General features: G+C 41.3%; 2 protein-coding genes and 1 long non-coding RNA gene across 3 annotated transcripts in view; 1 reads left to right on the top strand and 2 right to left on the bottom strand.

Moving 5' to 3' along the window:
* Window positions 1–13,281: 13,281 nt before the first annotated feature.
* Window positions 13,282–15,775, top strand: LOC135216968 (uncharacterized). Its single transcript, XR_010314991.1, has 2 exons — window positions 13,282–13,454; window positions 14,024–15,775. It is a non-coding gene; the product is annotated as an uncharacterized LOC135216968 (long non-coding RNA).
* LOC135216967 (techylectin-5A-like) lies at window positions 15,747–26,574 on the bottom strand. Its single transcript, XM_064252496.1, has 4 exons — window positions 26,003–26,574; window positions 22,142–22,466; window positions 17,095–17,568; window positions 15,747–16,675 (listed from the first exon to the last, which is right to left on the bottom strand). Exons 1-4 carry the CDS (start codon window positions 26,085–26,087, stop codon window positions 16,510–16,512), a joined length of 1,050 nt encoding a protein of 349 aa, XP_064108566.1. The 5' UTR covers window positions 26,088–26,574; the 3' UTR covers window positions 15,747–16,509.
* A 32,459-nt stretch (window positions 26,575–59,033) lies between these two features.
* LOC135217159 (protein disulfide-isomerase A5-like) overlaps window positions 59,034–72,089 on the bottom strand; it is a 150,609-nt gene continuing 137,553 nt past the window's right edge. Inside the window, exon 12 of the mRNA XM_064252879.1 lies at window positions 59,034–61,608. Within this exon, the coding sequence (XP_064108949.1) occupies window positions 61,346–61,608 (263 nt within the window). The 3' untranslated portion in view covers window positions 59,034–61,345. The remainder of the gene's footprint in view (window positions 61,609–72,089) is intronic.

Genomic DNA, 72,089 nt, shown 5'->3' with positions numbered 1-72,089 from the left:
TGGAACACTTAGGATTCCAGATAAACAAGACCAAGTCCTGGTTGACACCGGACTCTCGCTTTCAGTGGCTGGGCATTCAGTGGGACTTGAACTCACACACACTATCAATTCCGTTGTCGAAGAGGAGAGAAATAGCCAAAGCAACCAGACAATTTCTCAAGTGCAAGCAAATGTCTCGAAGGAGCCAGGAAAGGATCATGGGCTCTCTACAATTTGCCTCAGTAATGGACGTTCTGCTAAAAGCAAAACTCAAAGACATAAACCGAGCCTGGCGCTCAAGGGCAAACAACAGGTCCCGGGACAAGCTGTCCGCTATCCTGGCGATCTTACGCAAGCGCCTCCGCCCCTGGGCGGAGGTCAAGAATTTGTCGAAGTCAATTCCTCTTCAGTTCCCTCTGCCGGCATTAGTTATCCACACGGATGCATCACTAAGCGGCTGGGGAGGGTACTCTCAGTACAAGAAAGTACAGAGGACTTGGTCCCTTCCATTCCACCAGCTCCATATCAATGTATTGGAAGCTATGGCAGTGTTTCTCACCCTGAAAAGACTTCAACCAGCCAAGAAATCTCACATCAAGCTGGTGTTAGACAGTGCAGTAGTAGTACACTGCATCAACAAGGGAGGCTCCAAGTCAAGCCATGTGAACCATGTCATGATAGCCATATTCTCACTGGCAGCCAAGAACAAATGGCACCTGTCCGCCACACACCTAGCGGGAGTAAGGAACGTGATAGCAGATGCGCTATCTCGCTCAGTCCCACTAGAGTCGGAGTGGTCCCTGGACAAGCAGTCATTCAATTGGATCCGTCAACAAGTTCCGGGGCTTCAGGTGGATCTTTTCGCCACGGAGTCAAATCACAAACTCCCTTGCTACGTGGCTCCCAACCTGGGCCCTCTGGCTTATGCCACGGATGCCATGGCTATAGACTGGAATCAATGGAAGAAGATTTAAATCTTTCCTCCAGTGAATCTTCTTTTGAAGGTTCTGAACAAACTCAGGACTTTCAAGGGACGCGTTGCTCTAGTAGCCCCCAATTGGCCCAAGAGCAATTGGTTCCCACTTCTATTGGAGTTGGGACTCTGACCTCAACGGATTCCCAATCCCAAATTATCCCAACTAGTACAAACGAAGACTGTGTTCGCTTCTTCAGGAATTCAGAAAACCCTATCTTTATGGACTTCATGAAGTTTGCGGCAAAAAGGGATGCCAACATCGACCCTCAAAACATCCTATTCTTAGAATCGGATAAATGAGAGTCAACCCTTCGTCAATATGACTCAGCAGTTAAAAAACTAGCCATTTTTCTGAGGAAGTCCGAATCTCAAACCATGACAACCAACCTGGCCATTTCCTTCTTTAGATCATTATTTGAAAAAGGTTTAGCAGCTAGTACTATTACTACTACTAAATCAGCATTAAAGAAAATCTTCCAGTTTGGTTTCAAAATAGATCTAACAGACTCTTATTTTTCATCTATCCCTAGAGCCTGTGCTAGGCTCAGACCATCAGAGGGGCCTAAGTCTGTGTCATGGTTCTTAAATGATGTTCTCAAGCTGGCCTCAGATACTGATAACGATTCATGTGACTTTTTACCCCTCCTGAGGAAAACATTATTTCTTTTAAGTCTAGCTTCAGGAGCCAGGGTATCTGAACTGTCGGCTCTATCTAGAGACTCAGGTCATATAGAGTTTCTCCCTTCATGAGAAGTATTACTTTCTCCAGATCGTCAATTTTTAGCTAAAAAATGAGGATCCACCGGCGAGGTGGGCCCCTTGGAAAATTCTCCCACTCCCTCAGGACCCTTCCTTATGTCCAGTTACTGCCCTAAGAGCATATCTTACTAGAACGGCCAAAAGATCTTCAGGCCCTTTATTCACGAGGGAAAAAGGTTGTACCATTTCCTTAAAAGGAATTAGGAAGCAAATATTATATTTCATTAAACAAGCCAACCCAGAATCTTTTCCCCGGGTACATGATATTAGGGCAGTAGCTACCTCAGTCAACTACTTTCAACATATGAATTTTGATGATCTGAAAATGTATACAGGCTGGAAATCTCCGACAGTGTTCAAACGTCACTACCTCAAGTCCTTAGAAGCTCTTAAATTTCCAGCAGTGGCAGCAGGAAACACAGTTTCTCCTGACACTGCTTAAGTAGTAATAAGTAGCTTAGATCTAGATCTCCTTTCTACCTCCCTCACTGACGTCCTTCCTGTGGCTCTGCCACCATGTAGCCTTTCTTATGCCTTAGATGCCACATGTTGTACATAGTTGTGATGTTTCCTTAATTTCATTTTAGGATTACTCACACAGAATTTATATTATATGATATTGTATCTATCTTTAAGGTTAATATTAAGTTACTGTATTTAATCTTAAACCTTTATTATAATCATTTCTAGTTCATAAGTTTATTTTAGATTATAATAATTAACCTTAATTGTTTTTTATTTGTTCCTTCCAATATCTATTTTTGCTCATTTATTCAAGCTTGTGGCCAATTCTCTGGTACTATTTCATGTAGCGACACAGGCTGAGCCCAGAAAAGGGATTTTGACGAAGGAAAACTCTATTTCTGGGCAAGGGCCCGTGTCGCCCAGTGAAATCCCACCCTTCTTTTATAACCCCACCCTGGGACCCAAGCGCAATCGGTATAGGGGACCAAAAGAAGCACGAAATAATGAAACACATGGGAGAGAGCCGCGCAGGGCGACTCGGTAACAAGGCCGTCGGGGACGCCGTCTTCATAACCGAAATAAAATGGTTAAACGGGCCCTTGTCCCAGCTAAAAACATATGAAACACTTCTTGCAGTACTTAACTTTGACGCAGCGATGGCTTGACGTTCCATGGTGATATAAATCCAGAAAGTAAGCACAAAAACACAGATCGAGAAAAAACACGTGTGAACTGGGTGGTGCTAACGAAAAGGATGACCGGTAGAGGCGCTGGTGGTAGCGTTGGAGGCGCTAGTAGTAGTTGTAGCTGGGAGTGGGCCTTGCATTGGCCCCTCTCTGGTAGAGGGATTTCGAAGAGGGATGAATCTAAATGGTAAGAGACCCGTGGTAGTGGTTTCACTCGCCCCAGAAACCATACCGACACCTTTCATATAAGGTGAGCGAGCCAGAATATTCTGGCATTTCCATTTTAGCTTTTTCTCTGGTATGTTAGCATTAATTCACCTTAGAAATGTGTGCTAAAAGGACATTTCACTGGGCGATACGGGCCTTTGCCCAGAAATAGATTTTTCCTTCGTCAAAATCCCTTATTTATAACCTCAACTCATTGTGCTTTTTCCATCTTTTTCATCATCAACAATCACACTCAAATTAGAAAAAAATATTTTGCATACCATAATACAATAATGTAAACTAGTCTAACAAAATATATTTTGCTACACAAGCATGAATCAGGACATTACAATGAAAGTATAGCCAACAGTTTTCGTTGACTTCAGAATTTTAAGACTCGTCGATTTCAGAATTCTAGCAGTCAGATGACACAGGATATTGAAATTATACTATAGGAGAAATTAACGAAGTTCCACAGTATGTATTTGAGAGTATATATAGGAAAGCAGTAAATATGATATAGTGGTAATGTCAGCTAGATTTGTGTTAACACCAGACGAACTGGACTACCACCCAGACCAACTTGGATGAGCATATGAGGTAGGAAAATCAGCCTAAGGGAAAACAGAAAAGACATACGAGTGGTGGAATTCTACAAGGACCCTTTTGATTCGCATGCCCTTGGAGGCGATGATGATGGTGGTGGTGAAAAACGCACACCTATACAACTGAAACGCCAAATACCCAAGTGTTCTCGTAACAGAAAAACCACGCACCTTGCATTAAACAGCTCAAGTAAGCATATAAAGTCAGATATTTAAGATGCCTGCGACCTCACAACCTATGCTTTTCATTTCATCCGATAAATTCTAAGTCATCTACAAATAGTATATCTATATAGACTAGAGACTGGTTGAAACACTAAAGAAATATGGTGCTACTTTAGTAGGTAGTCTACCTGCATATTTCTACACTATTTCGCCGTGTTTAGTACTAGCCCGTCGGGGGTCACCTGTCTCTAAAGTAGTAGTTGTTGTTTGAGATTAGTAAGCTGGCCTTATGCCAGCCTCGGGGATCAAATGTGGTAAAGTGCACTTAGGGAGATTTGACCCCCCGACGGGCTAGTACTAAACACGGCGAAATAGTGTAGAAACACGCAGGTAGACCGCCTACTAAAGTAGCACCAGAGATATGATCTGAGAGAAACCAGTGCCGGTTATTTCTCTATCGCCTTAAAGAAAAAAAAACGTGAAATAAGGGTGAAAAGGCTTGCTGTATATAAACTTAGTGATAGTAATAATGACAAAACAAGGAAGTTAATAATATTGATACTTATATATATATATATATATATATATATATATTATTATATATATATATATATATATATATATATATATATATATATAAAGATTTTAGATGTTCAACGAGTATTATAAAACAATAACGAGTCAACTGTATCCTATTATTTCTGGTTATCGTAGGAAGAGAGGTGGATAGCATTGGCATGAAAATAAATTAAACATTTCATATAATGTTTGTGGCAGATCCTTCGCAAAAAGGATTAATGAAAAATAAATTCCAAAGCACACACCCAGAGCGCTTTGCACAATCGACCCACTTGGCAAACTGCGTAAATGAATGATGTCCACGCCGAGGGGAATCCGTGTCAATTGCTTCTGGGAGTAAGGAAAATCGCGGAGAAAAAAGAAAAACGGGCTACGTGCATACATAGTAGATGAAGGAAAGGGGTTACACGGCGTGGCTTGCATTCTTAAACGTGTAGAAAGTCTTCCCCAAAGAACCTGGAAAATCATGTACTACATCACCATATTCAAACAAGGTCGTCTTTTCCCAAGACCCACTAAGACACTGGCTATTCCTCCAAGGCTCTTCCCTACCAGGACACCATTGTGTTGTGAAGAACCATTGACGTAACCGGAGCTACTAGGCTGAATGCGCGCCGTAAGCAGTATAACTCTTGATGGAACGCCTCATTATATTCTCTTACAAGGACGGTAAAAATGAGACAAGTGAGAATACCAGCGAATCACCATTTAACTAAAAAGTCGTTATTGCCGATACCAGTAAATGGTGCTTTGAAAATCTCATAAACACATGATAATGTCAAAACTGATACAAACGCAGTTCGAAACTTGTTTACACAATTATCATGTTTAAAACTGTGAAGCGTCGAGGAAATTATTGAACGAAAGAAGCTAGTCCCGGCTTATACTCCGTGGGTAAGTATACAACTAGAAAAAAATTACACGATCAAGGTTAGACACAAACTCCCTTAATATTGAATCATGTGGTACACAGTCATAGAGAGAGACAAGTTAGGAGCGAGCTTATAAACGTATTCTCAGAAATTTGCCTGTTCCAACCGGAAGTATATATGTAACAGGTAACTAAAAGGGCATTATGGACGAGTAGGTATATGCAGGGTTGGTTCGTGACTGGCTAGAGGCTAATTGCCAGATTTCGCCAGAGAAGCTTTACACATTCATATGTTAAATAAAAAAATCAATCATAAACTGATGTAAGGAATATCGTTAAAAAATACTTATCTCGCTTAAGAATGCCGTACAGGGGTCAGTGATGTTTGTTCACCCAAAATCTTGGAAGAGGCTTATGGTGCAATCCATATACTTTCTCCTGCTGCTTATCAATCAAAGCTGCTCACGGGAATGTGCTCAACCGACAATAATCTGCCAAAATGATCACACACTGGTGTACTGCTACTATCTAAAATAGGGATGATGCTAATAGTAAGCCTAATCCTCAATAAAGTTTAAACAACTTTAACCTTTCGGTTGCTCCCAAAATTTGTAGGCCATGAGCTGATAGGCCTATTATCCCTCGTGCTTTTGTATTTGCTACCGGTGGTATAAAACGGGACCACTATCATTATTCCCATCTAAAAATGTATGACCTTATCGATCATTGTCTTATCTCAGTGGGGAACACCTAATACATGATCAGTATTTGAAAGTGGCCTCTTTCCCTTCCCTGTCCATTACTCCATTACAACGAATCCTCATGGGAAGGAACCCAAATATGAAGTTGTGCTAATATGAAATGAAAAAAAAAAAAAATGTGGGAACTATACAAACCTTTTATTAATCCTTTATTCAAAAGTGGTTCGAGCTCCCTAGCCTTAACTGATTCTGTCAACTCTGCACATCCAACACCATTCTAGAACAAACTGTAAATAGCTTCACATCCTCACGAGGAATTTGGATTTTACATCTTCTCTGGGAGCATTCTTCTTTGAAGATAATTTGGACACGGAAATTTATGGCATAATCCAATGAGGATGGTGAACTTACTGGATCATCTGTCTCTAAGATACGTCATTTACTCGCTCACAAATCTAATCTCATGGGGCTTAGATGATTTTAACCCACTAAATCTCCGAGTCACCAGCTTCTTTTAAACGTCAAAGTAAGGTTGGGTAAAAGATTTAGTTCTTAAAAAAAAAAAAAAAAAAAAAAAAAAAAAAAAAAAAAAAAAAAAAAAAAAAAAAAAAAAACGCACATTTAACTCCTTTGTAAATCAAGTGGTAAATCATTAATTCCACAGGAAGGGTTCTAAAGGTAACAGACTAGTAGCATATGTACAACATTCATTTGTTTTGTTAAGCTTTACATATGATAGACTTTACCCACACAGCGAACGGTATAACCACAATAATGACACCTTATTTAATTTTGGGGTTTAATGTGATATGTTTCTTGTTTTTTTGTATGGTGTTTTTACGTTGCATGGAACCAGTGGTTTGACAGATGTATCATGGATACGACGCGTAGTTGTGCAAAAGAATGGGTGACGACGGCTTAGGTGACTGTTTAGACATTTACTTGGATTTTTTGCCAAATACTCTGCCTCTGGAAATAGAAGCATACGGGACTAAAAGTTTTGTTCTAACCTCCTCTCACACTTGTTTGTCAAGTGACAAAGAATTTAGTGGAGGAGGTTGATATGAACGGTCTTCTTCCTAACATTTTGAATAGTCTGTTGAGTCAAACTTGAAGCCATAAAAATTTGTTCATGTTTTTGAAAAGATATAGTGATTCAGGTCTTTTATAGGCACCAGAAGCTATTGTCGGACATACCTATACATAGTGTGCATACTCATGTGTTTACAAATTCCAGGACAAGCTGTTGAAATCATTTGAGGAAAAATCTTTTGAGTTTAAAACATACCTGAATTCAGTGTTGTCATATTCTTTCCACTGGAAGCACTGGTTCACTCCATAAAATATGTATCTATTAGGGTAAGACAGAATGTCACCAAAACATACACAAGGAAAAGTTTTGTAAAATCTGCCTGTTAGTTCTAAAAAAACACATGAATATGGAATCATCCTCCTTTTATCTGTAATGTTGGGCTTCTAAACTAGAGAGTTCTACCGCATTCTTTGGCTCCCCCTGGATGTCACTGAACCAACCACTGAAGATAGTTCTACCAAAAAGGTCCAAACCATCATCTCTTCAGGCTGGCTCACATCAACTGAAACTCACAATCAGCTTCAAATGAAAACCCCTTCACAAACATGATCCCTTTTCACTTCCATCTTGGCTGTAAATTTTGATGAATATGTCAAAACAGTTCTGATACTTGCACATGAATGTAATGTAGCAGTCACAGATTTTGGATAGCAAGATGAAAGAAAGCCAATAAAATATGACATATTCAAGTAACAATGAGGAACAGATATATTTAGGTTTAAACCAGGGAATCCCTTATCCCCTTGATTTTTGCAGCACCGTCACTTATACCAGCTTACGCACAGACCTTTCAATGGTGAACAATACGGCAATCTCTTGCCGAGAGTGTGCAGGGAGTGTAGTTGCTGCATGTTACCTGAAAGAAATAATTCTATAGATATCCAAAACATCAAAACATTATGAGAATAAAAAGGAAATAGATTTATTGCAGGTGGTCTTTTGTAATGCATTCCATCATTCTTTGAAATAGTCTGTCAAAACTGCATATCATAATTAAAATGATTCCCGGAAAAAAACTAGTCTTCCCAGAAAAAAACTAGTCTTAGCATCACTATCCAGACAAAAACTAGTCTTAGCATCACTGTCCTGACAAAAACTAGCCTTAGCATCACTGTCCAGACAAAAACTAGTCTTAGCATCACTGTCCATATCCTTCCATGAACTGACCCTGGGGGAGCCAAACTCAGCCAATGCAAAAGCAAACAAAACCATACTCAATCCAGTTTATGAGGCACAGTTGTCAAAGAAGTGAGGAGTGGGCGAGGCAAGATACAGTTAGGTTGGCAAGTCATACGAAAAGAGCTATTTTTTTTTTAATGTCAAACTGAAAATCAACTTAGAACCTCTTACTTTTACAATGGTGTGATATATATATATATATATATATATATATATATATCTATATATATTATATATATATATATATATATATAAATCGAGCTACAATGTCCTTTAATATCTAATTCGCTCTACCTCGGAATTAATATATTTTCATATATGCTTAACCGAAGGGGAAGGTATATTAAAGGACATTGTAGCTCGATATATGTATATGAATCACGGTAATGTGATATGACACACACACATATATATATACATATATATATATATATATAATATATATATATATATATATATATTATATATATAATGTATATAATATATAATATTATATGATATATACTTATCATCCATTATATAATCCTATATATCATATATCTTTATTAGTATATAATGCTTATATAACCACACACCCACACACACCCAGATATATAAAAATATAATATATTATATATATATATAGATATATATATCTATATATCTATATATCATATATCACAACACACACACACATATATATATATATATATATATATATATATATATATATATATATATATATATATTCATATATATATAATATATATATGAAATTGACACTATCAGCACAGTTATTGTGCTTGCCACTATATGGAGGCTGGTGATGTGATTGTATGCACAAGCAATATTCGGCCTATTTTCAGGGTGACATTATTGTAGACTCAGATTAGGTGTGTGTGTGTGTGTATGTGTATATTATCTATATATATATATATATATAATATATATATATATATAACACACACCTAATCTGAGTCTACAATAATGTCACCCTGCAAATAGGCCGAATATTGCTTGTGCATACAATCACATCACCAGCCTCCATATGGTGGCAAGCACAATAACTATGCTGATAGTGTTAATCACTTAATTATGAAATTAGACAATCCTGTCACCAACAGGATACAAAGCGGTGCCCCATTTTAGCGAAGTACAGGGGAATCATTTGGGGGGTTGGAGGGTCAATGTCCCACCCAAAGACTCAACTTAACCCCCTCACCCGTCAAGCCCCAAGAAGTACCAGCATGTTTTTTCTTTTAAAATGTGCGATCATAAATATATAAAATTTCTCGGAAATATTACATTTCTAGATCCTTGTCTGTCAACTAGCTAACAGTGATGATGAGATAAACAAACAGTAGAGGGAGCCTAAGAAAAAAAAAAAAAAAAGCTGATTAGACCTGCTTTGCTCGCCAATCGTCTTTGCCCCCCCCCCCAAAAAAAAAAAAAAAAAAAATCTGAAATGACGCCCCTGGCGAGGTATCCCTATGAAAACACTGACAATACCAGAGGCACTAAATAGGTTATGTCGTAAGCAACCATGTATTTCACTCTTGATTTACTGCAACCTGGGGTGCGATAGGTTCGGTTCCTGCACATCCCGGACCCCTATACTCGCCCAGATATAAAAAGTTTCAAAAACGTTAACTTCCTCATTAATTCATGAAGCTCTCCACTACAGACTGTTAGGCTGTAGGGCTAGGCCTACTAATTGTGAACTTATAAGCTATTCACCCTACGTAGGCTATATGCCTAAGCTTCTCGTTTTGGGTAATCACAATTTATGGAATTTCAACAGAAGCAGTCCGCACGGACTGCAAGGAACGTAACCGTGGATACGACATCCACTATGGATTGGGGGCCGTCCAATGTATTTCGCCGTGTTTAGTGCTGGACCCTGGGGGGTTAATTACAGTCGTCCGAATAAATATTACTTAAAATTCTTGTTCAGTAGGTAAAACTGCATAGAAAAACCGCAGCTGCCATAGTCCAGGCCGCAGCGGATAAGTACCCTAGATCTACCAAATTGACTTACATTGATACTACTATAGGTAGTAGTACGATCGACCATTCAATTGTGCTAAAGCTAGGCCTATGTCTGCTTATCAACATTGAACTTTACATACCTGAGTGTTTTCTTCCTGAGGATGTTATTTCAAGTCGGCCCACCAATCAGCTGTAATAAACGTGTTGTAATCCACGATTCATGTTAATATTTCCAAATAGCAGTCTACACTAAAGACAGGGACGAGCTCCAAGACTTCTAGTGGGTGTGACAGTTGACGTGTCAGGTCCTTGGATTCTCGAGTAGGAGCGAAGTAGGGTTGGATATAGGTTTTTGTTATATAGGGAGTATTGAAGCAATAGATGCTTAATAAACTGCCACGGTAAACCCATTTCATATAGCATAATAGCAGTTTTTTTCTTCTTCTTCTTTAACTTCGAACCGCACTCTCACGAGTGCCATGTCCACTTCCAGCACCAGCCCACTGGTTTTAATCATGTCTCTTTTTGTACTGGTTCCGTGCAAGTGGCGGTCATTCGCCTGCTATGTGGTTTACGGTCTCTTTCTTTCATATTGCACATCCTGTATATGGGTGAGATGTTGTTTCTATTTGTCGTTCTTTGAACGATTATTATTATTGTTATTATATTATTCAGAAGATGAACCCTATTCACACGGAACAAGCCCACAGGGGCCACTGACTTAAAATTCAGGTTTTCAAAGAATATGGTGTTAATGAGGAAGAAGTAACAGGAGGCAAAGGGGAACACAGAAAGAAGAGATGTCACTAAGGTAAAAAAAATAAATTAATAAATAAAAATGTATTAAAATGCTTCGATTAATAACTACTGAGATAACAAATTCGTTTTCCATACAATTGTCCCTGTTTTTGTAAGCACCAATCGTCAGTTGTAAGCTCTTTATTAAAAAAAAATAAGTGTCTTCAATGAAAGAACGAGTAGAAAGTTCCCTCGACTCATCTGTTCCAGTCACTTTACACATACAAACTGTGCATTAAACCTTGTATATCAAACACTCGCCTGAAGAAGCCCTTCCATTTAGCCAGCATTTTCCAAGTCTAGCATATCTCTACCCCTTCCTCCTAACACTTCCAAAGTTAAAAAACTTCACCTGGCTTTCATTCCCCATTCTTCTCACATGACTACTGTCTCTACACACTGCAGTCTATTCCCTTACCTACACTATGATATCAATTTATATAAATCCTCTCCCTTTCACTTCTTCATCATATTATCACTTATACTAAGCAACAAATTACCTCATCAGGTTCAATTTTGTTTTTTATTCACATTTGTCATCCAAGCCTATTTCCATAAAGGAGAGTTGGCACAACAATCCTTTCATATATTCCAACTTTGTCTTCCACAGATGCTCTTCTAGGCCTTGCATCTGCACGAGGTGTGAGGGGAGGAGATTGGTGGAAGTCAAAGGCAGGGCAGAAGGGAACTGACCATACTTTGGCATTATCCCAGATTCCTATAACAGTAGATTCACATCACCCATGCATCTGATGTCTAGGCCAGTCCCTTACAACGCTCCTGATTGGCTGTTGATAGCCAATCATAGGGCTGGAAACTCTCAAGTCTCTCTCAAGATGGTTCACATATGCAGGATGTATGTTCCACCTCTCCAGAGGGATACATCTTTCAAAAGCATCCCTCAGGAGAGGTGGAACATACATCTTGCCTATGAACTCTGCCGATAGAGACTGAGAGTTTCCAGCCTTGCAATTAACTTATCAACAGCCAATCAGAAGCGTCGTAAGGGACGGGCCTAGACATCAGGTGCAAGGGTGGTGTAAATCTACTATAGTATGCATGTTCATCTGCGAGATCTGTTCCCAATGCTGTCTGACATGACGCAACTGACTGACTTTGGCATATTCACTACTAATTTTTTTATGGACAACTTTGCACCTGCATGAACAGTAGCCTCCTTTCTCTGAATTTCACACAGCTCCATCCATAAAAGCATTAAATAGCGTTGAGATATCATAACAAGACCCAAGTCTCAGACCTGCTTTTACTTTTACACTAACCAGTCACTCTCTGGTCTGCAAATTTCGAGATTCACACAGCTTGAATCAATCATAATTCCTCATAACATCTGCCAAGCTTTCTAAATAAAATTACCCTTTATACTATGGATCCTCTATACTCTCAACACGGCATCTCTGTCTTTATAGTATTAAATCCTTAATTATATTTCCTAAGATATTAAGATATTAAAAAAGGCAACATAATAATCGGCACTGATAATTCGTGAAAAAAACCCAAAACATTAAAGTTCCTTATTGGACGAGTGGGTTACTTACTCCCCTATAGATTTGGTAGCCCGAGTTCGCTCCCTGCTCTGCCAGTGTGGAACCACAGCAATTTATTTCTGGTGATTGGAAATTCATTTCTTGATATAATGTGGTTCGGATCCCACAATAAGCTGTACGTCCCTTGGTAAGTAACCAATTGGTTCCTAGCTTCGTAAAACTATGTAATCCTTCGGGCCAGGATCAAACATATGGCATAGTTTTCTAAATAAGAAATTAAAATTAGGCAACGTGATAAAAAGGGCCTACGTACATAACCTTTTGAGGAACCCGATACCAAGATATTCTATTCAGCAAAGATTTGAGCAATCATATGAAAAAGAAACACTTATGGGTCACAGTTCACAGGGTAAATTGTCCGATCTGACGAAAAATAAGAGATGCACTGCACAAAGGTGACCTGGGGCCCGTGGAGGGAGCCTACCACGACGGCCATATTAGTCAATGGCTATTTTTTTTCCAATCATTATCGTTGATAAAATGGAAAACGAAAGGAATTAAAATTTGTAGGACTATGGGTTGTTCATAAGAAGTCAAAGCCCGGACGAGGTTTCAGAGCTATTTTTATCTGTATTTAATGTTTGCTTGATTACTTCTAAAGGCCCGTCCACACAGTCGAACTATGCTCGACGAACTCTGCTCGATGTGACATCAGAAGCGGAGAAACATCGGATAAGGTTCTGACTTTTCACGCTTATGACATCACATTGAGCATAGCTCGACCGTGTGGACGGAGCTTGAGGGAATCTCTTTAATACAGTACTGGATAGGTGTACTATGGACTTAGCAGAAGTGAGCGCGGAACGAAAGATTAGAGAGACCAAGTCTAGCAAGAGAAACCAACGGAAGGAAAAAGTGGTAGGCTACGAGTATGGAAACATCACAGTCAGTCTTTATGTCATGTCTTACTTTCTCAGTCAAAATCCAAACTAAGGTCACACTGTAATTCTTACCAATACTTATGTCACCTTTTATCTTATACAAAGGAACAACCATTCTTTTTGGCTATTAGAACTTTTCCCTCAGCTAGGCATATCCCACCATCGTTGCCAATTTAGTGGAGCTTCACACATACGCCGATGCATTTGCAAACTGTTTCCATGAATTCTAGCTCTCATACTAATGCAATAATGATAAAATGGCTCTAATGTGTATTTATACTACAAATAGACACACTAATTTCACTTATTTCCCCAGTTTTGTGTGAGTCTTATACCCAGTTTGGAGGGGAAACATACCAATTGACAACACTGACACACCCTGACAACACCTCAACTTCTTTCTTGCTCTCTCTGTATCTTTAATAGTAAACTTCCACAATCATTTTCCCGTTTACCCCAACCCCTAACGGCCAAGTGCTTTAATTCTAGACATATAAGTGATGTATCATCAGTCCGATATGAACAGAAAATCAATTTTCTTTCCAGATTATGCGCATGGTGATGAGCGCCGTGCCCTACTTTTTGCTATGCATGGTGTTCTGGGTATTCCTCCGCCTGGCGTGGAGGTGTCTCACGTTCCCCTTGGAGCAACGAAGGCTCATAAAGCAAGAAGAGGAGAAGGAAAAGGAGAAGAAAAAGAAATAATATGCTACGAGTCAGTTCGAATATATAAATATATATAGATGCCGGTATATAATATGTTGACAAAAGTTCTTCATAGCCTTCTTCGATGTTGATATTCATATAAATATAGTATATAGTTTATGGAATTTTATTACAAGCATTGTATATTTTCAACAAAATACTGTAGTTTGATTCTTTACGAATAATTAGAGTCTATTGTTTTTACTTTTACAATTGTACTAACGTAATTGTACGTAACATAAAAACACTTTTCAAATTGTCGTGTACTTTTCTGCGAAAGTGCTCCTTCCTGATAGAACAGTATGGACGACCCTTTGCAACGTATGAAATGAATCGACAAAGTAGTACCACCTGCAAAAACTCAGGTCACTTCATTGATAACATGGTCGTGATTAAAATCATGCCAATGAAGGTTCTTGCTCACAATATACTGGTCGACAAACTTAAAAATTAAAATCAGGGTTTTACAACTGATAAAAAAAACTTTTTTAAAAAAATCAAAATTATAACCAAATGTAACACAGGCCTTTTTAACCCTCTCCTTGCTGTTTTTCCAAATCCAGCAGTGATTCGTGATTTGTTCTTGGTATTGACATCGCATTTCCATAACATTAATTGCAAACATAATACAATGCTGATGTTGTCGAAAGTCCTAATGTACCAATTCACTAAATAAGTTATTTATAACAACACATTTAACCGTTCAAAAATTATATATACAGGAATCCGTCCACAAATAGTTACACAACACCTTTATGATAAGACAGTGCATCTGTAAATTCTCAACTCGAATGTCCTACAGAAAATCTTGCAAATGAATGCACTCCTCATCCGGTTACACATGTGCATGCTTGCGTTTGTTATACAGTATAGACCAAAGAAATGTGAGCTGAACTGGTATTTTGTTTTCATTAACAATCTGGTAGTGCTACACTTACACAAGATGAACCAACGTCCACTGGTACTAATTTTCCGGAATAATAATAACAGGAATAGCATATGCATGATAACAAAAGTCACGCAATACAAGCAAATGGGTCCCCACTTGCTTACTGATTCACAGTTCCTACATTTTTCTCTCGGACTCCTCACAGTTTCCCTCCTTCCTTTACGGTGTAACGAAGAGCAAAGTTAAAATTGTGACTGTTGAATGTTTCAACACGTACGTTTGTGTCTGTGTTTGTGTGTGTGATAGAGAGAGAGAATCGTTCAAGTGTACCTATCGACATAACAATTGTTATTCTCGTTCCTCAAACTAAAGGAGAATAGCGAGATGGTCTAAAAACCTCATGAATGAAGTGCTTTGGCGAAAGAATCTTGGGAGCGCACCAATATCACCTCTGTAGACGGAGTCACCCAAAATGTTCCACAGAAGCGCATGGGACGAGTGTGTTGTTCATCTGTTTGTTCTTGTTGCGGAAGATGTTGAGTAGGGTCAAATGTTTTTATTTCCACTTACTTGTTGAACAGAACGATTCTTCCGTCAGCCTATAACCATTTAAGTCTTTGTTGTTATTGTTGGTTCTGTAAAACTAATGTGGTTGATGTCATAGGATGTAAGTCTCGGAATCCAAAATAAAATAATCGAATCTGTGATGTATTTCATTCTTCCTTGAAAAACATCATTACTTATACTATCAATTTGTCATAGATAAATAACATTATAGCAGATTTTAGGATATTGCAATATGCAGTCAATGGTGTTTTGTGAATGATTTTTACCATTATCAGTCTTCAGCATTAGCAGTCTGAGACTGATCTGATGCGTGAACGAAACACACATAATGAAGTAAAAGGGAAAAAATCAAAGAGAATACGCGAACAGGCAGATAAAGAGAAATGACATGAAATACCAGCAGTCACTCACTGGGAACCTCTAAAAAAGACTATTTCTGAGAGATGCTCTGTTCCAGGTCCTTCCCTTTCCATGGAAACTTGCAAAGACTCCATCTTTCCCCAGAAACCCAGAGACATTTTGTTCTGGATTCTTTCCATTACGCAGAAACTCATACATTCTATTTCAGATGTTTTGCGTTCCAGAGAAAATCGTATCTTCTATTTCAGAAGGTTCCCCTTTCCAGAGAAACTCGTACATTCTATCCCAGATGTTTCCCGTTCCAGAGAAACTCGCACTATCTATTTTAGATGTTTCCCGTTCCACAGAAACTCGTACATTCTATTCCAGATGTTTCCCGTTCCACAGAAACTCGTACATTCTATTCCAGATGTTTCCCGTTCCACAGAAACTCGTACAATCTATTCCAGATGTTTCCCGTTCGGCAGAAACTCACATATTCTATTTCCGATGTTCCTCGTTCCACAAAGACTCACAACTTCGGTCTTATCTTCATCTCGGTGAACTTTAAGGAGTAGTAATAACCCTTCCAAGAGCGCCAGTTGACCCCGTCGGCGTAAGATGGGTGTTGACCTCGTAAGTACTGGCCATTGAGGTTGGAGTCGTGGCAGATGGCATACCACCAGGCTCCCTTGTACCTGGGCCAGATTCAATAAACAATAGTTAGTTTCCGTTGTTCCTGCTATATGGCATACTACAACGATATTCATCTGAGGTACCTTGATTTAATAAAAATAATTATGGGTTTTTAAAAGTGAAATATGATGGAATCATGTGTCACTTAGACACTGTTCACGTATACTTTATACTTTAAAAATGCTATTATTTTCACAACCCTTAACCAGCTAGTCAGGAGAGAGAGAGAGAGAGAGAGAGAGAGAGGAGAGGCGAGAGAGAGAGAGAGAGAGAGAGAGAGAGAGAGAGAGAAAATTCTGTTGACTACAAGAGGAAATTTAGAAGATCCCAAGAAAGGATTATCTAGCCAAAATGAAATAAATATCCAGGGAGTGCCGGTCGGAAATAACCCAAGGAAACAAGGGACAACCATAATACTTACGTCGAGGCGCATTTGTTTGCAGATTCGTGATCTTTGGTGGCAAAGGGCATGCCGTTGTGCCTCGTGAAGGAATCCTTGGCGGTGCCTGCGTAGCCACCGACCTCCATCCGGTAATCAGCGGACGCATCTCTTACGTGGAAGGAGCTGTACTTTGCCCACCGGGTCTCGCCCTCGAAGTCCTCGAGGTCGAAGCGAATCTCGTAGGCGCTCTGGTTTGTGAGGGCGTGGATGTTGTTGAGACCCAGCCAGAACTCCTGGGACAGATCCCCGAAGCCGTCGACGTACGAATACCAACCACGGTAAAAGTCCTCCTGGACAGCGTACAACCCCCGTCTCTGGATCACCGTCCAGCCCCCGCCGTCGGTTTCGAAGTCGCAGTAGACCCTCGCCGAGCGATTCGAACAGCACTCGTAAGGGTGGATGACGTAGACGCCATTCTCCCCTTCTCCTGATGCTTGGAGGTCAAGGCAGTTTCTGCAACACAGACAGAGAATATTTTTACCTATGATTACTGCAATTACTGCAAGAGGAATCACTTCCATGCACGCTGCTGTGAGCCAATGGCAGGTTTAATTTTCATCTATTACAGACTTACGGGGTTTCCAAAAAGTCTTTAACCAGAGAGAGAGAAGAAGAAGAAGAAGAAGAAGAAGAAGAAGAAGAAGAAGAAAGAAGAAGAAGAAAGAAGAAGAATAAGAAGAAGAAGAAGAAGAAGAAGAAGAAGAAGAAGAAGAAGAAGAAGAAGAAGAAGAAGTACCCATTAGTGGGTCCGGATTTCTTACTACACTACAGAAAACCTCAGGTTACGGTATTTCTTATTTACCAAAGCAGGTCATGAACCGCTACAGAGTTGCACCCTTTGAACCTTGAGATAAATTCGTAGTTTCTAAATTGGAACAAATTATGTATATATTCTTATCGAGGCTTTTCTTCCGTATTAACTATAAACGTCGTGATGTAAGCAAGAGATTTATATAATGATGTATAATTATGCAGTGAGAAAGACAAACTCTCTAGTACTCTTCGTAAGATCAAAATTCTGTCAAAACCAAGAAATAATTATAGATAACTGGGAAGCATTTCTCGTGGAAAGATATCCCTCCCACTCGATTTGGAGAACTGTTTGATCAAATGAGACGACAAACACAATGAACTCTCATAATCTTAATGCCCAGTCTTGAAAGGCTGTGCTGAGTCTCTCTCTCTCTCTCTCTCTCTCTCTCTCTCTCTCTCTCTCTCTCTCTCTCTCTCTCTCTCTCTTTCTGCGAGACCATCGATGGAGATCGATGACGAAGAAATACTTGATAAGAGAACGAAATGAATATTTGAATACGGACGTCGCTCAGAGAAGGTCGGTATGAGGGGGGAAGAGAAACGAAGGCACTGGGAGCCTTCAGTCCAGGAAGTGAAAGCCTGCAATATGTATCTCATATACTCTATGGCCAGTTTGACCCAATTCTTCCCCTACTTTGTGAATGAAAATCTAACGTTTCCACTAAATTTCTGTGCCTATACTGCTAAGCATTTGGGGCCCAGAATTCCTTCGCATGTTCACCCATAGCGTTCGGTTGTTGCTAACAGGGACGATGATAAACGTAAGGGAGTCGTACTATAATCAACTACAAACCTGGGAAAGAATCGATCAAAATCATCTTTGGGCCTTATGCTGTCCGCATAATGGGACGTGAATTATACAGGATAGTCATTAATATCAGCGTATTAGAATTCTAATCACAGGCAACGTCTTGCCATGATGAACGCTTCAATTACGGGTCCTTCAACCATTTGTTTTGTTTTCATAAATATTTCTTCCCTTTTTGACTCGTCGGGGAAGGTAAATTAAAGCTGCTACATCGTCTTAAGATTACTTTTCTTGTTACGTTCGTATCCTAATGTCCTATTTCAGATCTGAAGAAAATGGGAGGAAGCAGGAAGAGAATTCCAAAACTTGGCAGTTATAAAAAAAAAATTAAAAGTTCCTGAAGAGTATATGGCCACGAATGTCTACATTGATTTCCATGGATTTTAAATATAAACGGGGCGTGCAATATTATACTGTAACTAGATCTCCAGCGTTACTAGCGACTAGGTATATGACTAAAGTATGTAAAATATGCATATCCAGGAATTCAGGGACTGCATGCAAGACGAAGGCGAACCGCATAGCATATGTCAGGAGTTAGACAGAGCTGAGGTGGCATTTCGGTGGAAAAGCCGTCTCGAGACTGAAAATGTTATTGCACAGAGACTTGACTTTTAACACTGATCAGACAGTTGAAGGAAGAGCAAATATTCTCTAAACGCTTTGTTTGTTTGCTTGTTGTGCTATTTATTTTTAATGCAAACAATTCTAGATAAAAAAAAATTCTAGCAACAAAATACGAATCGAACTGATAGGCAAGATCTTCAATTGTTTCCCAAAAACAAGAGTACGTAGTTTCTTAAGTACTATATACGTATGGCTCAGGTCCACGTGCTCCTTTTGGTACAGCTGACAGGGGTTGTTGTTTTAGATTTAGCTGGCCTTATGCCAGCACGGGCTCTTGCTCCTAGAACAGCCCGTAGAGACAGGGGTGTTATCAGTGGTAACCTCTTCTGAATGGTTTGGTAACGGGACACAACAATTGCAACGTGTACTATTAGTTTATAAAGGGGGACATAATTTCAGGTGTCTGTATGTATGTATGTATGTATGTATGTATGTATGTATGTATGTATGTCCTTCAAGAGCTTTCAGGTTGCCCTCTAAAGCATTTGAGTGTTCATGATCTATCTATGAAGATCTATCACCATAACAAACAAGTACGAGTTCCTCCCATTTACTTTACCGTTAAAATAAAGGATTCGGTCTACATATGGTTTTTTTGACAATGCTGTTATACAGTCATATATCAGCGGAACAAAATTCCCCTCTCCACTTTCCACGGTTTTAAGACGTGGAGGAGTGATATCAATAGGTAACGTAACAAATCTGAAATATAGGTTCATGGACAGATTCACTAAACAGATACAACAGAGATAAGTTATCGGCAAATTAAGCAATCTAATTAACAAGCTCTCTCTCTCTCTCTCTCTCTCTCTCTCTCTCTCTCTCTCTCTCTCTCTCAGAACACAACGGCATTCCCAGCTAATGTGCGGCTGCCTACGGCTCCTCTTAAATGTCATCATCAAAGCGCCCATGTAAAATTCAAAGTCCTCCCTGCCGTGATACGGACAAATTACGACTGACATTTTCCTTGCTGGGTTAATGGCATTCAGCTGAAATGCAAAAATGTAATGATATTCCGGACAAAGAACCAAACTATAATTTCTCGCTGACTTATTAAAATATATGTATATCAACCATACGGGTCTTTTTCTTCCCTATATCAGATGTTTGTTTGTATGGTGTTTTTACGTTGCATGGAACCAGTGGTTATTCAGCAACGGGACCAACGGCTTCACGTGACTTTCGAACCACGTCGAGAGTGAACTTCTATCATCAGAAATACACATCTCTCACGCCTCAATGGAATGCCCGAGAATCGAACTCACGACCACCGAGGTGGTGCGCCAACACCAAACCGACCACACCATTGAGGCGCTCCCTACATCAGATGATACAAGATACGTATCTTAATCACATCGAAGGAGTCTGTCGCTTACCATTTTGGGGTCCGGTTTACAGACAAACTACAACTTTTGGCTTAAAATTACGTATCTCAGAAAATGTCACAATAAAAAAGATAAGAGATAACAGGTTTCTAAAAGCATAAGCTATCTGTATAAACGCATACTTTGTCTTTAGGATCATAACTTGCTTCCGCAAAGCATTTATTTCCTTCCTGTCTCCAGAGGGTCAGATCTTCGTGTACTGAATCAAAATCTGTAGTCTCATAAGCATAACTATGTCTAAGAAAAATGGTCTATCTCCACCAAGGAAATTGCCTCTCCATAAAGAATTTTTCTATCATACCCATCGAAAAATAATATTTTATATCCTATATATATATATATATATAGTATATATATATATATATATATATATACATACATGTATATTCTTTAAAAATCACAGTAGATGCACGTGACATTAAATAAGCGAATACCACAGGAAAATGAGCAGCAGAAATCCAAGCACTTTCGTCTTTACTAAGATATTGTCAAGGAATGAAAAGCGCTTGGATTTCTGCCGATCATTTTCCTGTGGTATTCGCTTATATATATATATATATATATATATGATATAATATATATATATATATATATATATATATGTATGTATAAATATATATATGTATGTATATTATATATGTATATATATATATATATATTATATATATATATATATATGTATATATATCTATATATATAATATATACATATGTATATATGTATGTATGTATGTGTATGAATGTACGTTCCAGCATAACTCTGAAGTGCATACAGCAATTTCAACCAAACTTGGTATACATATGCCTTACTATCTAGAAAAGAATAATGTGGGGGTAAGACATCACCAGCACCTAAGGGCACCAAAGGAGGTTCGGGTGAGATGGGCTTCCCTGAAATGGGGCTGGTTCTGCCCATAGACTTAGTAACTAAATAAACTTTATGAAATTATATCATACCTTATTTCGGTATACAGTTACTATCTGGAATGGCACACTGTGGGACACGGGGTAAGACATCCCTGGCACTGAAGGGGGTGACGTAAAAATAATTGTAAACGACATATATTAGTGACTAATTGATAGCTTTCAGGGTCGCTGAGATGAACAGTGACACTCCCAGTGCCCTTCAAGTCCAAGTTCAGCGCCGATAGGCAGGGGTGGGGTTGAGAAGGGGTTAAATATAAAATGTCAAAAATGCTGGGCACTGTATCTGAAGCAACTGTCTTAACAGGAGAGAGAGAGAGAGAGTATATCGGTTGTCATTCAGAGTCTTCCCAGGCAGCGCTGGGTTGGTCAGGCAGTAATATGTAATATATATATATATATATATATATATTAATATATATATATATATATATAATATATGGCTATAATATAAAACTGGCTCCACTTACCTGGCAAGGGGAACAGGTGAGGGCGTGGACGTCATGATGCCCTCAGTATCGCCTGGAGGATCAGCTACGACCCGAAGGGCAATGATATCGTTGAGGGTGACCTTGGCTGGCCTGGCCTTGGTAACAGATGCCCTAGTAGACGATTCGAGGACGGCGTCCCTTTCGTCGCCCCTGGCAACGTCTTGTTTATCCCCAGGAGTGTTACAGTTACTGTTGACTTTCACCTGCTGGTGGCCAGCAGGAGTGAGCAGGAGCAGAAGGGCGGTGACCTCACCTTCGGTTTTGATCGACAACGATACCGACCCGTTGATCTTGATCTCTGTGACTGATGGTATTCGTATTATTGATCATGATGTGGAGGAAAAAACTATACAAAATAGTACGTGACCTAATTTGGAAACATCAGCAACGTGTATAAAATCTACAACACGATCAAATGAACATGCAATCATTCTCTGCTAATTCTGCACTCTAATTATGGTATAGGCCTAGCCACGAATGATCGTGTAAAGAACGCGTGGCTAGCAACCTCATTCCTAAGAAACTGTCGAAAACCTGAAGATTTTAACGCCCACTGAGCCATCCCTTCTAAGAGGTATAAGCGCATGGTTGAAATACACACACACACAGTATATATATATATATATATATATATATATATATATAAACCAGAACCTTAACCGTTTATTCAATAAGAACAACTCTATCGCATACAAGTTTTGAAACACATTCATCCAACATTGAGTCTGTACTCTGTTTTTTTCCATCTGTCCATCCGCCTGTGGTGATTTCGCATGGTAACACTGCGTCCCGGTCTTTAAATAGTTACGTTATGTGTAAATAAAAGGATACCTGGGTGTATATTTCCAACTGAAAAGTGTTTTATTAATTTACTGTATGCGAATTACACCGTTGATATTCGAAATAGGATATTATTTAAAGCCGGAACGCAGTGTTACCATGCGCAAACACCACAGGCGGATGGACAAATGGAAAAAAAACAGAGGATAGTTGTCCTTTCGATGTTCCAATACTATTTCTATCAACAGACGCAAAATCAATTTTCCATTAACGTAGACACAAAAGACTTCAAAACATCATATGGTTCTGATCTTGCGAATGAAAGCTTTACTATCTCTGTCTCACAAACACACGCGCATAAGAGAGAGAATCAAATACCTTTTAAATTCGTTGCTATGAATCACGAGTTGACCTGTAAAAAGGCTCATAAGAAATGTATACCTAAACTCTATGGAATTTGCTTTAACATTTAAGACACACACACTCGATTTCCGCAGTCGAATATTGATTCGCCAGAATACAATTCTAAAAGACACTTTCTAGTTTCCGGGTTCTTCCAAACGAAAAGATTCATGGTGTGACGTCCTGCATTAACAACGCTGCAATGGGCAATTCAAGTAGAGACTGTTTAAATAACAGTTATGTAGATTTCTCACGAACAACGACAGACCAGAATTAAAACCGTGAATGAAAAAAAAATCGGTAACACATTCTGTACGAACAAAGGGAGTGGAAACCTTATACACTCACGGTCTAGGTGTATCTTACACTAAGCCTCTATTTTGTCTTCTAGCTCTGACGAGGAAAGAAAGAAGGTAAGAGAAGGAGAGAAAGAAAAAAAAGAAAGATCGAAACAAAGAAAGAACGAAAGAGGGGAAAATAAAGAGAGAAAAACTATGAAATGATGAAAGAAAGACGTACTCTAGTCTAACGTTACTTTCGCGAACACGAACACTGTTACAATCATATTTGATAACATCCATTATTATTCTTTTTTTTTTTTTTTAATACACGCGCGCACTTCCTTCTCAGGGACCTGTTGTCTATGCGTAACGAGAGACAAAATAAACAAAAGAATGCTTTGACAAGATATGCAAATAAATGTCTGACTAACATCCACAGCCACAAAGCATTCGGGATATATGAGAGAACGCCGCTAGTGTCAGTGTGTGATCTTGCCACTATTTCAGCGGAACATGGATACAGCAAACGCGCTACCAGATAAGTAGCAACCACTAGCTCCTCCTGAAGTATAGGCAATCACGATGATGGCGGAAGTTCCTCACAGAAATAAAGCTTATTTTGTGTGCATTAAAATGGGGGCAGCCCCATACAACAACTAGCTTGCACTAAAATAGGTAAAATAGTGAGTGAGCGAGCACGAAAGAAATTCGTACAGGCATGAAACAAAATAGTAAGGGTCTCTGTTGGTTAGTCTAGTCCTCAGGTTCACATCAGGCCTCTTATTCCCTTTACCACCTTAATTGCCATAAAGGGGTCGCACAATCAAACAAAAACGGTGACAGAAGTAGAATTACAAAGCTAAAAGTTACTCCTCAGAAGACACAGGGACATAGGGGAAATCGATCTCAAGTGGAAAGATTGTTGTGAGAAATGAATTCGCCCCGCACTCCACCTCAGCAATCTATAACTCTTGAAAAATGCATTGTATGCGTGACATAACTGAATCAGTTATGAGAAGACGAGGAAGCTTGATCATTTTAGCGTCTGGTTACAACACTGGAGCGAGCGTGGGATTGTTCGTTTGTTTGTATGTTGTTTTTACGTTACTTAGAACCAGTGGGGTTATTCAGCAACGGGACCAACGGCTTTACGTGACTTCCGAACCAAGTCGAGATTCGTGAACTCGCCTTTGCTCGTTTCAATGAAGGGGTTTCGAAGCCAAAAGTTAAAAGCCAACGAATAAACAAATTTACCATTCATCACTCAGACCTCCCCCTCCCCTCCCCCCTTACCCGGAGTATAGGGCTTGACTGCTTGCTCTGAAATTTAGAATTCTCTCTCTCTCTCTCTCTCTCTCTGTATACTGTATACATATACGTTATACACAAACACATACACACACACACACACACACATATATATATATATATATATAGATAAATATATCTATATATATATATATATAATATTAATAATATATATAATATATAATATATATATATATAGATATATATATAAATTATAATAATATATATTATATATATATAAAAGGTATAAAGGTATAAGCCACGAAGGAAAAAATAAACAACGGAGTGCTGCAAGATCTTTCGACTCGACGTCCTTTACTCAGCAGGCAAACGTCGAGTCGAAAGATCTTGCAGAAACTCCATTGTTTATTTTTCCTTCGTGGCTTATACCTTTATTTATGGATTTATCACGTTCCAAACTTACGTGATTCAGCTATACATATACACACACACACACACACACACATATATATATATATATATATATATATATATATATATATATATATATATACATAAACAAATTCGTATTTTTTCCTCTTTAGAGGAGTGGCGCCAGAACGGGTACTACAACCTTCTGGTTTTCGGAGTTTTTGGAAATGGCCCACACTGGTACCTACCGATGCCCCTTCACGGCTAATCTGACCGGGGGAGGGGGGGGCCTCAGGATAGGCTCCAAATGCGGGCAGTGCATACGAACTGCGACTGAGCTATGATAGACAACATTTAACTTTCGAATTTACTACAAAATGTGTGTGTATTTTTAAAGAATGCGTATAACCTTTCAATAACAAAATAAAGAGTATGGTTGAATGGTTGCAGGCCAGGTTCTCTACTACATTGATTTTCATGTCGGTAATGAAAAGACAAAGTCTTCTAACTGTCAAAATAGGACATAAGAAGTAAATGATCCATGAATTTATCACTTTAAACAATATGGGCAAATAGAGCAAAAAGAACTCTAAGAGAATTCATATAACAATCTGTTTTCTAACCTTCATTATGGATAATTAATTAATATAAATCAAATGTCAGAAGACATGAAAACACAAATCACCAAATGACTCACCACTTCCATCCTGGTCTGAAATAACTTGGTTCCTTCCTGCAACGACCAACCCCATCAATACAATAAGTGCCGCCAGAGTCTGCATCTTCTCGTCACGTTAGTTGATGAAGTCACTTGCAAAAACAATGAGGCATCCAGTATTTCATTTCTGTCTCATGCGCGCAATGTTTTTATATCCTCAACATCATTCAGTTAAAAAAAAATCGCAACAGGATTGTTCACATGGCGAGTCGTTTATCGAAAATTCTTTTTTCAACTTTACGATTTTAGTTATGAAACAGATATGGAATACTTCTTCGCGGAAAATTATTTTGCTATCGACAGTTTCGCGCACCACTTTTCCAAAGACAGATGACAGATAACAAAGAGAGCGTAAAACATTATATACAAAAAAATAACTTGAGCTAACCCGACGCAGTTCTCAGCACTGGCCAGAAAAGTCCAGGAGTGGTTTGTGTCGTGTGTCTGGTATATCCCGACGTCTGTGGTTTTCAATTCTCCGTGATTTCTAATCGCCTTAAGGTTTCTGCACCCTCGGAATGTGCCAACCTTTCTTCCTTCTCCTCCTCCCCTTCCTGGTCGTTTTTGTATGTTTTCTTCCCCGGCCACCAAGGCGTCGAGCTGTAGTGGATTATTTGTGTCCTTAAGAGGACTAACACCAAAGCCTTTTGAGACAAGTGGCGTGGACAAACGCATCTCGAGTAGGTGGGAGTGAGGTTTCACGAGACTCGATAGTATAGGATAAGAACAGCCCCTCTGGTGAAGGTAGGTTTTCATCGAGTGCTTGGTCAACTTTAAAACACACTCTCTCTCTCTCTATCTGTGTGTGTGTGTGTATATATATATATATATTATATATATATATATATATATATATATATATATATATATATATATATATATATATATATATATATATATATATATATATATATATATATATATATATATATATATATATATATATATATATATATATATTATATATATATATATAAATATTACATATAAAATCCTGAACCCGAGATCCAGTCTCAGCCGGACATCTGAATAATTAATTTCTTTCTTAATCAAGAAATTAAGGGGGCCTTGCGGTTAATAAATACTACAAATGTATCTGTTAAACACACGTACATGCACACACACACACACACACACACACACATATATATATATATATATTGTGACGTTTATAGATCGTTCGTCTACCCCGCAATTAACTAAATAATTTGATTTGGAAAACGGCAGCCATTTCTTTAGAATATCAGCTGATTTTTAGTAACCGCGGGAAACCCAAAACCCGCCAGCTAGAGATAGGAAGTTCCCCAGTTGGGGGAAAAAGAGTCTTTTATCAGCTGTAGGGACGTATCTCAAAAGGGAAGGGTGTAGGCAGATTGGTACTTCTTAGACCTATACCTTAAGCTCTCTTTTCTGTGACCCCTCTGCTGGCTGTATGCTTGTTTTCCAGGATTTGCCTTGATCGTGGGGGGTTAAGCTGACCTCCAACCCCCAAGCAACCCAACTGAATTCTGTCTCAGTCGGCTGCGAGACGTGATCTCGGACAGAGGTCAAATTACCTGCCTTCCTGTTAGGCCTACCCAGGGCGTGAGTGGCGCGCCGATGACCCAGGCCTCAGACAAAGGGGCCCCCATACTTTCCTACAAAGAGCCACATTTTCTTCAAAGGTCCACACTGAACACGACATCCAGGTACGTCTTGTGGAACAGCATATTGCCAGTCTCTCCCAACCTATTATCATTGTGATCCTCATTCTCCCAATTCAATTTCCAGCAACAAAAGGAATTCAATCCCTTTGGTTCCCTCTCACTGCCTCATTGCCGCATGCTTCCCCTTGTGTGATCGTCCCAGACCAATGGAGTCATTGCATACTTCAGTGAAACCTTAAAAGTTCCTTCTCCCCAGTATTAGAGAATTAATTAATCAAAGCAAGAAGTCTTTTTTTCTTTTATGTCGTTTAATCTGGGATTCTTTTCCAGATTCCATGAGTCACGTGCCGTCTCTCTGTCCGCAAGTGTGCAGTACCCAAGTTTTATGAAACCAGCTCGAATTAGTCACACTTTAGCCAGCTACCCACTTGTGAGTGATTCTAAGCCCCAACGTGGGGGCCAATAGCATTCATTTTCTCCAGGCCAGCACGGGCCTTTTTGTAAATAAATAGTTGTTAAGTAACGAGCTGAGTTTTCTGGCGACCTTCCCTCTAAAGAAATTAATAATAACTTTCAGCTTACGGTAAGGTAAAGCAATTCCCTCTTGAAATCCCTAAATTACTTCCGTTTACGTATCTAGCTTCTTCTCAAGGCCCTATATACGTAAAATTGGCGACCTTGCCAGGATATGAACCTAGCTTGCTTAAAAAAAGCTTGTAAATCGCGTTATCCGTTGTAAAACGTAAACTGTAAATTATTTTACAAAAAGTAAATCAAGCACACTTGCAGGGAAAGAAGACACACTGACTCACGGTAAGGTATTCCATTCATTAATATGATTATTCTATAACCAATGTTAGCTTAAGGTACGTTTAAGTATTTTTATTGTTGAAGTGGTCAAAAGAGCGTAGGTAGAAATCTTATTATTGTAACGGCGAATGCGCCAGAGCTTTATTTTAGCGGCGAGCAAACAATTTGCCCCGCGAATTTTCTGTTACTTTGTGCTGTCTTCGTAGGAGCTCTCACGAACACGTGTGCAGATAGATGCCAGAAAGGACCAGATCAAACTAGGAAGTGCTTTGCCAGGGTTTATTGCTGTATGAGAAAGCCTAGCTAGTTAGGAGTGTTTTACTAATAGTTACGGCAAAAGAAGTGTACAATTCTTTTGTCTGTGATATGTTAGGGTATTCATTTTTAACTTAGTTTTCATTCCAAGTGTTGGTAACCGCTTACCTCTCGGCTAATTCAGCTTCGCGCTCTCTCGCGCCTGCGCGGTCTCAACCAACCTTCGTCTCATTCACAGCGGCAGCCATGTTTGTTTCCTCTTTCAACATTATCTAAACAATTTAAGCAAAGTAACGTAAGTCACGAAGTTTTAACGTAAATAATATCAATGTCTGTACTAGTATCTATCGTTCTGCCAGAGAAATTAACGTAATTCGCCTTGAATAAGAAGTAGAATTTTGTGTGTAAATTGCCTTCGCATTTACAGAGAATCAGCTGTTTTGAACGACATGCTGCGCGCTAGCAGCGCTACCTAGCTCCTTCACGTGTTTCACCTCGCATCGCTCACTCGCGCGCTGAGCGAAAATTTCATTTCACTTCGCATTTAACGTAGCCTCATTCACAATTGTTTGCTAACATCGTTTTAAATCCTTACCGTCATTTCACTGATTCACAGGGACCTAGTAATCTTACATAAAGTTAACGTAAATCTCAAGTAGAGTAAATCACAAGAATTGTTAACGTAAAACGCGTCTTTGTAAAATTCATATTGAAACGCAAATCATTTCATAAGCGCAAGCCGCTAACATTAACGTAAAAATCGTTCACCACGAGCGCGTTATCATTTTTCATAAAACGTTATCAAAAGCAATTCTTTCACAAAAAACGTTAACGTAAGTAGATAATTTAACGCAAGTTGCGTCATATTAAACGAACATTAGTAGTTCAATTCAAATATAAGGGAGTTCATTCATATATCATTTTTCACCCTCTCCGAGAGAGAGAGAGAGAGAGAAAACCAGAACCCAGTATTCACGAAGCCAAGAGTACTACATCTTACCATTAATTATAGCATGCCGAATTAACCTTATTTTAGTCTCTTGTGTCTTTCATTTACACAGCGTGATACGTACGCGCATGTGTCCATTGCAGTTTGCAAACATTTATTTATTTCATTTACCGAGTACTTCAGCGAGGGACTGAGCATTTTCAATTATCATTACCTGTCGTTGCCCGAGTGGTCTTTTCATTTTCTTTATCACGAAAGACTTGCGTATACCGCAAGCACAATTCGCACAGTGTGCCACGCAAATTCATTACTTCCAGACAGGGAAGTCGTTACCAGTTTAGGACTGGCCACCACCAGTGCATGTCAGGTCTTACCATTTTACAGTGCCACTAATTCTTGACACTGTCCATCGACTGGCTGCTGAAGTACTCCCACCTTTTACTTTCTCTCCTCCACTATTACACTCTGCCATGAGCAGTGCCATTTCACTTCAGTATATTTAAGTATACTGCATGTAGTGTCCGGGACACACCAGCACGATACCAGTGCTCCAAGGAACGCCTCCATAAGTGCCATTGCACCTGTACAGGCCGTACAGGTAGCCATTAAACCTGCGTGTCCGTCCTTACGGAACGCCCAAATAATTAGTGTGTCCGTGTACAAGGGTCAGTGATCCTTCGGAACACTCAACAAGGGAACGCCTCCCAGAAGTGCCGCAATACCAGCCCTAAGTGCTGACAAACCTGCGTGTCCGTCCTTACGGAACGCCCAAATAATTAGTGTGTCCGTGTACAAGGGTCAGTGATCCTTCGGAACACTCAACAAGGGAACGCCTCCCAGAAGTGCCGCAATACCAGCCCTAAGTGCTGACAAACCTGCGTGTCCGTCCTACGGAACGCTCATTCATTATAGAGTATCCACCATTTTGGATCACTGAACCAAGGAACGCCTCCTCATAAGTGCCGTGCACCTGTATTGGACCTACAGGTAGCCCATTCCAGCGTCTCCCAACTTAGGAACGCCCTTAAGTGTGACGTACGCCGTACACTCCATTTGATTTTTTCACCTCATCAGAAGGTGCCAGTCACAAAGTGCCACCGAGCACCCAGTCTTTTCACTTTTCATTACCACGTCGCAGAACACATTTCCAAGTGAGTGCTACTTTCCACAGTAGGCACTCCCATTCCATCCATTTACCCTTCCTGGTCATTATTATCATTTTCATCCGAGCCTCTCCTGCAGCCTAAGGGAAATGTCTTCCCCTGCTTCCCGCGACTTCTTTGCCAGAGAGCTAAAGAAGCTCCGAGTCCTCATAACTCTGGGCAAGGAGGCTGGTTACACTGGACCAGCACTAGACCAGTGGAAATAAAGGCGCAGCAGGCTGCGCGCGCCTGCAAGAAAAGGAAGAAAGGGAAAACCAGAGAAAAGCCGGAGAAGCAGAGAGAAAGAAAGAGAAGCAGAAAGGAAGGCAAGGGAAGAGGAGCGAAAGCATGAGCTCGCTCTCAAGGAGAAGGAACTCGACATCAAGCGGGAGAAGGCCCGTAAGGAGAGTATCCTAGCTCAAGCCACTCTGCCAGCTTCCAGCCCTGCACCCACTGTCTCTCTTAGTCCCGCCGTCTCTGGTCAGCCTGACATCCTTTCGATTTGCGAGCCTGGTCCTGATCCAGTGCCGGAGATAGAAATTCCTGCCGCATCCTGCCAGCCTCTTACCCTTTTACCGCCTACCTCCTCCCTTTTGGAAGAGGTAAGCCCACCAGTTAACCCCAGACTTGTTTCCGAGGGTGATTCAACAGAGTTTCCTTAACCTCCCCACGTCAAATCACTGCAGAGAGGACTCTTCACCTGTGCCCGAGCACACTGCCAGCCTTGGTGACTCCACAGATTCGCAACCTGTGGGGGCATCTCGGTCTTATCATCCAGTGCCACGGAAGAGGTTCTGGAACACGTTCTGCCGAGACTGTGACCGCAAGGGTCACATGTCTGCAAATTACGGAGGGTGCGCTAATTGCAATATTCCTGCCATCGCAATGGCCGTAACCAATCCTTCTTCACTAGGACCCCCAGCTAAGGGCCCTATAACTGTTGCACCCCTCCAAAGTCATTATCAGCCAAGCCACGTCAGAGCCTACGACGACTCTGGCGCTCAAATCTCCCTGATACGGGAAGACAGAATCCCCCGAGGGGCTACCGTCGATAGACGACAACTAATCACCATCGAAGGTATCAACCATATCAAGCTGATCCTTCCAACCGTGCAATTGAGAGTCACCCGACCTCATTTCTCCAAGGTTTGTACCCTTGCAGTTGCAAGCTACATCCCAGGAGGTTATGACCTCCTCCTAGGGCAAGACATGAAGTCTCCCTCGCATTCCAAAAAACCTAGGGGTCCTAACCCCAACCCCACAACAAATCACTCCAAAGCAAGGAGTCATCGAAATTCTACTTCCTCTAGGAAGTACGTCCACCAACAGTCTCCCCGCTACCAAGGAGGGAGATTGACCATTCACAGTTCCGTTGCAAAACCTGCAACGTAATAGGGCACTCCACGAATTGGCCTAGGTGCCCTAGCAAACTACCAGCAGCGGACACTGTCCATTTTCCACAAGGCTTAGCCTTCCAAAAGAGACAGGAGCCCCTGTCTCCCATTTCCAAGGGCACGCTGAGAGGTATTGCACCTCCGGTACCCGTCACAGGTCCAGTCGACCTCAACTCTCTGCCAGTGCCACTTGGCAGCACTGAGCAGTGCCAAGCTCCGTCCAGCCTGGAACGTAGAGCCACCACCGAACTTGACCTCTGCGCCTGGCCCCGAGCTAGCGCCCCCGGCCGCCTAAACCTTATCAAGGATTCCGCCTACGGAGATCCTCCAACAGGCATGGAGCTTACCACAGCCCATGGCCAATCACTAGTTCCTTCTTCTTCATCCTTACCTCTGTCGCCCGCGGATGAACCTCCGGCAGACCTTACCTTTGTACTCCTCTGGAAAACCAGGAACTGCCCGACCAGGAGGCAGCCTGGAGTTTTCCCCTCACGACGGTTGCCGCAGCAGCCGGAGTGAGGGCCTCCCCTGCAGTAGGTTCCACCTCTACGACGGTTGCTGCAGAGACCGAAGTAGGGTGTTCTCCTGAAATCCTTCAGGCTACCGCTGCCTCAGCTCCTGCCGGCGTTTCGTTTCTGGCCTTACCCCAGAGTCGTTGCCTCCGTCTACTCCTAGGACTGGTATAGCCAGGTCCTGGAGGAATAAGAAGAAGAAGAAGAAGAAGGGACGTAATTAACATATTAACAAAAGGAGCCACATGCTCTCCTTGACACCTGTGCCCGAGGTACAGTGTCGCATTCATTTGCAGAATGATCCTGGCACCTACCCAGAGAAGGTAGCCAGCCTGATCTCTGCCGTAGTAGCACTAACCCTCTAACCCCTAGCCATTGTAATACTAACCCTCACTTAAATATAATTACCTCATTGCATTTCCCTCCTGGTCAATTAACCACTCATCATCCCCACGCATCATTACCTCTCATTATGTATTTTAACAGTTCCGTCGCTGAACTACTGCTGTGCGTACCACACTCTGGAATGATTGCGTCTTCATTTAACTGTATTGAGTAGGTTAGGCTAATGATTTAGTACCAGGGCATTAGGTTAGTAGCAAGTAGAATTTTCAAGCTAAGTCCTTTATCTAGGGGTAGAGTAGACTGTCGTCACAAGACAACCTGTAGTTATTTATTTAGGCTATACTACATCACTATATTAAGTTAGTACACTTAGCATCTTTGCCTATAAGTTAGGTAGGCCACTGTAGTTAGCTGTATCCCTGCTCAAAAAAACTTCAAATTGGAATAGGAGAACGGGGTAGTCGAGACGATCAATTTATTTAAGCCAAGACCTTCACACCCGAAAGGGAGTGAATGCCTTCTTAACAGGGGGAGCTGTGACGTTTATAGATCGTTCGTCTACCCCGCAATTAACTAAATAATTTGATTTGGAAAACGGCAGCTTTTTCTTTAGAATATCAGCTGATTTTTAGTAACCGCGGGAAACCCAAAACCCGCCAGCTAGAGATAGGAAGTTCCCCAGTTGGGGGAAAAGAGTCTTTTATCAGCTGTAGGGACGTATCTCAAAAGGGAAGGGTGTAGGCAGATTGGTACTTCTTAGACCTATACCTTAAGCTCTCTTTCCTGTGACCCCTCTGCTGGCTGTATGCTTGTTTTCCAGGATTTGCCTTTGATCGTGGGGGTTAAGCTGACCTCCAACCCCCAAGCAACCCAACTGAATTCTGTCTCAGTCGGCTGCGAGACGTGATCTCGGACAGAGGTCAAATTACCTGCCTTCCTGTTAGGCCTACCCAGGGCGTGAGTGGCGCGCCGATGACCCAGGCCTCAGACAAAGGGGCCCCCATACTTTCCTACAAAGAGCCACATTTTCTTCAAAGGTCCACACTGAACACGACATCCAGGTACGTCTTGTGGAACAGCATATTGCCAGTCTCTCCCAACCTATTATCATTGTGATCCTCATTCTCCCAATTCAATTTCCAGCAACAAAAGGAATTCATCCCTTTGTTCCCTCTCACTGCCTCATGGCCGCATGCTTCCCCTTGTGTGATCGTCCCAGACCAATGGAGTCATTGCATACTTCAGTGAAACCTTAAAAGTTCCTTCTCCCCAGTATTAGAGAATTAATTAATCAAAGCAAGAAGTCATTTTTTCTTTTATGTCGTTTAATCTGGGATTCTTTTCCAGATTCCATGAGTCACGTGCCGTCTCTCTGTCCGCAAGTGTGCAGTACCCAAGTTTTATGAAACCAGCTCGAATTAGTCACACTTTAGCCAGCTACCCACTTGTGAGTGATTCTAAGCCCCAACGTGGGGGCCAATAGCATTCATTTTCTCCAGGCCAGCACGGGCCTTTTTGTAAATAAATAGTTGTTAAGTAACGAGCTGAGTTTTCTGGCGACCTTCCCTCTAAAGAAATTAATAATAACTTTCAGCTTACGGTAAGGTAAAGCAATTCCCTCTTGAAATCCCTAAATTACTTCCGTTTACGTATCTAGCTTCTTCTCAAGGCCCTATATCTAAAAATATATATATTATATATATGTATATATATATATATATACTATATATATATATATATGTATATATATATATTTATATATATATATATATATATATATATATATATATATATATATATATATAATATATATTTGTTCCAGATTTTAAGCTACAACCAAGGAAAATTAAAGCTTTGTACTCAAGTTTAATGCATCTATGTCTTATATACAAGTTGCCCCTTCCACTTTGGAGTAATCCATTCTCTTTTCTTTTGAAAAAGCTATCTCTTCTCCCATTGGTTGTTGGAATTACCCCCACAGAGACTGGGGGTGTGGCTTACCAGGAGAAAATTTTAAAAGGAAGAGATGCCAGCGGCTCGTCCTCAGAAGAACACCAGACCTCGGAGGGCCAGCTCTCTTGCCCCTAACCAGACGCCGCCTCCCCCCCCCCCCCCCCCCCCCACCCCCCCCCCCCCCCCCCCCGGGCCTGCTTTCCCATGCTTTGGGAAGTCCCAAGTATATTTTAAAGTCCATAGTGCCAGAGACATCAAGGAGAAGACTACCAGCCTCATTAATAAGGTACTGTAAGGGAAATTCCATTTCAGCAATTGTCTTTGGTGAAATTTACATTTGTGTGTGTGTGTGTGTGTGTTATCTTATTTAATCTCTATGAAGAATTACTCCATTAATTTCCCCCTTGTTAGTGCACTAATGTTAGCGCTGATGTAATTGATACTGTTAGGCGTCGTCTTGTTACGGGACAAAGTTACTTAATGAAACCGTAGGGCCATTAACACACCTGAACGCGTCATATCACTCCATCAGGGTAAACAGATAGAATGTGTTGCCTTGAACAATTGAGATAGTAGCAATAATATAGGATGTAACTTACCTGTAGGTTTAAGTCCATATATAACCACTTATTGCTATTCATTGTTATTCTCAGTGTGACGTTATATTTTAAGTGTATTCTTTATTGGAATATAGCATGTTAATCTTTAGTCAAGTCACACTTCATTTTGCTTAATTCTCTGCCTGTCGAGTAAGATTTCATGAATATTATCATCGGCAGGGTTTGAATATTGCTTATTTTATAAGTCCACTCAAGGGAGAATGGAAGGCTCAGTAATCTATATTGCAATTGGTCCTTGTTTCTAGCTTGTCTTGTCCATTCCAACCCGTCCAGGGTTGAAATGTCATTTAGAATGGGGAGGTGTTAAAGATTTTAAGCTAGAACCAAGGAAAAATAAATGCACCTTTGTCTTATATACAAGTTGCCCCTTCCACTTTAGAGGAATCCATTCCCTTTTCTTTTGAAAAAGCTCTCTCTTCTCACATTGGTTGTTGGAATTACCCCCACAGGGACTGGAGTATGGCTTACCAGGAGAAAATTTTAAAAGGAAGAGAAGCCAGCTCTCTTGCCCCTGACCAGATGCCGCCCGCCCGCCCCTCCCCCTGGGCCTGCTTTCCCATGCTTTGGGAAGTCCCAAGTATATTTTAGTCCATAGTGCTGGAGACATCAAGGAGAAGACTACCAGCCTCATTAATAAGGTACTGTAAGGGAAATTCCATTTCAGCCAGGGAATTGTTTTTACCTTTGTCTGTATTTCATTTCCTTTTTCCAAGGCGACTTGTGCAGTTTTCATTCCCTGCCATCTGGGCACAATTCTGTAATTACTCCCCTGTGATACTAGTAACATCCCCCTAGTAAATTTAAGCCACGAAATAGTTTTTCTTTGTGTAAATTCCCAGTCATTTCATTCCACCATGCATGGCCGTTCGATTGAAATAAGGTAGTGAGTAATGTTCGCCCTCATGATGCTGTGCCTGGCTGTGGTAGGAATTGGAAACCCTTGAAGCTTGCAATCTTGATCCGTTGCACAAATTTCTAAACGCCGTGACTGAACTGCTCCAGCCACGTGTTCGGGTGGATTGAAAAGTGGTCCCCTCCACCCCTTGTGTTCCTGGACCTCTGTAAATTCATGTAAATATAGTGCTTTTAAAACTAGAGCCCAGCTTTTATGTAAATTCCTCCCTCCTCAGTAAAATCAGCCTTATGCCTGAGAAGTTTAGTTTTTTTTTCTTTGTTTAGACCCCTCGTCCTCCAGTCAAGGGCTAAATTTCAGTGTAATTGTATTTCTGGGAGGAATAGAGGTGAAATTTTGAATATTGGCGACTTATACCAGAATTTTGCAGTAGCTATTGTTGAGCTAAAATCACGAAAGAAACGAATCTGAATTCCTTAATATTTTTATGAGCAAGTTAAAGCAAGGTTTCCAAATTCTCCACAACAGGAATAAAGTAAATTTTATTTTATTTTCTAGTATTAGTGTAGAACTAGATATGCTAGTTAGGGATATATAAAATCTGACTGCCTTTATACCGATAGGAAATAGACCACGTGTAGGCCGATAGACTAAAACTTGAGAGAGAAATTTTAATGTTATGTGCCATTACATGAAGACTAGAGGTTAGGGAGTAAGTTTCAAAACGAAAATAAGCGCCATATTTCGTGAATTGCTAGTTAATCGCGAATCCCGCGTTATAAAGATATTTTGTGTGTTATTTTTTTTATGTGAAACAACGCGCACTACCCCCCCCCCCCCTTTCTCTCTCCTATCCACGGCCCTATCCATTAACAAATGAATAGATGAGTCAATAAGTGAGAAAAGGAAAAATAAAGTATTAGCGTAAAACATTCTTAAAGTTAGGATAAGCAAAATCAAAGGTAAATGTTTTTTTTTCGTTATTCTCTGTGCAGAGAGTAATCAAATAAGGGCAAATACTTCTGCATTTCGAACAAGGGCATATGTCACCCTTAGCGTAAGTTCCAGCCCGGCCTTGAGAACATCTGTGATTCATCCACGCTATCTAGATGACCCGTGTGCGGCTTGCTTAATTCTCCAGGGTCTTTAATTCGCAGACAGGAGGGTCTTGGGTTCGCGAGAGCTAGGAAAAGGAACGGGGCAGTGAGAAGAGGTATATTTTATAGGGTTAGAGTTTATCCTGGGAATTTCCTCTCCCCTTTTAATATATACGAACTAGCGTCACAATTCTGAGCAAAGCTAGGTTCAAGGGATTTGCATTGGTGGTAAAGGAAAAAATATATTTTATCAACTTCCCGTCTCCATCCTCGAGACGATATACATAAAAAAAACAAAAACAAAAGGGAGATCCCATATACATTTTTTATTATCAACTGTATTTGCCACGATTTTCACGTGAGGTTCCGTGATTTTACAAAGCCGTACTGGCATTGAATTTCCGCCTTTACGACATTTTTTGTCATGTTTTACGTTGAGTTTCCGTGAATTTCGTGACAGTATTTTTTTCCCTCTCCCTTTTTACGTTACCAACCCGTACTGGCGTTGAAGTTTCCGCCTTTACGACATTTATTTGTCATGTTTACGTTTAATTTCCGTGAATTTCGTGACCAGGTTTATTTTTCTCCTTTCATTAACAAAGCTGTAATTGCGTTGAGGTTCCGCATCTACGACATTTATTTTTCACATCCTCACGTTGAGTTTCCGTGAATTCGTGACTAGATTTTTTATTTTTTTCTTTTACCTTACAAACCCGTACTGGTATTGAATTTCCGCCTTTACGACATCCATTTGCTACCTTTTCACGTGAGGATTCCGTGAATTGCGTGACCAGATTCTTTCGTTTTATTTTACAGAATTTATTACCAAATCCATTACCGGCGTTGAGTTCTCCACCGCACTACGCACCAGTAATAACTGTGTTTGCAAGGATTTACGGTCATCTTGCCAAGTCTGCATCGAGCATTTACGCATACCTCTGGCGACATTTGCTGTTTTGCAACTGCTTTCCACCCTATTATTCTCAGGCTAGTCTACTAGCATTTTATGGCTGAGGAGATGGCCAGTAACGCAGCACTGGAGGAGGCTAAAGCCTTCACAGAAGCCGGAAGAGCCCTGGGGCTGGAGGGCGCAAAGCTGATCAATTGGGTGAATGATAAGCTGAAGGAAGCAGCCCAAGAGAGAGCAACCGAACGGGAGAAGGAGAGGGAAGCACAAGAAAGAAGAGCAGCAGCTGAAAGAGAAGTGCAAGAAAGAAGAGAAGCGGCTGAAAGAGAATTCCAAGCCGCCGAAAGGGAGAAAGGGCACATGAACTATGGCAGTCCAGAGTTCCACTCTGGCACCCCCGAGTCCCACGCCTTTTGCGCCCTCTCACCTCCACAGCATGGGCGGCCTCATTAGGGCTTGGGACAATAACGAACCCGACACCTGGCTCGATCATGTCGAGCAGGTGTTCGGGAACTTCAATCCAACCCCTCAGGAAGTGGCCCTCCTCCTTGGCAAGCATCTCGCTGGCAAAGGGTGGACTGCATTCGAGGCCCTTTCCCTGAATGAGCGACAAGATCTCGCCCTCGTCCGAGAGGCAATCCTTGGAGCTTACGAATTGACCCCAGACCGGTGGAGGCAGAAATGGAGGACTATGCCCAAGGAGGCTAACCAGACGTGGACAGAGTGGGCAGCCAAGAAGACACCGGCACTCCGTAGGTGGACGAAGGCCTCCAACGCAACATCTGTTGAGGAGGTCTTAGAACTCTTTCAATTAGAGGACTTTCTTGCCTATGCCCCCCCTGATCTTGCCACCCACTTGGTGGACAAGGCTCCTACGACTCTTTTGGAGTGCTTTAAATGGGTAGATGCCTATGACACCCACCATCCATTGCAGAGTTCCTTAAAAAAAGAAAATACGTCCTGCTCTCCCCCTCACTTCTGCTGCCACCTCTCAGCCTACCCAGCGCCCCAATAATCTTCCTCGGAAACCTGTGTGTGGGCATTGCAACAAACCAGGTCACACCACGGAGCAGTGCCTCTCAAGAGTAGATCCTCCTCAGCGAGCTGCTGCCACTCCTCCAAATGGACTACCCAATCATAATAACAAAAACAACGGCCATTGGAACAGAAACAACTGGCCCAGGCCTGATTTTAGCAAGAGTTTCTGGGACACATGCAGAGTGCATGGGCACACAACTGCCTGGCCGGGATGCCCCAAAAAAGCTCCTGTTTCTGCCATTGCTATGGCCGTGACGAATCCATCCACTCTAGGCCCCCCTGCTCAGGGCCCCATATTTGTCGCACCTCCAAGAGGTCGCTATCCTGCCCACCAGGTCCGAGCTTTCGACGACACTGGTGCGCAAGTCTCCATCATCCGAGAGGATAAAATTCCTTACGGAGCTAAGGTTGATAGGCACCAGTTCATAACGATAGAGCCTCAACCATGACAAGAGGTTCCTACCTACTGTCCAGTTGAGAGTCACATGACCTCACCGTTCGAAGATATGTACCATGACAGTAGCAACCTATATACCAGGAGGTTATGATGTCCTGCTAGGACAAGATTTTAAGGCTCCTCCTAACAGTATACAGTATCAGGGCCCCCGCCCTCACATAGCTCCAGACCAGTTCCACAGGCATCTAAGGACTACCTCTGCACAGCCAGTGACACTTGAAGGTGCCAGGCAGAGGCAGGCTCCATCTCTCATGGATGTTGAGCCACGTTCGAGTCCTTCCACTAAGTCTTCCACTAAGTCAGGAACGGCCTTAGTGCCAGTGCCAAGGCCAGACTCGAGTCTTCCTCCTTGAGCTCTAAGTCCCGGTCGCTCTCCCTCTGCTGGCTTTGCCCAACTACCCATGCCGGCAGTCAAGGAAGAGCCAATTCCAATAGGAATCCTCCAGGTAACCCATGACCATAGTGGACATTCCACCAATGGTGTGGCCTCGCAGGCCGCCCCAGAGTTGGTCCTCCCCACAGGTAAGCCCATTCCGAATACCATTACCTCATCCAATCCCCCTCCGTCGGCAGCGAACCGGTCCCGGAGTAATGACTCTGCCAAATCCTATTTGGCAGAAGAACTCAGGGAACAGAGGCATGCAGCATTAGGCACGGGGAAGAGTGCCAAGGCCCCAGTTGTCGCAGCAGCTGGAGCAGATGCCCTTTCGTAATCTTCAAAGGGCTTGGATCATCCAAGGCCCCCCATGGCATCGTCAAACCGACCTCGGAGAGGTCGAAGGAAGAAGGGAAAAGGGCGTCGAGGTTTTCCGAAACCTTACGAGAAGCCAATAGCCTCTCTGCACTAGTGCCTGGCACAGTGCCACCCTCTAGTAGAGAATTCTGACCCTCTCCAACCAGAGGAGAGTGCCAGATTCTGCTACTTCTACTTCTTTCTGACCCTTTGGTAACTTTCCTTATTGTACTGTCTGTATCTTATCTTCCTTGGTTTCCTTTCCTCTTACTTACTGCCTTGAGGCACCTATTGCATATTGTATCCTCTGCTTAGGCAGAGTAAAACTGCCAGCTACTCTGGCCTTGTATAAATTAGTATTTCTTTAGGAACTACTGTCGTAAAGTGCCACAATTGGCGCCGTGCCCTATTCTAGGCACTTAGAATTCCATTTAACTTGGGAAAATTTTAGCCAGCAAACGTTGCTATAGCTTACAGATAATTTCGAAGCCTGGCTCGTTTAGACATTGGTTGATTAGCTTTTTTATTTAGTGTTATTCCCTAGTCTTTATATTTTGTGAGATTGCCATTGTCTTTGGTGAAATTTACATTTGTGTGTGTGTGTGTGAGTTATCTTATTTAATCTCTATGAAGAATTACTCCATTAATTTCCCCCTTGTTAGTGCACTAATGTTAGCGCTGATGTAATTAATACTGTTAGGCGTCGTCTTGTTACGAGACAAAGTTACTTAACGAAACTGTAGGGCCATTAACACACCTGAACGCGTCATATCGCCCCATCAGGGTAAACAGATAGGATGTGTTTCCTTGAACAATTGAGATAGTAGTATTATATAGGATGTAACTTACCTGTGGGTTCAAGTCCATATATAACCACTTATTGCTATTCATTATTATTCTCAGTGTGACGTTATATTTTAAGTGTATTCTTTATTGGAATATAGCATGTTAATCTTTAGTCAAGTCACACTTCATTTTGCTTAATTCTCCGCCCGTTGTGTTCCTGGACCTCTGTAAATTCATGTAAATATAGTGCTTTATCTAGGGAATATTTTTCGTTGTTACGTTAACTGAAAAATCTACTTATACAACACACTTTGTACTATTACTACTATTACTAAAACTACTGCAACTACTATGACTGCTGCATATTATTATTAGCTTCAATAATAGTCACTACTATACTGCCAATACCACGAGAATGAAAGGGAAGGGCGCAGAAATGGAAAATATACGCTTTCACATAATTCTGTACTGGGTAATGAATTAAACTGTGCTGGAAATATTCATCTTATATAAGAACGAGACCTAAATGTGCCCATTTTTTTTGGACAAAAAAATTGTTCAGACGACTTTCTAGGTTTGTCAACACGTGTGTTTGTATAAGAAGCCTTAATTAGCTATATTCATGCAAATGCTGAGAGAAAATTAAGAACTGGATTCATCAAGTGCGGAATGTCTGACATGAGAGACTAAAAAAGGTGATATGCAAAACGCGTAATATAAAATGATGAGGAGAGCTCTTGGGTACAACGAGAGAGAAAAAAAACACGTGATATAAATGAGGAGGAGATGCACGACCCATAAGTTTGTAGGGGAAAGTACTTAAGAAAATACTAAATACATATCAATCAAGCAATCGAGAGAGAGAGAGAGAGAGAGAGAGAGAGAGAGAGAGAGAGAGAGAGAGAGAGAGAGAGAGAGAGAGAGAGAGACTGGGATACTCGGCAACAGAAATTTTGAAAATTGACAATAAGCTAGCATCTTACTGAATTATATATATGTATATATCGGTTACACCACAGATGAGCAGTAAGAGAACTTCTGAGAGAGTGTTGGTATCAACTACACGATATCAAAGCGCTAGTCACTTTACACTTTATCCAAGAAAGTTGTGTAAGTGTGGGACCGGGGGAGAGGCTGGGGGTTACATCTGCCCCGATCCCATTGTAATCAAAGGTAGGTCCTAAACATTAAATGCCGCAGATAAAAATTAGCTTCAGTACATATCTTCTGCAACGTCAGCTCAAAAAACAAATCACACTTGAATGATCATCCCAAGCTTAAGACGTCACCTTTTGAAACTCAGACTGCGAGAATAAACAGCAGCGCTGAAGTGGAAGACGAATTATAACTTGAAAATGTTCTTTTTCACTTAAAAAAATATGATACTATCTCTCAAGTAGTGGGGTTTCAAAGTACATTGTTTGCCCAAGTTTTCCTAGGTGTCTTTATTTTTTTATCTATTTTCGTCGTCGATATCCCGTCTTCTGGTGAATTCAAACTGATTACTCCCACTCAAACGGGCACGCGAAGAAAATTACGTTAAATTATAGGTTTTGTGTAATCTGATTTCTTTTCATTGGATGAGAGAGAGAGAGAGAGAGAGAGAGAGAGAGAGCATTCACGACATGTACCTATGCATGATGGAACTCAGACTGTTATTTTATACTACCAACCATGAAAGGTAATAAATCTTTTAACAAAGTCTTTCCTGTTATCCCTAGTTGATCACTCAATTACGTCGGCCATAACAGTAATCGAATGCAAGATGAAAATTTACTCAAAACAAATTATTCTCTGTCTTGTCATGATTTAGTACATCCTCTACACGATAATGTTTTGCGAAGAAGTGTCTCTTCACGATTTACAACCTCTGGACCAAGAAGAAGAAGGTCTCGTCATGATTTACATCCTCTAGACTAAGAAGAAGAAGACGTTTCTCTTCTAAACCAAAAAGAAGAAGAAGAAGAAAAAGAAGAAGACGTTTCTCTTCACGATTTACATCCTCTAGATAAAGACGACGTTTCTCTTCTAAACCAAGAAGAAGAAGAAGAAGAAGAAAACACCTTGGCACCACTGACAAAAGACGTGAGAGAATTCTGAAGCTGTCTCCCGACTGAGTTAGCCAGCGATAAATAAGTGAAAAGAGAACTGACCTAAAAGTTTCAATAAGATCAATATTGCGAAGGTTACATGGCGTTAACTTCGTTCCTTCTCCATTAGGGCGGAGCCTCGTGAACAGCGGTGTCGGCAATTGCCTCTCTCGACTGCCTCAATCCTTTATTCGTTATAATATGTCACTTTGTTGCTTTTAAAATTTATTTCACGTATTGGCATAGAAACTATTAGTTTTCATATTATATGTCAGGGAGTACGACGAGTTTATGACTAAGTTCTGAAACCACGCACGAGTAAAAAATGGGAACACGTGAATTTTTAACGACAAACAACAGAAATCTGCGAAGTACCGATCACTATACAGGTGTCCATAAAGTCCCAGTACCAATCCGAGCCATGAATACTTGTAATGGTACTGGGACTTTATGGACACCCTGTATGATTAGTATCACAAGGGCGTAAAGGTAGGTTTCTAATTCTATTCATCATCTACGTCTCCTGGATATCTAAGTTCATTATAATAATAAAATTTCATTGGCCATAAAGTTTTGTATATTTAGCGCAGAAAAGTAGTTTAAGAGACGACGAATGTGATGATAGTTTACGTGGTTTCGTTTTGGGAAACGGCCTGTCGCTCAAATAGTTAATTGCAAAACTTTCAACGCGAAACTTCCTGAAATACATTTTCTATACTTGCCACTTTTAAGTAAACTTCCTCCATTTAGAATTTAATGGAAAAAGCCTTCCTAAGAGCCTATTCATTTAGTACACTGTTAGCAAGACTACAATAATGAGAGGGAAAACCCAACCAGCCCAAAGACAAGTGGCGCCACAGAAATCCAGAGAGAGAGAGAGAGAGAGAGAGAGAGAGAGAGAGAGAGAGAGAGAGAGAGAGAGAGAGAGGCTCCACAGAAATCCAGGCTTTGGTAGCTAACAAAACGACGTAAAAATGAGAGAGAGAGAGACCTTACCTTACAGACCTTACAGTTCGTTTGGGTTGCCCCAGGTCCCTCAGTGTGAGGCACCTCTAATGTCTACCAGAGTTTTGCTAGTACATCTTCCGGTATATTTTGCATCTTCCAATCTTGGATGGTCTGGGATGCAGTTTAGATATTTGTCGAGCTTATTCTTAAACACATCTACGCTCACTCCTGATATATTCCTCAGATGAGCTGGCAACGCATTGAATAGACGCTGCATTATCGATGCTGGTGCGTAGTGGATTAATGTTCTGTGTGCTTTCCTTATTTTTCCTGGTATAGTTTTGGGCACTATTAATCTACCTCTGCTTGCTCTTTCTGATATTTTTAGTTCCATGATGTTTTCTGTTATTCCTTCTATCTGTTTCCATGCCTGAATGATCATGTAGCGTTCTCTTCTCCTTTCTAAACTATATAATTCTAAGGATTGTAGTCTTTCCCAGTAGTCAAGGTCCTTAACTTCTTCTATTCTAGCTGTAAAGGACCGTTGTACACTCTCTATTTGTGCAATATCCTTTTGATAGTGTGGGTACCATATCATATTGCAATATTCAAGTGGACTACGAACATATGTTTTATAAAGCATAATCATGTGTTAAGCTTTTCTTGTTTTGAAGTGCCGTAACAACATTCCCATTTTTGCTTTACATTTTGCCAAAAGAATTGCTATTTGATCATTGCATAACATGTTCCTATTCATCATCACACCAAGGTCTTTAACTGCTTCCTTATTTGTGATTGTCTCATTATTAGGTCCCCTATATGCATATAGCTTTCCTTCTCTGTCTCCATAATTTATTGATTCAAATTTATCAGAGTTAAATACCATCCTATTTACCTCTGCCCAATCATATACTTTGTTAAGGTCTCTTTGTAGAGCGTTCCTATCTTCATCACAAGTAATTTCTCTACTTATTCTTGTGTCATCAGCGAAACTACTCACTACCGAATCCTTAACATTACTGTCTATGTCTTCAATCATAATAACAAACAGTATTGCAGCTAACACCGTACCTTGTGGCACACCGGATATTACCTTGGTTTCATCCGATTTCTCATCGTTTGCAATAACTATCTGTTTTCTGTTGTGTAAAAATTCTTTTAACCATCTTCCTACTTTATCCACGATATTGTGTTTTCTAATTTTCTTCGCTAATATATTATGGTCTACTTTGTCAAAAGCTTTTGCAAAGTCTAGATAAACCACATCTGTTTCATTTCCGCTTTTCATATTTTTGAATATGTTCTCACGGTGGACTAACAGTTGGGTTTGTGTACTTTTTCCGGGTACGAAACCGTGTTGTCCTATATTAAACAAATTATTTTTTATTAAATGTTTCATAATATTTTTCTTCATTACCCTTTCATACACTTTCATAATATGTGATGTTAGACTCACAGGCCTATAATTACTTGCCTCTAGTCTTGATCCACTTTTGAAAGTAGGGGTGATCTATGCTAATTTGTGCTCATCATAAATCTTGCCTGTATCTACACTTTGTCTTAATAATATTGCAAGTGGCTTTGCGATAGAATGAACTACTTTCTTTAACAAAATAGCAGGAACTCCATCAGGCCCTGCAGCAGCTCCATTTTTAATTTCATTAATTGCCTGCACAATATCAGCTTCATTAATTTCTATGTCAGCTAAATATTCACTATTTTCGTCCCTTACTTCTATATCATTATCTTCATTATCTATTCTAGGGGTGAATTCTCTCTTATATCGTTCTGCCAGTATGTTGCAAATTTCCTTTTTTTCATTCGTTAATCTCCCTTCAATTCTTAGGAGTCTATTTCTATTCTTCTTTTATTCATCTTTTTTGCGTATGAGTATAATAGTTTGGGGTTTTGCTTGATATTTATTAGGGTTTTTTCTTCCAAGTCCCATTTTTCATTTTCTTTTGATTGTATAATCTTTTGTTCTGCATTTTCTATCTTACTTTTTAGTTCTATAACTTTCCATGCATTTTTTTCTTTTTCTTTTGCAAGACCTTTTTTCCACTTTCTGATTTTCTGGAACAAGATCCTTCTGTCTCTTGGTATGCATGACTGATGTTTACTTTTCTTCTTCGGTATATATTTATCCACTATTTTCTCTAATATTTTATATAATATCTCCGTATTTACCCTTATGTCATCACTTACGAAAATGTTATCCCAATCTTTGTTTAATTCTTCATTTATTTCTGACCATTTTATATTTTTACTGTAGAAGTTGTATTTTCCATATCCTTCCCACATTTTCATTTCTTGCTAATCTCTGTTTTCACTTGCTTTGGAATGAACTGTTAATTCTATGACATTATGGTCTGAAATACTCGCATTATAAACTATTATTTCTTTAACATAATTCATCTCGTTCACAAATACTAGGTCTAAAGTATTTTCCTTTCTTGTTGGCACGTGATTTATTTGTTGAATGTTGTATTCTAGTAGCATATCTAATAGCTTTTCGAATTGCCTCTTATCTTCTGCACTACTATTACTCTCTTTTTTTTATGTATAAGTACAACCACAATCTCCTATTCGTTCTTTCCATTCTACGAAAGGAAAGTTGAAGTCTCCAGATAGGAGAATAGTCCAGTCCTTGTGATTTCTACATATATCATCCAATTTTTCAATTATTAAGCCAAACTCTTTAGTATTAGGAGGTCTATATATTACTATGTTCATTAATTTTTCAGATTCAAATTCTACCGCTATTAGTTCACATTCTGAGTTACTATATTTCTCATATATTTTTCCTTGTTTTTTGTCTTTCCCATATATTGCGGTTCCCCCTTGATTCCTATTTTTTCTATCTGATCTATAAGTTTGGAACCCTTTTATTTGATCATCATTCCCAGTCTCTTGGGAATACCAGGTTTCACTTATCTTCATTATATCTATTTTCTTTTCAATTTGGGTTAGTTCTTCTAAGTACTCTATTTTTCTTTTTGAGTTACTCGTAACTATCCCCTGCGCATTCATCACTATGATGGTTTGCATGTTTTCTCCTTCATTTAATATTGGTAGTAATAAGGATTTTCCCATGTCTCTTTCCTGTTCTGGTATGTTGTTCTATTTTTCATTTCCAGAAATTCTGACATTAAAAAATCCAACTTTTCCATAATATTTGATCTTCCTTCATCATAATTATTCATTTTGTGTCTGAATCTGCAATTTTCTCCGTTTCTGCAATATCCTCTTGCATAATAAATACAGTTATTATCTCTTGAGTAGAATTTTGGAGCTGATGCTTTGAAATTTTTTGCTGACACCTCTGCATATCTCGTTGGTGGCTTGCTTTTTTCTTTTGCCTGATATTCTTTATTTCTCTCTTTATTTGTTTCTTTCTTATTTTGGATTTTATTACTTGATTGGTTATTTATTTGATTATGATTCATGGCTACAGGGTGCATATATTTACATTTTTGTCGAACTTACATCCTTTTCCTTCTTTTAGGTTTTTGCATATTTTTGGATGCAGATCTCTGCAATCATCCCCATAGCCATCTAGGTATGCACATTTACCATATATTTCATAGTTGTGACATACCTTAGGATGTTTGTAGTAACATCTTTCTCCAAATCTGCAATTCCCTCTTTTCAAAAGGTTGCAGATTTTGTCTATTTTTTCCTCTTTCCCGTCATTGTGTTAGATCTGGGTAGAGCCTCTTCGGGATTTTCTTTTGTGTTGTCATATCGTAATTTATTTCTTCGTAGGTATGCTGCTTTATTGCCTCATATGTAGTATCAATGAGTATCTCTGCATCCATACTTTTATCTTGTTCTTTGTTTTCCTTATTTTTTTCTGTCATTTCAGTTTTGTTTACTTCTCTTCCGTTTTCCTCTTCTTCTTCTTCCTCTTCCTCTTCTTCTTCATCCTCAACTATTTGTACATTCAATCTTGATTTAATAACATTGTCTATCCATGACAGACATGTTGAACAAAATATTCTTGTATCTTTTCTCATATCTTGCATTACCTCTGCACACTGTGGATGGGTCGGAATGTTGCATGCAGCACATTTTCTGATTAGGTTTTGTGGATTGACTATGCTATACCACACCTTACACAGTTTGCATGTTTTTGGCATTCTTTTTCCTAATGCATCAATTAAGATATTCACAAAGTTCACCTTATTCATTTTCTTTGTCGGAATATGTTGGTTTATGTATATTTTCTTTATGAGTCTCTTGACCACTTGGATTTTATTTGGAACTTCTTCAATTATTTTCAAGATGTTTTCAGTTGATTTGTTCCAGTTTGAAGGATTATATCCTTCTAATATATCTATGAATGCTTTTGTATCTTTTTGGCTAGGACTGTTGCTGATCTCATAGATGAGAAATGCCAGTTCCCTTCCTGCTACCTCATCGCATTGCGAATCTGCCAAGCAAGCTAAATTTTGCCATTTCTTCCCGCAGTTGGAACTTACTGCCATCTTGTTCTGATTTACAGTATTTCACTTGATAAACTAACTTAGAAGACGCTTTATCCTACTATTTTCACACTAATCTTATCACCGATACTTCACAAACACTTCTAGATATTTCTCAAATTCTAGAGAGAGAGAGAGAGAGAGAGAGAGAGAGAGAGAGAGAGAGAGAGAGAGAGAGAGAGAGCAATCAACTTGAATGTGATCAATATTATTATTATTATTCTTTTTTTATGACAGTCACCCCATTCAACTGAGTGGTTCTTTTAGTGTGGGGTTCCGGAGGGTTGCATCCTGCCTCCTCAGGAATCCATCACTCTTCTTACTATGTGCGTTGTTTCTAGGAGCACACTTCTGCATGAGTCCTGGAGTTACTTCAGCATCTAGTTTTTCCAGGTTCCTTTTCAAGGATTTTGGGATCGTACCTAGTGTTCCTATGATCATGGGTACCTACAATTTCCACTGGCATATCCATATCTTTCTTTTTTCTATTTTCAGGCCTGATACTTTATTTTTTCTCTTTCTTTCTCATCTAATCTGGTGTCCCACGGTACTGCAACATCAGTGAGTGATACTTTCTTCTTGATTTTGTCAATCAACGTCACGTCTGGTCTATTGGCACGTATCATCCTATCTGTTCTGATACCATAGTCCCAGAGAACCTTTGCCTGATAATTTATATCTCTCCCTCAGGTTGGTGTTCGTACTACTTATTACTGCAAGCTAGCTGGTGTTTCTTGCACAGGCTCCAATGGAGAGCTTCTTTTGGTACTGGTTCTGTGCAAGTGCCGGACATTCTCTTGTTGTGTGGTTTATGGTCTCGCTTTTCATACTGCACTTCCTGCATATGGGTGAGTTGTTAATTACCCTATCATTCTTTGTGCCGCTGTTAGCATTCCTTCTGTTTCCTTCTTGAGTTCTCCACTCTGTAGCCAATGCCATGTTTCATCATTGGCCACTTCTTTATTCTGTCTCATGTACTGTCCGTGCATTAGTTTGTTGTGGCATTCCTCTGTTTTGTTTGTCATTCTCCTGTCTCTATATATTCAGGGGTCTTCGTCTACTTTTATAAGTCCTTCTTCCCTTGCAATCCTTATACCCACTCGTCCTCACTGCTCTTGATGTTGACGCAGTCCTCTATACTAAGTAGTCCCCTCCCTCCTTCCTTTTGTGTTATGTATAGTCTGTCCGTATTCACTCTTGGGTCTAGTGCTTCGTGTAGTGTCCTGTGTTTCCTAGTTTTCTAGTTTATGCCCTGGAGTTCAGCCTTCGTCCACTCCACTACTCCGCTGTAGCAATCTGATTACTGGTACTGCCCATGTGTTCATGGCTTTCATCATATTTCCAGCGTTGAGTTTTGACTTTAGTATCGCCTTAAGTTCCTGCATATACTCTTTCCTGATCGTGTCCTTCATCTCTTGGTGTTTCATATCCTCTCATTTTATTATTCCCACGTATTTGTATCCTGTCTCATCTATGTGTTTGATGCTATTCCCATCTGGTAGCTTTGTCCCTTCAGTCCTTGTCACTTTTCTTTTTTGTATGTTGACCAAAGCACATTATTCCATTCCAAACTCCATACTGATGTCTGCAGATACAATCCTTGCAGTCTAGTTTGAGGTATCTATTTACTTGATGCTCTTACAGTTGATTGATTCAGTGATTGATTATGAAATTTAGGTCTTGGGGACCAATCACCAGAACCCATCAGGATTATTCAGCAACCCAATGAAAATTAAATATATAAATTAGTATGAATAGTTATGTATAAGTGAATGATAACAGTGTTCAAATATGAACGTAAAAATTAAGAATGATGATAGATAAAACCAATAAAAAATAAATAATTATCGAAATGTTATATTAAAAAATACATATCTATATTTATAAAATAAAAATTACTAAAATCTTTATTAAATATACTACAATCATATCTCATTAAATAACCAGATTTCACATAACCCATAAGGTTATCTACCTCAACACCATCATTAAAAATTTCTAAAATAGTCTCCCCAGCTATAAGTACTTTACCCTGAGGCAATTAAATCTAGGACAGTGAGTGCACCAGCATGTGCTTAACGGATAGCTGACCATCACAGTGAGCACAAACTGGGGCACTGGTTCCCTATAAAATATAACTATGGGTGAAGCAGGTATGGCCAATCCTAAGCAGTTTTAGGATGAACTCGAATCTTCTGACGAGATTAAAACCTGAACTCCAAAAGTCAATACTTTAGTATTTGTGTACGTACTTCCTATTTGTGGATATTTATTTTGATAATTATTTATTTTTTATTGGTTTTATCTATCATCATTCTTCATTTTTACATTCATATTTAAACACTTATACATAATTAATCATACTAATTTCTTACGGATGTATCTTCTAATAACTGGATGCATATCCAAATGTGGCACCTTATTAGTTAGGAAGCCACATCTCAGCATCATTTGCTTCACTATCAGCCACTTCGTTCCCTTCTATACCATTGTACCCAGGAACCCAACAAAATTTAACTGATTTGTGGCAAACAAAAATAATATTGTTATTTTACAATAAAGTTTTGTACATACTTACCTGGCAGATATATACTTAGCTTACATCTCTGACGTCACGACAGAATTCAAAACTCGCGGCAAATGCGACAGGTAGGTCAGGTGATCTACCCCACCCGCCGCTGGGTGGCAGGTGTATGAACCAATCCCCCTTTCCAGTCATAATTTTTCTTCCACCTGTCTCCTGAGGGGAGGCTGGGAGGGCCATCAATCGTATATATCTGCCAGGTAAGTATGTACAAAACTTTATTGTAAAATAACAATATCATTTTTGTACATGAACTTTCCTGCCAGATATATACTTAGCTGATTGACACCCTTGGTGGAGGGAAAAAGACAGAGGTAACAAGGAAAAAGGGGAAACAACATCTGTTGTAGGATACTAACAAACCTTGGTTCTTACCTGATAAGGCTGAAGACTTCATAGTTACTGTCTATTAGTCTGCAAAGCCTGAAGAGCTACAGCGAGGGCGTGACCTACAGCTGAAAAGACTCTTTGGGTCTACCGAATGGATTTGATATCCACTTACTCAGTAGAATCCAAGTCGGATCATGTCAATGGGGATTCACCCTCTTAAATGACAGAGCCTGACCACTACCAATGCAGGGAGCTCTAGCACAAACAGATCACCTAACCATTCTAAATGTTAGCAATACGAATAGAAAGAGATGCCTACCCGCATCCTCTTTCAAACAACCATAAAAACACAACACAAACAATAGGGGAAAAAATTTACAAAGGATATGCTTCAGCTCCCTGCCCCAGCACCGAATCCGCCGATACATACGGGCCTAACGCGAAGCACTTCTCGTAAGTAATCTTGACGTCTCTAAGGTAGTGGTTCGCGAATACTGAATTGCATCTCCAGAATGTTGCTTTCATCAGATTCTGGAGTGACATATTCTTGTTGAAAGCCAAGGACGTCGCAATGGCTCTTACCTCGTGAGCCTTGACTTTCAAAAGCTTGAAGTGATCCTCACCGCAAGCCAAATGTGCTTCCTTCACGAGGCTTCTAATAAAGAAGATGACTGGGGAGGTTCGAACTTCGAGGACCTCAGGAAACGAAGAACCACATCCAGGTTCCAGCTCGGAATTTGAGACGAGGGTTTCTTGCAAGTTTCAAAAGATCTTAGCAGATCATGTAGATCTTTGTTGTTGGAGATATCTAAATTCCTGTGCCTAAACACAGCTGCTAACATGCTTCGATATCCTTTGATGGTCGAAACTGCAAGACCGCATTTTTCCCTGAGAAAAACCAGGAAATCTGCGATTTGGGTCACAGAGGTACTGGAAGAGGAAAGCTTCTGGTTTCTGCACCAACGGCGAAAGACGTCCCACTTCGACTGGTAGACACTAAGGGTAGATGGCCTTCTAGCTGATGCGATAGCCTTCGCTGCCTTAGCTGAAAACCCCTTCGCTCTGACAAGACTTTTGACAGTCGAAAGCCAGTCAGATTGAGAGCGGGGAGGTTTCTGTGATACCTGTCGAAGTGGGGTTGTCTGAGCAGATCTACTCTTTGTGGAAGAGCTCTTGGAAAGTCCACTAGCCATTCCAGTACCTCTGTGAACCAATCTTGGGCCGGCCAGAATGGAGCTACCAGCGTCATCCTTGTCGCTTCCGAGGCCGCAAACTTTCTGAGTGTTTGACTCAGAATCTTGAATGGAGGAAAAGCATAGACGTCCAGACCTCTCCAGTCTAGAAGGAAAGCATCGACTGACACTGCTCCTGGGTCCGAGATCGGGGAGCAGTAGAGGTCTATTCTCTTGTTCTTTGCTGTCGCAAAAAGGTCGATATGAGGTCTGCCCCATAACCTCCACAGGTCCTGGCAAACTTCTGAGTGCAGAGTCCACTCCGAGGGGAGCACTTGATTCCTCCTGCTCAGGAGATCGGCTCTGACATTCCTTCCTTTTCTCCCTGTACGAACCTGGTGAGGAGAACGATCTTCCTTGCCTGAGACCACAACAGCAAGTCCTTCGCTGTTTCGTACAGGAGAAAGAGTGTGTCCCCCCTGCTTTCTTATGTAAGCCAAGGCTGTGGTGTTGTCCGAGTTGACCTGAACTATAGCATTTCGGACGTGGGGCTCGAAGGCTTTTAACGCCAACCACACTGCCATCAACTCTTTGTTGTTGATGTGCCAGGACACCTGTTCCCCCTCCCAGGTGCCTGACACTTCTCTTGACCCTAGGGTCGCACCCCAACCCGTCTCCGACGCGTCGGAAAACAATACTTGGTTCGGGTTTGGCATGTACAGCGACAGACCTTCTGCAAATCGGAGAGGATCTGTCCACCACCGAAGGTCCTTCTTGATTTCTTTCGATATCCTGAAGGAGAATTCCAGGTCTAGAGAGAGACACCTCCAGTTCCGGTAAAGGAAGAATTGGAGAGGTCTGAGATGCAACCTTCCTAGAGAAACGAATTGCTCCAGCGAGGAAAGTGTCCCCAACAGACTCATCCACTCCCTCGCTGTGCATGCATCTTTCTCTAGGAAGGTCGTTAGTTTCTCTTGGCAATGAGCAATCCTCTCTGGTGATGGATATGCCCGAAAATCCGGAGAAAACCATCCGAATCCCCAGATATATGGGGATTAATTGTGACTTCTGGAAGTTCACCAGAAGCCCCAACGAACTTGCTAAAGTCAGTGTCTTTTGTAGGTCCTCCAGACATCTTTCTTGTGAGCTTGCTCTGATCAGCCAATCGTCTAGATAGAGAGACAGCCTCACTCCCTCCAAATGTAGCCACTGCGCTACATTCTTCATTAAACCCGTGAAAACTTGAGGGGCTGTCGAAAGGCCGAAGCACAAGGCCCTGAATTGGAAGATCTTCCCTCCCATCATGAATCTCAGAAACTTCCGTGAAGAAGGATGGATAGGCACATGGAAGTAAGCGTCCTGAAGATCTAGGGACACCATCCAGTCCCCTGGACGAAGAGCCGCCAACACTGAAGAAGTTGTCTCCATGGCGAACTTCCTTTTTTCTACGAAGACATTCAGGGCGCTTACATCCAGAACCGGTCTCCATCCTCCTGAGCTCTTGGGAACTAGGAACAGTCTGTTGTAAAAACCCGCAGAATGAGGATCTTTCACTAGTTCTATCGCCTCCTTCTCCAGCATAAGATCTACTGATGGGGTCCTTGTACTTGGCTACCAACTCCCTCGGAGTCGTCGTCAACGGAGGTCTTGATAAGTAGGGAATGAGGTAGCCTTTGCGGACAATCGAGAGTGACCAGTTGTCCGCCCCTTTCTGGGCCCAGACGTCGGCAAACTTCAGAAGTCTGGCACCCACTGATGTCTGGAGGACTTGAATCCTACTTCTTCCCTCTGATGGATCTAGAGAAGGTCTTCCCTCGTTTAGTGGGTCTAGATCCTCTAGAGGAAGAAGCTCTGGCAGGAGGGACTCCTCGAAAGGGCTCCTGCCTAACTGGAGTCTCTCTCTTGGTTTTAGCTTGGAAAGAAGAGTGAGGCTTCCTGGTAGACTGGGCTAGCATGTCCTGTGTAGCCTTAGCTGAAAGGGCACAAGAAACATCCTGAACGATCTTCTTAGGGAAGAGTTGAGGAGAGAGCTGAGAATACAGGAGAGAGGCTCTCTGAGCATGCGATACTGATTTCGTCAGGAACGAACAGTACACAGATCTCTTCTTGATCACTCCCGCTCCGAAAAGTGAGCTACTTCACTCGATCCATCCCTCACTGCCTTGTCCATACACGTGAGAACACTGATAAGATCCTCAGGAGAAATGGAATCCGGGGACTGCGTCTTCTGGCCAAAACGCCCAAAGACCAGTCTAGGAAGTTAAACACCTCCAGGACTCGGAACATTCCCTTCAACAGGTGGTCAAGCTCATTCATCCCCCATGTCGTCTTAGCAGACATGAGGGCAGAGCGTCGAGAGGAATCCACCAGTGAAGAGAAGTCCGAGTCTGCCGAGGATGGAAGAACGAGGCCCAAGGGTTCTCCCGATTCATACCAGAATCCTAGTTTCCCAGTAAGCTTAGAAGGAGGGAAAGAGAACACCGTCCGTCTTCCCTTTCTCTTCCTTCGAAAGAAGCCACTCACCAAAACCTCTAAGCGCCTTCTTCATAGAGATTGCAGGCTTCATCCTGACACAGGATGAAACCTTCGAAGTTTTCGAAGTCGAAAATAACGAAAGAGGCGAGGGCGGGGCGACAGGAGAAAGGGCGTCTCCAAATTCCTGAAGCAACAGGTCCGTCAAACGCTTGTATGAAGAAACGGAGGAATCTTTAGGAATTTCTTCTTCCGAGGGATTCTGTTCTTCTTCCGCCGAAGATCCTTCACGATCCTTACGATGAAAGGCTGTCTTGTCCTCAGCCGAGAGTCCATCCTTGGAAGAACGTCTGGAAGAACTCTGACATCTAACCGGGGAAGTTATAACTTCCGTTGAGCTTCTGCCTGAAAACTCCTTCTTGTCAGGATGAGGGCGTATTCTAGGCTCTTGGCGCCTAACGAACGCAGGGCGAAAATCTGGTGAAGAGCGCCTATCAGGCGAAGAGCGCCTATTAGGCGAAGAGCGCCTATTAGGCGAAGAGCGCCTATTAGGCGAAAAGCGTCTATTAGGCTCCTGGCGCCTGTCTAAAGGAGAGCGGCTGCCTGGCGAAGAGCGCCTGTCATGCGGGAAGCGATTATCAGGCTCTTGGCGCCTGCTGCGAGGAGAGCGAATCTCTGGCGACGAGCGCCTACCAGGCGAGAAGCGTCTGACAGATTCCCGGCGCCTAACTCGAGGAGAGCGAAACTCGGGAGAAGAGCGCCTACCAGGCTCTTGGTGCCTGCTAAGCGAAGGGCGGCTGACAGGAGAAGAGCGCCTGTCTACCAAAGGGCGTCTGGTCACAGGAGAGCGAAAGCCTGAAGGAGAGCGGCTACCATGAGAAAAACGCCTGCCAGGCTCCTGGCGTCTGCCATCGGGAGAGATCCTGTCTCGAGACGAGCGCCTGTCAGGCGAGGCTCGTCTACGGGAAGCATGCCCCTTGTCCGACGGAGAAACGATGTCCGCAGGAGAGCGCCTGTCCTTTGAAGAGCGCCTCGTACTACGATCCACTCCTGGAGAGAGGGCGGTAACTGACGAATAGCGTAAGCTTGGAGAAGAGCGCCTGGACTTCTTTACCGGGAGCGAGACGTCCTTCCTACGACCAGAAGTCACAATCAAGGAGTCAGCCAGAGCCGTAATCTGCGCCTGCAGACTAGCCAACACACGTGTAGGAGACTTAACAAAGTCCTTCACGGGAGACGCAGCTCGATCCTTACTAGGAGAGCGAAACTCCAAAGAAATCCTCGGTTTCTTGACATCCAATCCAGGATCTTCCGAAAAAACTTCAGGGCTGGAGGGGAGAGCGGAAGAAGCCTGCCAGGCTCTCTTCGACGGCCGAGAAGCTTCCGAGGAGCTCCAACCACGTTTGGGAGAAGGAGAAGGCGAAGACGAGAAGCATTGCCGTAAGACTTCTCTCTTGGCGCGATCCAAGGTAGCCTGGGATCGAACATCAGGCGCTACCGAGGGGACGCCTGACCGGTGGGGGTTCTCCCTAACCTTCCTGCGGCTTTCGACTTTCCTCCTCCACTGGGTCTGGGAGTCTGGAAGAGGTCTAGGCCTAGAAGCATTAGGGAGCCGATCAGACGCACCCTCCACTGCACTGGGATCACTGCACAAATTGCTATCACTCTTACCTTCTAGCACTTTAATTTTCAGCTCCATGCTGCGAATAGTGGCTCTCATAGTGTCCACCTCCGAAGGCGCATCTTCGGGTTCGGTGCAGGAAGCAGGGGCTGAAACTGGTAAAGGCGCTACGTCTACAACAGGGTTATCAACTTCAAACTCGCTAGCGCGAGACCTACTAGAACTCCTAGATGAAGCTTTCCTAACCTTGTCCTTCTCAAGCTTTCTTACATAAGAAGAAGCGCCTTCCATTCTTCTTCATTCAAATTACCACATCATTACAAGGGTTAATAAATGAGCAGTCATTCCCCCTACACCTCATGCATACTGTGTGAGGGTCTACCGCAGCTTTCGGTAGCCTCACCTTACAATCGCTAACAGAACAAACTCTGAACATAGTTGATTTCTTAATTTCCAAATCAGACATAATGAAATTCCAAGAATAATCAAAAGAATAATCCAAAACCGGTCCACAAATCGCAAATGCCAAGCCAAGGAGCAGGTACTTCACCAAAAGTCCGATGAAACAATCCAGGGCGAAAACGAGTAATGATCCAAAATCGAGAGGTATCGACAACAGATGTAGTCGACACCGGCGACAGAAAAATTATGACTGGAAAGGGGGATTGGTTCATACACCTGCCACCCAGCGGCGGGTGGGGTAGATCACCTGACCTACCTGTCGCATTTGCCGCGAGTTTTGAATTCTGTCGTGACGTCAGAGACGTAAGCTAAGTATATATCTGGCAGGAAAGTTCATGTACAAAAAGATAAAAACTCCATTACTGGGCCTTTTGAATTAAAGGTCAAACTTTTTGGGGGCTTCCAAAACTCCTTGAGTCACTATATATTACTGTGTACATAAATTTTTAGCAGATGCAAGATTTAAATTATCAACCATGGCTGTTGCTTCAGAAGTGAATATAGATGAGGATTCTGGTAACTTTTTTATACAAGATTCCCCCTCACACACTACTGCACAGCCCACTCCATCTTCTGATTTTGATCTATCAGTATTGATTTTCCTGTTACTTATATACCTCTCATCATGCTCCAAAACCTTCTTCCGGACGACCTTTCTTAAAACTTTATCTTTTTAGTGCATACATCTATTGCTGGAATAAACCAAAGAGGGATAGCAGCATATTTAACTTGTAGGATCTTCTGCGATTTTATATTTTTATCATCCGGTTAAACCAGCTGACTGATCTGAAATGGTGTTGAAGATCTACTAAATCTAAAAAGACTTGAATCACACTGTTTCAAGACCTCAAAAGAAGACCTCAAAAGGTCCAGTGGTAGCTGATGGGAGTCTACATAGATACTTTCATTGGGTGAAGTTCTAAAAGCTCCAGTGCAGATCTTTGGCCCCATATTATGCACAATGTCCTCAACTTAAAGAGAGGACACTTGATTTAACTTGTGTAAACCAAAGCTTTTTTGAATTTCAATTAAATTTTCTTCTAGATGAGTACGAATCAAATGATGGCAGTTCAATTTCAAAAGATTGTATGTGAGCAATTTGCAGCTAAGGAAAATCTCCAATATTTTGCTCTACATTACTACTTAACAGCAAATGCACATTTTGAAGGCAACTTTGTATTTGTTATGTACCTACTCATTTCACCGTTGCCATAAGCTATCGGAAGTAAAGTAAAAACCAAATAAAATTCATTCTTACCTTATGAATTCAAAGTAATGAAGTTCACAGATCTTTCTTCCTATATAAATCCAAAATGTGGTTACATTATAAAGGATATAAATATCCATAGAAAAAGGTAAATTATTTATTTTAACATGTCATGTAAGAAGATTTGTGCACAAAAAAAAAAAAAAAAAAAAGTTCAAATTATATACTAAAAAATAGAGAGACAACTTAATTTTCAAATCTGGAAGAAAAATAAATACTGTATTGTAACTGTAACAAAGTGCAAAATACATAAACTAATCCATAAAACCTACTACCAAACTCAAAACAATAAATAAGTACTGTACAAGATAATATTCCCTGTTATTAGTATTTTCAAACATGACAAATACTTTTTAATCAAAATCAAGTGCTAAGGTTACAAACAAATTGTTAAATACCAGTTACATTCCAACTCTAAAAATCATGAATATTAAATCAATATAACATAATCCCAAAAGCCTCAACCAATCTAGTAAGACCACACCAGGGACGGCTCTCATAAAATGCTGGTGCAGTGTACGGAACAACCTCATCATACACTACCTATGACTGCCATATTAATAAGTGAAGAATAATGATTAGCCAGCATCATCAATTCTACGATTAATAAAACGCTTTTTTTCCATTTTTTAATTCACAAAAAGAAACAAAAAAACATACAACTACATGGAATGCTCTACCTAGATGCTAATGTGATCCCAACTTTTAGTACTTCAATGTACATTTAAATTTACAACTAATTCCTATTCTACTTGATCACGTTAGTTCCTTATTTGTACTCAACCTGGCAACCCCTTCACCCTAATGCACTTACAGCACTAGTTAAAGCTAACTAACAGAGCCCCAACAATTGCACCCAATGCACATTTTCTCGAGCAGTGCATGTTGCAAAATTGTATCTTTTCATGCATATCAAAACAAGGCCAGTCAGCAACAATATTTATGCATGCTATACAATGTATCAGTTGTATGAAAAATACAATTTTAAATCCTATAATCTGCTAAGATGAATACTGAATAATTGACAACAATAAATGCTGTAAGTATCGAACTACAACTTTAAGTATTCTAAAAGCAATTATTATTTTCACTTACTTTCCTTAATAATTAAAAATGAATACAATATTTAAAATGGTCTACTTGACAATCTATCAATGCACAATAAACTACTATCTTTATTCTTTCTTCAATGTATTCCTTCTCTACAGACTTTTAAAAGGTACAAAATAACGTGTAAAACTTACTGATATACACATGTATAAGTTTAAATACTATGCTGTATTTTCTTCTCATTTGAAGCATATATATTTCCCAATTCTTTTTCTCATTTTGTACCAATAATATCCTTCTCCATTTCAAAGCTTTACATTTTAAATTTTACAGAAACCCTTCATCCTCAAATAAACTATCCAAATCAGTGCCAGCCATACCCGTTTGTACTTGGAAGTGTGTATATCATCCATATACCAATCGTTGCTTGTGAAAGGTCTGCCAAGAGTGGTAGTTGTGACCACGGAATTATGCCTGAGTGGAACATGAGTGAAAAAACTTGTCATCAATGTGTTAAAAGGCTTATCATTACTGTAGTCCCTTTCATGTTATATTAAGCTTTTGCTTATCAGTTTCCTTTCATTATATAAAGCTTTCAACATACCTTAAAATATTTCCTACAAATACAGCACTAAATCTTTAACACTTCTTGAATCAAAATTCACTGCGACTTCAATGTTTCCTTAGTTTCTGAAGTGTGACATACTGGCAGTTACTACTAGAACTAATTTGTGCAATATTGAATCCAAAAAAGTCTACCCTCTGAATTGCTGACCTTCAGAAAACATATGAAAGGCAACACTACAGAGCTCAAAATCTAAGTATCGGAAACCTTAGGAAAATATCTAAAATAAAATACTCAATAAACAATCACAGCAGGTTATTTGAATAATGCCACACATGAAGTCAGGGTGAAGGGGTCCTTAATAACATGGAGCACAGAAATACAAAAAAATTAAATACTAAAACTAGCATAACTACCCCCAATTATCATTCCCAAGATTTTTCTGACCTTAAAACTGATAGAAAGGTCTTCAAAATACAGAAAATGGAAGAGAGACTACAGATTATTCCACAGTTGATTTTACACAAGGATGAAATGTGTATTATAACAAGTATAGTCATAACAAATAACAACACAAAACAAAGTTTTGAAACATAAATAAGATCATTTGACACTCATCACTCAAATAATAAGCAACAAAATATTCCTCAAAATTTATCTTACCTAACAGCTAAATCTGAGATTGGACCACATAGTACATTACTTGTCCATGGTGGTAAGTAATTTCCAACAAATATTCACATACTAACAACCATTATAAAAATTAATGCATTCACTTATCTATAGCTCATCTTTTGCTTCACGAGGAGGATTCTTCATAAAATCAATAATATCAGCAGCCTTTCGACTTCGATTATACTCTGTTATAAGCTGTCCATGCCTGAAGAACTTCAGTGTGGGGAAGCCACGAATCTGGAAACGTGTTGCTAGACTTCGCTCCACAGTTGCATCTACTGATGCTAGTACACCAGTCTGACCTTCAGCTGCTAATTCAACAGCTGCTTGCCCGTAGTCTCCCTTCATGGCTTTGCAATGACCACACCCTGTCAATTTCAATTGCTGTTTTCATTTTTTATCTTATACTGTCATTAGTTTAAAATCTAAGTCAGTCACAGTTTTACATGAACAGGATCTGTTCATCGAATGAAGTGCATGCTTTATCACAATTGCCTATGTTAATTGTAAGACTGTATGTCTTATAAACATATCTTTTATGTGCTATGGGTGTCTGTAACTCATAATCCATTCTCACAGGAGGTGACTAATGTCCTATATCCAAAAGCCCTAGGATAATCACCTAATTACATAAAGGTCAGTTAGTTTTACTACATGGCTGAGAGAGGACTGCTGTCAGTGATAGTAATACATACACTCATTAACTGGTAAACATTATTTTCATAGCACTTGAAAAAGCCTACAGGTATCTAATGTAATCTAATAAAAAAAACTAAGGTATTTAATGTAATCTAATAAAAAAAGACTAAGTATAATCTGTATAGCTTTCCTCAACAGATGGCATTTTGACAGTGACATTCAAATACACTGTGATCACTGAAATTCATTCATTCCTTTCTTCACCTCACTATCCTATACAATCAAAATAAATGACAAAGAAACTAATAGCAATAATTATGAAGATACAAAATTTAGGATATAAAAGCCAATGATAACAATGTCCAGATTCTGAGAAGTTTAGTACAGTAGTTGGACTCACGATTAGGCTAACTTGGGAATGTGACATGCTAAATGTCTTTTCTGGGCTCGACCTGTGTCGCCCAGTGAAATGTTCCTATAGCACACATTTCTAGGTATAAATAAATGCTAAATATACCAGAGAAAAAAGCCATATGGAATGCCAGATACCTCTGGCTCGCTCACCCTCAAAGGTTGTCGGTATAGCATCAGGGGCAAGTGGAAGCCAATATCACAGATACTTCACCAAATAGATCTCTCCTCTCTCAAAATCCCCCTCTGTAGAGGTGCCGTTACAACTACTGCCTCTGCCAAGAACGCCATTCCTTCTTTAGCGCTCGATACGTTAACACGTTTGTTTTTGCCTGCAAGGTATTTGTGAATTTTGGAAGTCATCATGTCTTCAGACCTGCAAGAAGCATCTTCATCTAAGTTGAGTATATTATTTGTTGACTTTGAACGCGGTTAGGCAACTATGCATCAAGTATGGGGTAGTTTATAATGAAGCGTTGCATGGGAGCCGAGCGTATCGCTGTTCCCGAGTCGGCCATTTTGGATGCATTGTAGACCGCGTGCTTGGTCTTCTCAACTTTTTAATGCGGTATACATTTTGTGTTACCCTTTTTTGCACATCACAGTATACGTTACTGTTGTCGTGAATTTTTACCATTTCGCTCCTGATGGGTTCCGATAGGTTGGTGTATCACGGTTTGAACCATTACATTATTAGCCTCTTTAGGGGGTTTCCCTCGTTTATCATCAGTCCTTCAGGAGCAATTTGATTCCCTCACGAGAGTGCAGTGATAATTTTCATTCCTACGTCATGCGCGAGTATTGTGTTTGAGGCGACCTAGGCTAGGCTAGCGATACGCCATTTTAGTTTTGGGAGGTAAAGGAAACCTTCATTCATTTGCGGTGCTCATGCATGTAGTGTATGTGGTATTATTTATTTTATTATATTATAATATTATATTGCTAATTGTATTTTGATGAGGTTTGGAAGTCCTACACGAATATTTACCTACCCTAGCCTACCCGACCAGAGCTAGGCTGTGTTTTGGAAGGTAGGCTAAGTAGTTGAGAGTACTTCTCGCTACCCATAGTTGATACTAGTCCTGGCTAACCTGACCTGACTGACATTTTAGTTTTGGAGGGTGATTCTTTACTAGAGAGTTCCTCTCTTGTTACGTAACGTATGTGCTAGGCCTATCTACCTGACCAGGTTGATATACAGTGCTACCTCGAGATACGAAAGGCTCAACTTACGAAAAACTCAAGATACAAAAGCCAATGCGAAAAATTTAACGGCTCTACATACGAAAAGTTTTCAAGATACAAAAGGTTTCTGAAAGTCCGAGATTTGCCCCGATAACAATTTTGAAACTCGCGCCGCGCGCCACCATCTTAGTACTAGTAGACTCGCCACCATCCTCCTGCTCTCCCATTGGTTCCTGACGCTAGTCACCGCCATGAGATCCTTCTCTCCTATTGGACAGCATCCCTCCCATCATGCATCTTATACGTACATGGTGGCGTGCCTACCTCGGCCTCTTCATACCAGCATCTTTATCGTACGCACGCGGCATTCGTTCGGTCCAACGATTTCGTTTAGTAACTTAAATTCGTTAGTGATTTCGTTGCAGTACGTATTATCGTGTTGTGCGAAAACTTTGTGTAAATTATACGTAAATTACGTACAAGAAAACGTAGTCATGGGTCCCAAGAAAGTTGAAATTCACGGAAAGAAGCGCATGCTCTCTTTGGAAACAAAGATGGAGATCATCAAGAAGTACGAAGCTGGTATGCGATTGTGTGTGATTGCAAAGGAATACGGCCGTAATCCGTCGACAATAACCACCATCCTTAAACAGAAGGATGCCATCAAAGCAGCTACACCGTCGAAGGGCATCACTATTTTGTCCAGCAAGAGGAGCCACGTGCACGACGAGATGGAACGGCTGCTCCTCGTCTGGATAAAAGACAAAGAAATCGCTGGGGATACGGTAACGGAGACAGCAATCGCCCACAAGGCCAGCCCTATTTTCGGCCGCAGGCGGAAGACAACGGAGGGGAAGGGACTTCAACGCCAACCCCAGAGTTCAAGGCTTCGCATGGCTGGTTCGAGAAATTCCGTAAACGGACTGGCATCCATTCGGTGGTGCGTCATGGGGAGGCTGCCAGCTTGGACACGAAAGCGGCCGAAGCATTTAAGAAAACTTTCGACGAGATGATGACCAAGGAAGGCTACAGTTCTCAGCAGGTTTTCAACTGTGATGAGACTGGCCTTTTTTGGAAAAAAATGCCTTGTCGGACGTACATCACGGAGGAGGAGAAGAAGCTACCCGGGCATAAGCCTATGAAAAACAGGCTTACGCTTGTACTTTGTTCCAACGCCAGTGGGGATTGCAAGGTGAAGCCCATACTGGTGTATCATTCCGAGACTCCTCGAGCCGAAGGAGAAGCTTCCAGTGATGTGGAGGGCTAATGCAAAAGCCTGGGTAACGAGGCTTTTGTTCACCGAGTGGGTAAATCTGTGTTTCGGCCCGACAGTGAAGAAATTTTTGGAAGAGAAGCGCCTCCCCCTGAAAGGTCTGCTGGTGTTGGACAATGCCCCTCCCCATGCTCCTGGCCTCGAGGAAGATATCCTAGCGGAGTATTCCTTCGTTAAGATTCTTTTTCTTCCGCCCAACACCACCCCTCTCCTCCAGCCCATGAACCAGCAAGTGATAGTGAACTTTAAGAAGCTGTACACGTAACATCTTTTCAAGAGATGTTTCGACATCACCGATACCACAAACCTCACCTTGTATCAATTTTGGAAGGAGCATTTCGACATCGTCATTTGTATCCGACTCATCGACCAAGCTTTGCAGGAGGTTTCGAGGCGAACCTTGAATTCCTTGTGGAGGAAACTCTGGCCTGATGCCGTATCCGCCCGAGACTTCGAGGGATTCGACGTGGGTGAAGCTGGTGCTGCCGAGTCCGAAACAGTTGGCGATCCCGAAACTGTTTCCCAACCAGATCTTGACGAGATTGTTGCACTCGGCAAGTCCATGGGGCTGGTCGTCGACGAGGACGACATCAACGACCTTCTCGAGGAGCACCAAGAGGAGCTTACGACGGATGACCTGAAGGAGTTGGAGGCCATGCAACATAACGTCATTCAAGAGTTCTCTAGCAGCGGCGAGGAATAGGAGGAGGACCCTATGACAACGGCAGAAATTCAGGATGTTCTAGCCACTTTTCATAAAGTGCAATCGTTCATCAAAAAAAAAAAAAAAAAAAAGACCCCCTGAAAAGGCTCACACAGGTCGTATGCTTGCGCAGTTCGATGACGTTTGCCTGAGTCGTTTCAGGAACATTGTGAAAAGTAGGCAGAAGCAATCTTCCTTGGATCGTTATTTTTTAAAGAGGCCTTCAGCATTAGCAGGAGAGCAGGAGTAAGCAAAAAGGAAGAACCAAGTGATAAAAAACAGAAAGTTGAAAGCAAAAAGGAAGAACCAAGTGATGAAAAAAAGAAAGTTGAAAGCAAAAAGGAAGAACCAAGTGATAAACAGAACGTTGAAAGTGGTGATGAAGTTGAAATTCTATATTTAAAAAAAAAAAAAAAAAAAAAAAAAAAAAAAAAAAAAAAAAAAGCTTACGTAAAGTAAAAAAAAAAAAAATTAAAAAATAAAAAAAATAAATAAATAATTTTTAGTTTTTTGTAAAGTTAACTGTTACAGTTTTGTTAATGTGTTTCGTAAATTTTAGTTTTAGTTTTCCTTAAATTTTTATATGTTTTCGTAAAGTTAAGTGTACGTACGTACGTACGTATGTTATCTGTCGTTTGTCGTCCTCCTCCTCTGCCTCCACTTTCGGAGATAGCCTCACTCAAAAGGTAGGTAAGCTTACACATTTTACGTACAGTATATTTCTTGTTACCATGTACACTAATGTACACTTTATTTACAGGTTATTTTGCATTTTGTTATTAATTTAGGTATTGAATGGTCCAAATTGTTGTAGTATTTCACTGTTTATAGGTCAATTTAGCTTTATTATGAAATTTACTGGGGTGTTTTTGGAGGGCTTGGAATGGATTAGCCATTTTACATATAAAATGTGGTCCAAGATACGAAAACCTCATGATACGAAGGGCGCCTCGGAACAGATTAATTTCGTATCTCGAGATACTACTGTATTAGATTTTGGAGGGTTAGGTTAGGCTCTAGTGTGTCCTCTTTCGTGACGAACTAGTAGGCGCCAATCCTAGGCTACCTGACCAGATCGGGGTATCCGATTTTGGAGGGTTAGGCTAGGCTCGTAGATGGGCTTGCCTTTATTCGTCGGTACTTCCAATAATTCCTTATCAATACATTTTGTAAAGTATAGCCTTGGCCGTTACCTCCTTTAGGGTGTCAGTTGGCATGCAGTCTTCTGCCCCTTTAGTAGTAGGCTATTTCACGGCTTCTCGGAGGGTGGTAATCACCTGACCGGTTGCTGTTGCCAGGCAGTTACTAGTTTACCTTTCTCCTCTGGGCTCTTCCTTCCGTTCCGGACTCATTCTGGTGGTGCTTCATTAGCTCGCTGACCTAGTAATCCTACCGGTGAACAGCAGCTGGAGCGTCGAGCACTGTTCCGGGGGATTAGTCGGAGGAGGTTAAGGATTAGATTATGTAGTCTCTGTTGGTATGTCTCCGGGCCTGTGTTTATTCCGGCGAGGTGTGGTCTACCATCTCATTTCGCCAGGATGTTATACGCCGGAGTCCTTAGTACCGCTGTTCCCGCCGCTCTGTTTTCCGTATTTCTCTGGTGTTATCATTGTTTCCCCACTCCGGTGGGGGCGGGACTAGGCTTAGAGAATGCGTTTCCAATTGACTTGGAATTGCTACTCTACTCCAGTGCGATCAGACTCAGGCTTAGGTTTTACCTTGTTTCCCTGTTCTGCTCGTATCAGGACAACTCCGCCAGTCATAGCTATTGCGATAATGAGATTATGGTTTCCAGAGCAGGCGGAGACATTCAGAGCTTTAATGTTAAGAAAAATTTTATTATGTAGTCTCTGTTGGTATGTCTCCGGGCCTGTGTTTATTCCGGCGAGGTGTGGTCTACCATCACATTCGCCAGGATGTTATACGCCGGAGTTCTTAGTACCGCTGTTCCCGCAGCTCCGTTTTCTGTATTTCTCTGGTGTTATCGCTGCTTCCCCACTCCGGTGGGGGCGGAACTAGGCTTAGAGAATGCGTTTCCAATTGACTTGGAATTGCTACTCTACTCCGGTGCAATCAGACTCAGGCTTAGGTTTTACCTTGTTTCCCTGTTCTGCTCATATCAGGCCAACTCCGCCGGTCATAGATATTGCGATAACGAGATTATGGATTCCGGAGCAGGCGGAGACATTCAGAGCTTTAATGTCAAGAAAAATTTTATTTAATAGTTGATGTTTACCTATAGCTGGTTTTAGTAGAACTAGTCTAAGTGTACACATACCGCCGGAATTAACTCTGGCGGAATTATTTTGACGATACTCATGTATCAATTCCAACTTACAGATGGTAAGCTGTCTGGAGTTGGGGTGCGCAGCCGTTCTCCAGCAACCGTGTGGGCATGAGGTCTGCCGATCTCATGCCAGCTGTGCGGTGCAGGTTGACAACCTCGTAGTCTGGCATCCAGACAGCTGCGAAGTGTGTTACGCTTTGGTTGGGAACGTGACTAAGGAGTCGGTAGGTACCATCCTCACCTCAGTAATGTTTTGATTTTTTGGATATAGTTCTGCCACTGGAGGATCTGATTTCGTCCTCTCTTACAGACCCCTCTGGAGCTCAAGGCCTCCTCGTTGTCGAACCTTAAGGGGGCCGGCCGGAACCCCTATATATGGTGGTATAGGGCAAAAAATGCTGTCATGAAAAAATTCATGGAGCTTCATATGGCAATTGAGAATATGTATACGAAATATTTAGTCAAAATTCCTCTTACTTTCGTAGTTACAGGGTAATTAGTAAACATAACTCAATAAGCCTAAAACATTTATCCGTACAAGAAAATGCAATATTTCTTCTGTTATCGTAAATTTCGATAATTATTGTCAAAGAAATTGTGAGAAATGGCATCTGTAGAGATTCCGTGGGTCGCAGAGGGGAGTATCAACTATTCAACCATGATGCATTGATCAGTGGGAGCACAGACTTCAAGTAGACTACACGTTCGAGTTTCACCTCTGACATTCGCTTGCTTTTACATATGCTTATCTATGTTTCGGCAAGAATTTCATCATGCCAATGAGGAAAAGACAAAGAAAACATCTCGCTAACATAAAGATGAAGAAAATTCCCTCTAATATAAATGGAGAATATCAAAATATATGCGATATTAGCGTAGTTAGTGAAGAGAGAGAGGGAGGGTTGCGTAGTAAGTAAACGCGCCCGTCTTGCCTGAAGCACACGTCACACTGACCCCAAGGCTACGATCTTTGAGCAAAACTATCTTAATTTATGATAAATAATATAGTTTTGGTTTATTAATACCCAAAAAGGAATATGATATTCATAATAATCATGATTTATTAACATTGTCTTTGTAAAAAGAGAGTACAACTTCGAATTTCACCTCTTGACATTCTCTTGCATTTACGTTTGTTTATTTTTGTTTCGGCAAGAATTTTATCATGTCAAAATGGAAAATACTAGGAAAAATGTTATTGTTATAATACAATTAAGTTTGTTCATACTTACCTGGCAGATATATATAATTAAGTGCCCACCCACCTCCCCTCAGGAGACAGTGGCACTGATAAAATATGAATAGAAAATGGGAATGGTTCCTGATATCCGCCTCCCAGCGGCGGGAATGGGTACTACCACCTGGCCGCCCACTGCGTGTGCCGCGAGTTTTGAAATTCTGTCGGACTTCGGAGAATACAGCTATATATATATCTGCCAGGTAAGTATGAACAAACTTAATTGTATTATAACAATAACATTTTGTTCATGAGACTTACTTGGCAGATATATATATAGCTGAATCCCACCTTCGGATGGTGGGAAGAGACAGAATAGGATTTGTAGGAAACTTAAATTAAGTAGATGATATACACCTTGGTTCCTCACCTGTTAGCAAAGTAGACTCTGTGATTACTGTCACTACAGCCTGCTTGTGCTTAATCAGAGTTGCCAGCCAGGTGGAGACCTGTAGTGCTGGTGCGCTCTGAATGCTCTGTCAACGGGGACGTGACCTCAATGTGACAAGAGCATAGAGCCATACAAATGAGGGCAACGAAGCAACTGACCACCACCTGACCAACTAACAAAGACCCCCTGAACACTAAGCTAAAAGATGGGAGGTCTTCACCAAAGCCTCACCACAACCAAAAAACACATCAACTAAAAACTAACCTAAACCTAACTAAGGGATAGGGAGAGAGAGCTACCTTCAGCCCCCAAGACTGTGTCTGCAGAAACGTATGGCCCAAGAGAACAACAGTCCTCGTATATCGTTCTCACATCTCTCAAGTAGTGTGAGGCGAATACTGAATTGCTCCTCCAAAAGGTGGCGTCAAGGATGTCCTTGATCGACATGTTCCTTTGGAAGGCAAGCGAGGTTGCAACAGCTCTGACCTCGTGAGCTTTCACTCGCAAGAGGCTCAAAATCGATCTGTGTGGAAGACGAATGAGCCTCTTTAATGACGTCCCTCAGAAAGAACGCCAAAGCGTTCTTGGATAACGGTATATCGGGTCGTTTAACCGAAGAACACCAGAGATTATCTGAGGGACCTCGTACTTCTTTAGTCTTGTGGACATACTTTAGAGCCCTGACAGGGCACAGGACTCTCTCAGGTTCTTGGCCCACAAGGCTTGTCATACCCTTGATTTCAAAGCTCCTTGGCCAAGGGTTCGACGGGTTTTCATTCTTTGCTAAGAAAGTGGGACTCAAAGAGCAGACAGCATTGTCCCCTTTGAAGCCCACTCTCTTACAAATGGCCTGAATTTCGCTAACTCTCTTCGCCGTCGCCAGAGCAGTTAGGAAAAGAGCCTTCTTAGTCAAGTTCCTAAGAGACGCTTCATGTAGAGGTTCGAAAGGACTCGACATTAACAGTCTAAGGACTAAATCCAGGTTCCAAGAAGGAGGCCTCGCCTGAGGTATCTTGGATGTCTCAAATGATCTCAGGAGATCGTGAAGATCCCTGTTATCAGACAGGTCTAGTCCTCTGTGTCGGAAGACTGCCGACAGCATGCTCTTATATCCCTTGATGGTCGGGACCGCCAGCTTCTGCACATTTCTTAAAAATAGCAGGAAATCGGCTATCTGGCTCACAGAGGTAGAGGAAGAGGAAATTCCCTCCTTTCTACACCATGCCCTGAAGGAAGCCCACTTCGACTGGTAAACAGCTCTCGAGGACGTTCTCCTAGCATTGGCGATCGCCTTTGCAGCTGCTTTAGAAAAACCTCTCGCTCTGGCCAGTTTTTCGATAGTCTGAAACGCAGTCAGACCCAGAGCGGAGAGGTTTCGGTGATATCTTGCGAAGTGGGGCTGTCTGAGTAGATCTTTCCTCCAGGGCAATGTCCTCGGAAAGTCTATGATGAATGACATTACCTCTGTGAACCATTCTTTCGCTGGCCACATCGGGGCGATCAGGGTCAACCTCGTCCCCTCCGATGCCGCGAACTTCCTTACTACTTCCCCCATGATCTTGAATGGCGGGAAGGCATATAAGTCCAGGTTCGTCCAGTCCCAGAGCAGAGCGTCTATCGCGACTGCTCCTGGATCCAGCACAGGAGAGCAATAAAGAGGCAACCTCTTTGTTCTCGACGTCGCAAATAGGTCGACTAACGGACACCCCCACAGTCTCCAGAGCTCTCGACAGACGTCCTGGTGCAACGTCCATTCCGTCGGCAGGATCTGATCTTGTCGGCTGAGAAGGTCTGCTCTGACGTTCTGGACTCCTGCGATAAATAAATCTCGTCAGGATCCTTATCCGTCTCGCATCTGCCCACAGCAGAATCTCCCTCGCTAAATAAAACAGAGGACGGGAGTGTGTACCTCCCTGCTTCTTTAGGTACGCAAGGGCTGTGGTGTTGTCCGAGTTGACTTGGACTACTTTCTCTGCAACCTTTTGTTGGAAGAACTGTAGCGCCAGAAAAACCGCCGCTAGTTCCTTTACATTGATGTGCCAGGACACCTGTTCCCCCCTCCAGGTGCCTGACACTTCCTCCCCTCCCAGTGTTGCTCCCCATCCCGACACGAAGCGTCGGAAAACAACACTAGGTCTGGGCTCAGAAGCTTTAGGGACAACCCCTCTCGAAACTTCCGAGGATCTAACCACCATCTTAGATGGTTCTTCACCGATTTGGTGAAGAAAAGGGTCGCATCCAGATCCTCTCTGACTCTCCATTCGTCTGCTAAGAAAAACTGGAGAGGTCTGAGGTGTAGTCTTCCCAGGGAAACAAACTTTTCCAGCGAGGAAATGGTTCCCAGCAGACTCATCCATTCCCTCGCCGAGCAAGCTTCCTTCCCCAGGAATGCCGAGACTTTCTCTAAGCCTTGCAGCTGTCGTTCCTGGGACGGAAACGCTCGAAAAGCCACTGAATCCATCTGAATCCCCAGATACACGATGGACTGTGTTGGGGTCAGATGCGACTTTTCGAGGTTGACCAGAAGTCCCAGGGACTTCGCCAAGGCCAAAGTGAAGTGAAGGTCCTTCAGACACCTTTCTTCTGACGATGCTCTGATCAGCCAATCGTCGAGATACAGGGACACTCTTATTCCTGCAGAATGTAACCATCTCGCTACGTTTTTCATGATCATGGTAAATACCATCGGAGCCGTGCTTAAACCGAAACAAAGGGCTCAGAAT

This window comes from Macrobrachium nipponense, chromosome 7, assembly GCF_015104395.2.
Source record: "Macrobrachium nipponense isolate FS-2020 chromosome 7, ASM1510439v2, whole genome shotgun sequence".
In the NCBI taxonomy this organism is placed as follows: Eukaryota; Metazoa; Arthropoda; class Malacostraca; order Decapoda; family Palaemonidae; genus Macrobrachium; species Macrobrachium nipponense.
This window is presented reverse-complemented; position numbering and strand designations above follow the sequence as displayed.

Bases quoted from the DNA above. Each gene is read 5' to 3' on its own strand.
- LOC135216967 (XM_064252496.1), bottom strand. From the start codon at position 26,087: ATGCAGACTCTGGCGGCACTTATTGTATTGATGGGGTTGGTCGTTGCA. The intron at 22,467-26,002 runs GTGAGTCATTTG...GAATACCATCAG, and splicing joins TTCAGACCAGGATGGAAGTG to TCACAGAGATCAAGATCAAC. The intron at 16,676-17,094 runs GTAAGTATTATG...AATCTGGCCCAG, and splicing joins GCAAACAAATGCGCCTCGAC to GTACAAGGGAGCCTGGTGGT.